Source organism: Oncorhynchus mykiss, chromosome 5 (assembly GCF_013265735.2).
Source record: "Oncorhynchus mykiss isolate Arlee chromosome 5, USDA_OmykA_1.1, whole genome shotgun sequence".
NCBI classification, from domain to species: domain Eukaryota; kingdom Metazoa; phylum Chordata; class Actinopteri; order Salmoniformes; family Salmonidae; genus Oncorhynchus; species Oncorhynchus mykiss.
The window spans coordinates 85,371,163-85,432,110 of NC_048569.1; the positions used below are offsets into that span (position 1 = coordinate 85,371,163).

Sequence of the window (60,948 nt, forward strand, 5' to 3'; positions counted from 1 at the left end):
TCAGTCACAGCAATAATGGCGCAGGTCAGTCAGAGCAATAATGGCGCAGGTCAGTTAGAGTAATAATGGAGCAGGTCAGTCACAGCAATAATGGAGCAGGTCAGTTAGAGCAATAATGGCACAGGTCAGTCAGAGCAATAATGGAGCAGGTCAGTTAGAGCCATAATGGAGCAGGTCAGTTTGAGCAATAATGGAGCAGGTCAGTCACAGCAATAATGGCGCAGGTCAGTCAGAGCAATAATGGAGCAGGTCAGTTAGAGCAATAATGGAGCAGGTCAGTCACAGCAATAATGGCGCAGGTCAGTCAGAGCAATAATGGCGCAGGTCAGTCAGAGCAATAATGGAGCAGGTCAGTCAGAGCAATAATGGCGCAGGTCAGTCAGAGAAATAATGGCGCAGGTCAGTCAGAGAAATAATGGCGCAGGTCAGTCAGAGAAATAATGGCGCAGGTCAGTCAGAGAAATAATGGCGCAGGTCAGTCAGAGCAATAATGGCGCAGGTCAGTTTGAGACATAATGGAGCAGGTCAGTCAGAGCAATAATGGCGCAGGTCAGTCAGAGCAATAATGGAGCAGGTCAGTCAGAGCAATAATGGCGCAGGTCAGTCAGAGAAATAATGGCGCAGGTCAGTCAGAGAAATAATGGCGCAGGTCAGTCAGAGAAATAATGGCGCAGGTCAGTCAGAGCAATAATGGCGCAGGTCAGTTTGAGACATAATGGAGAAGTAGCAGAATGGTAAAATACATGCATAACATGACTTTTTGGATTGTTATCCATTCCATCACTGTCTGAGATAATTTTTTAGATAGTCTGATTATACACATCTTTATTCCTTCCAGGTGCTGATGCTTTTAGAAATGATGGGATCTATTCCAGATATTTTACCACTTCTAAAAATGGAAGATACAACTTGAAAGTGAAAGTGCAGAGAAAAAACAAAGGCAAAAATAATGGACAAGTTAGATTGAAGAGACACAGTGTTGCCCCATATGTACCTGGTTATGTCATCCAAGGTAAATCTCTCAGTCTGCTGTTGTTTATCGGTGACAAGTTGAATGTTTTCACATTTTGAGTCTGTTGCAACGTGATTTCTAATGTTTTCATATTTCAAGTCTGTGAGTGCCGACGTAACATGAATGCGTGTAACTTATTGCCTGATTCCCTCTCCTCCAGGGAAAGTAGTGATGAACCCCCCAAAGCCCCCAGTCAGTGAGGATGACCTGCAGGCTGATGTGGGCAGCTTCACCAGGACAGCCATAGGAGAGAGCTTCTCAGTCAGTCTCCCACCTCGTGTCCCCCCTCCAAATTTCCCCCCTAACAAAATCACAGACCTGAATGCAGAGATAGAGGAGGACAAAGTGATGCTCACATGGACTGCACCTGGGGAAGACATGGATCAAGGCACGGGTACAGTACCTAATCTTTTTAAGTCTATTTGCATAACGTCTAGGGCTGGGCAGGTTTAATCGAATATCCGGACGGACGTTAGTATTCGATTACTTGAGTGAGAGTTCTTTAAAATATATATATATATGTAAGCCTGTCTTAACAATGAAAAAGTTTGTCTAAATTAAATTTAATTATCCTTGTGACATTTTTACCTACAAGGATATACCATAACACATGCCGGGGATAAAGCTCTGGCCCCATAACGCCCACATCAGGACAAATTGGACACATTGCCCTAGGATTAGCTACTTCTGTACTCATTACTCATAGCACTTTGTCCTCCAACAGTCTTTACCATTCGGCCATCAGATTTGCCACCAATGCTCCTTATAGGACACATCACTACACTCTATACTCCTCTGTAAACTAGTCATCTCTTTATACCCATCGCAAGACCCACTGGTTGATGCTTATTTATTAAACCCTCTTATGCCTCACTCCCCCCTATCTGAGATATCTACTGCAGGCCTCATCCTCCACATACAACACCTGTTCTGCCAGTCATATTCTGTTAAAGGTCCCCAAAGCATACACATCCCTGTGTTGCTGGACTTTTCAGTTCACTGCAGCTAGCGACTGGAACGAGCTGCAACAAACACTCAAACTGGACAGTGTTATCTCAATCTCTTCATTCAAAGTCTCAATCATGGACGCTCTTACTGACAGTTATGGATGCTTTGTGTGATGTATTGTTGTCTCTGCCTTCTTGCCCTTTGCACTGTCGCCTGTGCTCAATAATGTTTGTACCATGTTTTGTGCTGCTACCATGTTGTGTTGCTGCCATGTTGTTGCTCTGTTGCTGCCTTGATATGTTGTTGTCTTAGGTCTCTCTTTATGTAGTGTTGTCTCTCTTGTCGTGATGTGTTTTTTGTCCTATATATATATCCATATATACAGTGGGGAGAACGAGTATTTGATATACTGCCAATTTTGCAGGTTTTCCTACTTACAAAGCATGTAGAGGTCTGTAATTTTTATCATAGGTACACTTCAACTGTGAGAGACGGATATATATATATATACAAGATATACAAGATATCTGCCATACAATACTACGACCAGACAGATTCTAAAAAGGACAAGGGCGATCTCTGCTGGGCAAACCAGTCTTCCATCTTCGACCCATTTATCGAAGCGCAGCTCAGTGTAAATATATATCTTGCAATTTCCTTTTCCGAATGGGCAGTTATTAGAATGCATAGGATTCTGTATTTACGTTAGCATAGCTTTTCAAGGTCCGATAGAGACCCAATCCCCTTTGTACCTCAGTATGCATATAATTGGTACCATTGGAAAGAAAACCCATTGAAGTTAGTAAAACAATTATAATAATGTAGGAGAATAATAAATATAATAAATATAACACAGAATAAATATAACACAATAGATACAGTAGGAGAAAATCCAAAGAAAAAAGCAACCTGAAATGTTTTTTTTTTGAGAGACCATGCTCTTATAATGGCAAGTATAGCAGCATACTGATTTCTAGCTCCCGGGTTGCAATTTCTATGGCTTCCACAGGGTGTCAGCAGTCTATGTTCAAGGTTTCAGACTTGTAACTTCCAAAATGAATAAGAAATATCAGTTTTACTACAGGGACACAGTCTTGGAAATTCTTGTTTGGGTGCGCCATGAAGGCAAGATGCACCTGCCAAAAATCAGTTTCCTATTGAACATACTTTTTTCCATAAGAAATATTATAGTTTGATTACATTTTAGGGTATCTGAGGAGTAAATAGAAACATATTTTGACTTGTTGAAACAAAGTTCAGAGGTAGATTTACTCAAAATCGATGGATTACTCAAATTGATGACGCCAACTAAACAGGCTTTTTGGGATATAAAGAAGGATTTTATCTAACAAAACAACACTACATGTTATAGCTGGGACCCTTTGGATGACAAATCAGAGGAAGAATTTCAAAAAGTAAGTGAATATTTAAATCGCTATTTGTGATTTTATGAAACCTATGCCGGTGGAAAAATATTTTGATGTGGGGCGCCATCCTCAAACAATCACATGGCATGCTTTTGCTGTAATAGCTACTGTAAATCGGTCAGTGTAGTTAGATTAACAAGAATTTAAGCTTTCAACCGATATAAGACACTTGTATGTACCTCAATGTTTAATATCCATAATATGTATGATTATTTATTTGAATTGCTCGCCCTCCAGTTTCACCGGAAGTTGTCCTGCTGCTACCACTCCAGTGTTGCTTTAGCAGTATGCTTAGGGTCATTGTCCTGCTGGAAGGTGAACCTCCGTCCCAGTCTCAAATCTCTGGAAGACTGAAACAGGTTTCCCTCAAGAATTTCCCTGTATTTAGCCCCATCCATCATTCCTTCAATTCTGACCAGTTTCCCAGTCAATGTCGATGAAAAACATCCCCACAGCATGGGATGGGGGTTCTTGGGGTGATGAGAGGTGTTGGGTTTGTGCCAGACATAGCATTTTCCTTGATGGCCATAATGCTTCATTTTAGTCTCATCTGACCAGAGTACCTTCTTCCATATGTTTGGTGTCTCCAAAATGCCTTTTGGTGTTTGCTTATTTTTTTCTTTAAGTAATGGCTTTTTTTCTGGCCACTCTTCCGTAAAGCCCAGCTCTGTGGAGTGTACGACCTAAAGTAATCCTATGGACAGATACTTCGATCTCAGGGTTATCTTTGGTCTCTTTGTTGCCTCTCTAATTAATGCCCTCCTTGCCTGGTCCGTTAGTTTTGGTGGGCGGCCCTCTCTTGGTAGGTTTGTTGTGGTGCCATAATCTTTCTATTTATAAATAATGGATTTAATATTTTTTATTACCCAACCCTGATCTGTATTTCTCCACAACTTTCTGCCTGACCTGTTTGGAGAGCTCCTTGGTCTTCATGGTGCTGCTTGTTTGGTGGTGCCCCTTGCTTAGTGTTGTTAAAGACTCTGGGGCCTTTCCGAACAGGTGTATATATACTGAGATCATGTGACAGATCATGTGACACTTAGATTGCACACATGTGGACTTTATTTGACTAATTATGTGACTACTGGAGGTAATTGTTGCACCAGATCTTATTTTGGGGCTTCATAGCAAAGGGGTTGAATACATATGCACGCACCACTTTTCCGTTTGAATTTGTTTTGAATTTCACTTCACCAATTTGGACTATTTTGTGTATGTCCAATACATGCAATCCAAATTTTAAAAATGACATGTTGTAACGCAACAGAATCGTAAAATCGCCAAGGGGGATGAATACTTTTGCAAGCCACAGTATAGTTTCCAGCTACAATAGTAATTTACAACATTAACAATGTCTACACTGTATTTCTGATCAATTTGATGTTATTTTAAATGGACACAAAAATGTGCTTTTCTTTCAAAAACAAGGATATTTCTATGCGACCCCAAACTTTTGAACGGTAGTGTATATTTTTTTGTGTACATGTATTTAATCCCTTATTTTTGGCACTGAACAGTCTCCATATATACTGTACTTCCATTCATTTTTTTTCAACTGATACCAGGGGACCTTTAGACGAGTCCCGTGAGGCCTGTGGGCATCCTAGAGCAAAACAACCAACATGTACGTGTTCATGAGAGTTTGTAGCCTTCAGTGTGTAGCCCAAACTGTTTGGACGCTACAGACAAAAGTTAGCTGTACCTACTTCAGACGTGTCACAAGACGCTTGTGGAGGTCATAGAGCAAAACAGAGATCTCCATCGTGTTTGTGAGAGTAGGCCAAACCGTTCGGACACTACCGGCAATTTTGTGAGAAGACCAATTTTCGGGATGTCTCATGGCCTGACAAACATAGCTCTAACTCTACCACCTTTTACCGCAGATGCAGAAGTACGACATCGACACAGTGGTGGATTGAGACACGTCTAATGCAAAAAATATATATCTAGCTTAAACGGACATATTTTTATGGGGATGTTTTTATTATGCTAATTAGATTGCAGCGGGGGCGCCGACATCTAATATTTGGGGTTAATAGTTTTTCTGAACCATAAATAACTGGTTAGCTTGACTCATATCCTTGAGAATGTGTGCCAAATTTCATCACTCTAAGTCAAACAGATCAATAAATATAAATATGTGCCTATTGTTGTGACACCGTGTGTTCGATCTGAATGGGCTTGCTTTATGTTAAGGCTTGACAGTGTTTGGAACATGTGACAATATGAATAACCATGTCTGATTTATATGCATTCATGTGCTAAGTCACACCCACCTGAATATTTATTGGTCACTAGTGGCCATGGTGTTTGAGAAAATAGTCTGGAAAACATAGCGTTTAGAGACCTTGTTCCATAGATGCTATTTATTTCATCCAGATCAGAAAAGTGGTTCTGGAGATCTGTTATGTTTTTCAAAAATTAAAAATGGCTGAAAATCCATCATGGCGGACCTTATGGGGTATATTTGCTCTTATTTATGACTCCAGATCACACGGGATAAGAGGTGTGACCTTTACATTTCTGCATTTGAAATCAATTGTTATAGCGCCACCATATGGCGAATATGCATGGCATTGCATGACAGGGTGTGGCCCTTTACCATCATGCAATGTTGCAACCTTCTAAGCCTTATCTTCTCACGAGATTTAGCATTTTAATTTGGCATTACAGGAAAGGCAGCCCTGATATCGGTATGCTATTTTCCATACTTTAAATAGTAATTCCAGGCGCTCACCTTACAGAGTTTCCACAATACCTGACACAGATCAATGCAAAACACTTTTTGTAACATAATCAGTTCCTTCATGGCAAAAAATCTGACTTCTCTTTCACTGTTGATGTTAGCCAAACTACCTCAAAAAAGCTGCTGCTAACTTTTACTATGTGCATTTGCGCCATTCTGATTGGTCAATAGTGAATAGGATTTTTTTATAAAAACATTTATTTATGTTTTTAAATTTCAACTGTTCGGATTTCTGAAAAAATGTCATGATATTAGTCAAATCATTTCAAATGTCTATCCGTACTAATTATCATCATCATGAACATACTGATCCTGAAATCATTATTTACCATAACACTTTCTAGATGAGATCAGACATTTGCATTGAATAACCATGTGTGAATCTCATGAATATGTGTTATAACCTACATTTTCCCTTTCCACTTTGTCCTGCTTCATTTCTTTCAGCTGATTCCTATGAGATCAGAGTCATGGACTTGGAAGCCCTGAGAGGAAATTTCAGTGGAGCACATCTAATGAACACCTCCGACATCCGACCACTAGAGGCAGGCTCTACAGAGGAATACTCCTTCCTTTCCAGTTACATCATCAATGCTGAACCCGAGACGGTCATGTTCTTTGCTGTACGTTCTTGTGACAAGGATTCTCTGATGTCTGACATGTCTAATGTTGCTAAAGCCACAAAAATTTGACCATTTGTTCCAACTACAACTACGCCTACGATATCACAATATCCAAGTCCAAACCTAAAGCGGTCCTCTGGATCAAATGTAGTAGCAGTGGTTCTATCAGTCTTTGGTACTGCTGCAGTCATTATTGCTGTGCTAGTTGTAAGCAGGATGTGACTCAACAGACCCGGGAACACTCCCAACTACACAGAGACACAGGTCTCTACAAGCTTTCTGTAACAATTAACAGCACGAATACATCCATGGGCTTATCAACACTAAAGATAATTGTATAATTAATCTAACATTCCTTTCTGAAAAACAATGGCAACGCGAGCTATTCTCTCTCTGAATTTGAAAGCTATTACCCTTTCCAAAGGCAAGACAGAATTGTATTTACTGAGAAGACAGAGCAAAATGTGCCATCCATCATGGTAATCGCCCCAGTCATTTACTGGCTAACAAACTACGCAGTAATGACCAATTAGTTGATATAGCAACTTCTGAATCTGAAACAGCGGAATTACTATCAGAACCCAAATGAATCAAAGATTCTCCTTCTTCTCCTTCTACTCCCCCTGAGGTCTATTTTAAATATTGGAATCAATTAGGTTCACTTTTGCTCGAAATAACTAACATTTGGGAAGGTGAATGAAGCACAAATGTCGGCTTATAATTGTAAAGTAAGGATACCACTCAGTGTCCTGACTCTCGCCCCCATCTTTGATAAACATAGATATTTAATTGTTTTCCAAAATGTTGTCATCCCGTCTCGAGACTTTCTTTCCCAAATTGGTTTGTTAAAGCGGGTTTGTTAAAAAACGTTAATCCACGGACAATCGCCAGCGCCTGTTACATGTCAACAATGCTTCAAAAGAAACAACAGCTCCTTGGGCTGTTTTATCTCTTGATGCAGAAAAAGCTTTGATAGACTTGACTGTTAATGCCTCTGGTCGATCTTGGAACATATGGGAATTGGCTCTAATTTCATTAACATGATTAGAATACTATATGCCAATCTCTCAGCCATAGTTATAACAGGTAATATCTGCTCTGCTCTGTTCAAAATCACTTGAAGCAGCAGACAATGCTGTCTGAGTTCTTTATGGAACCCCTGGCCCAGGAAAATCATCAATCGAAGGAAATAACACGAACTTCTCTAAAAGCTACTGATCACTTAATCTCATTATACACGGATGACATTTTACTATACTGCTGTGGAAACAATTAAGAGACCATGGCAAAATTATCAGTTTCTCTGGTTTTACTATTTATAGGTTAGTGTTTGGGTAAAATTAACATTTTCGTTTTTATTCTATAAACTACTGACAACGTTTCTCCCAAATTCCAAATAAAAATATTGTCATTTAGAGCATTTATTTAAAGAAAAGAGGAAGATGGATGGTCACAAGCCATCAAACAAAGCAGAGCTGCTAGAATTTCTGCGCCAGGAGTGGAATAAAGTCACCCAACATCAATGTGAAAGGCTGGTGGAGAGAATGCCAAGGCACATGAAAGCTGTGATTAAAATCAGGGTTATTCCACCAAATATTGACTTCTGAACTCTTTAAAACATTAGTATTGTGTTGTTAAAAAATGAACCTTAACTTATTTTCTTTGCATTATTCCAGGTCTGACAACATTGCCCCTTTTTTGTTTTTTGACCAGTTGTCATTTTCTGCAAAAAAATGCTCGAAATGACAATATTTTTATTTGGAATTTGGGAGAAACGTTGTCAGTAGTTTATAGAATGAAACAAAATGTTTGTTTTACCCAAACACATACCTACCTATAAGTAGTAAAACCAGAGAAGCTGATCATTTTGCCATGGTCTCATAATCTTAACCAGAGCTGTATATAGATTAACATTGTATCGCAATCATTCCTAAATGCATTGAAGAATATAGAATAATTTAACTTCATCCCAAATTATTAAATGTATCTAACCAAATCATCCCTACTGCCTCTCAAGACCCCGACGGAGAACTCAGTCTTTAGTTATTGAATCCCAATCATTGCCCATTTTAAATATGTGAGTAGATATATTTCCTCCTAAGATAAAACCATTGCAAGAAGCTTTAACGGAACGCTCAAATCAATTAAAATCCAGCCTCAGTAGATGGACTAACATCCCAGTTGCTTTAACTGGCAGAATATCTATTGTCAAAATGAATATATTGCCAAGCGTGAATTTCTGTAGTTCAATTCTTCCCGTCTCTCCATTCTGGCTATTGGGATACAATTCATAGTGCTGTTTCAAAATGCAAATGGAAAAGCAAGTGATCCTGGATTTTGTTTGAATTACGAAGAGGGAGTCTTTCCTACGTCTTGTACTACTTTCCAACTTTCCCGGGCACGAGCATTTCGCCCCATCCTAAATTGGTGTAACTGGGAATCAAAATGTCATGCCTATAATACAATATTTCACAATAATGCCTTGCGATCTGGAACAGAATATAGAAAAATATGACCTTGGCATCCCGTAATCTGAACCATCAATTTATACATGTAAAGGTTGTTCAAAGACTGCATTAAACATCGAGGAAACGTTTCACGATGAAATTGGTCCCAACTGTTCACTGTGTTCCCTACAAGCAACAGTGACAAGCAACCATAGTTGCTGGGAGGCTGTATGGGCAGTGGCTTGTTTGATGGGAAGTAGCATACTTATTTGTGTTTATTTTCCTTTACATACTAAATGTCATAATGATCAATACTTTGTATTTATGTGCCTTTATTTTTGAGTGTCAGGCTACAGGTAAAGACGATATGAACTGAACCGCCCCACTCTACTTCTCTCTTTTCATTATAGTCATAATGTTTGTAACTTGTTGTCATCATATTCATGCCATTTTTTTAAATGTTATATTCTTTCAGGACAAACACATTAACATCTTGCATGCTTTGATTTTTTTAGATGTACTTGCTTAGTTAAACCACAGGATGGCAGTCAAGTACCAGCATTAGCTTTTCTTCACTGTCTTTTGTCTGTCTGGTCTGGTGCTTTACTATTGGGATCATGTCATGATGTGGGCATATTTAAAACTTTTACGAATGAAACTGGCTACTCTTCTACCATTATATTGTTTTACTGTGATTGAAAGGGGTCTGTTCAAGGTCTTAATAAAAGGCCTATTTTACACTCACACATTCATTCGTTTAAATTCATGTATTCTACTCTCATGACTTCACATTTAACACTCATTCCACATAATTTTGTGATAAGTCGAATTGATAAATAAAAATCGTATAATTTGATAAAGGAAGTGACTTTGTAATCTTTTGTTGTCTTGACCAGTTGATGTCAGGATTTCATTCCCAGAATTTCAAACAGAAGCCATCAAAAGTATGTGTATGTACATGATACAATTCATGATTTTAACACCAACTAATCTAGCATCATCCAACACAATGCAAAGATTCTCCTTTCTGTGGTCTTTGACTTAAGGTGATTTTCCTATAAGACCAGGGTTTACTGAGACTGTTCTATTCCTTTGCCTTGTGAATCATCTCAGGTATTTCCCTCAAACATGTCTTTGAAACTAATGACGTCATCTAGCGTTTAGGAGCGTCAGTAACCTACATAAAACCATTAGTTACAATAAAGACATTCCTAGGGACAAGCATGGATACCAACGCAGAAAAAACACCCAATAAAGCAATCATCAAATTGGAGGTTACAGAGAAACCCCCCAATTATCATCACTTGTTGTTATACTCAGTCTGGAAAACATAGTCACACTTTCCATGATCACTCATTAGAGTTGAAAAGATGGTTCCTCTTGAAAGAGTGGTACACCAATACAATAGAAGTACTGGATGAACCCCTGCATCATGTAGAGGGACACTGGGTTATTACTGGCCCAATTTTCAATCTCACCACAGACATGTCTTCAATATCATAAATCCAAGGTAAAACATGTTGTGCCAAAGTCAGGAAGCCTTACGTCAGAAATTTGGTAAACAAATACTAAAAGTTGGTTCATCATGACAAAAAATTAAGTATCAGTGTCACATGCTGACCTTAGTTCTTTTGTTATGTCTTTGTTTCAGCATGGTCAGGGCGTGAGTTGGGTGGATTGTCTAAGTTCGTCTTTCTATGTTGTGTTTTGTGTTTGGCCTGGTATGGTTCTCAATCAGAGGCAGGTGTCATTAGTTGTCTCCGATTGAGAATCATATTTAGGTAGCCTTTTCCCACCTGTGTTTTGTGGGTGATTGTTTTCTGTTTTGTGAGTATTCCTTACAGAACTGTTTCATTTTCGTTCTCGCTCTTATTTTATTTTTGTCATTCCAGTGTTCAGTTTATATTGCTCATTAAAATGAACACTTACCACGCTGCACCTTGGTCCTCTTCTCCTTCACCAGACGAAGACCGTTACAGAATCACCCACCACCAAAGGACCAAGCAGCGTGGTATCGGGCAGCAGTAGACATCTCGGGACTCATGGACATGAAAGGAGATTCTGGACGGAGAAGGACCCTGGGCACAGGCTCGGGAATATCGCCGCCCCATGGCAGAGCTGGAGGCAGCGAAAGCTGAGCGCCGGCGGTATGAGGAGGCAGCACGGCAGCGCGGCTGGGACGAGAGGCAGCCCCAAAAAATTATTGGGGGGACGCATACGGGGATTGTGGCGAAGTCAGGTAGGAGACCTGCGCCAACTCCCAGTGCTTACCGTGGAGAGAGGTGGACCGGGCAGACACCGTGTTATGCCGTGAGGCGCACGGTGTACCCGGTGTGCAGGCATAGCCCGGTGCGTTACATAGCAGCGCCTCGTATCGGCCGGGCTAGAGTGGGCATCGAGCCAGGTGCCATGAAGCCGGCTCAGCGCATCTGGTCTCCAGTGCGTCTCCTTGGGCCGGGGTACATGGCACCAGCCCTACGCACGGTGTCCCCGGTTCGCCAGCACAGCCCAGTGCGGTCTGTTCCACCTCGCCGCACTGGCCTGGCGACGGGGAGTATCCAGCCAGGTAGGGTTGTGCAGGCTCGGTGCTCGAGACCTCCAGTGCGCATCCACAGTCCAGTCTTTTCGGTACCTCCTCCACGCACCAGGCCTCGGTGGCAATCCCACGCACCAGGCTGTCTCTCCGTCTCCTTCCTCCAGGTGCTCCCTCCTGTCCAGCGCTGCCGGAGTCTCCCTCCTGTCCAGCGCTGCCGGAGTCTCCCTCCTGTCCAGCACTGCCGGAGTCTCACTCCTGTCCAGCGCTGCCGGAGTCTCACTCCTGTCCAGCGCTGCTGGAGTCTCCCGTCTGTCCTGAGCTGCCAGAGTCTCCCGTCTGTCCTGACGCCACCACAGACACCCACCCAGACCCTCCCCTATAGGTTCAGGTTTTGCGGCCAGAGTCCGTTCTGACTTTATCTTTTGTTATGTCTTTGTTTTAGTATGGTTGGTCCTCTTCTCCTTCACCAGACCTAAACTGTTACAATCAGTAACAAACCACCATAGAAAGATTAAATGAAACGTGATTCTTGATTATACTAATTGAATTCAACCCCAAGGCAATTTGTATTTCTGTCCTGCTACTACAGTATACAGAATGTAAAATATTTTGTTTATTTTATGTAGTTTACAAAAGTTGAATCAGGAAGGCTCGTCTGAATGCTCATTTAACTTAATCCAGGAAGCATAACATAATTCACTCTGTTTCCTATTCCAGGGGCATTGTGGGAATGAATACACACGTATCATCATCACCATAACCTTTTGTTTCTCCTCTTTCCTATTAGCCAGTTGTGGAATGGTATTCACCTATTTTACCTTATAAGCACGGTGCAATAATGCACATACCTCAAGCTTGCCGTTTAACCTATGGGCTCACTCTAACAATTATCACCTTCCTCATGCTCAACCAATGGACTTACATCTTGTGATGTACAATATTTATATGTCAACTCACCCTTTTTCTCTCACTTGCTACTTTTCACATCATCTGGCCCCCGAGGATATTCCCTCGGAGACAAGGTCATTCCCCAAACTATTTAATAAAATGTCCTATTGCAATCCGTCTTTGTTGTTCATTCAGTTAAGTCTGTACTCAATTTAACTCTTTTTGAGGTAGTGTTAAGTGGTCTCTGTGAATTCTGCTTAGCTAGAATATCAGAGAGTGACTTCTCCACAATAACCCCCCTGTCCCCGTGCTTCCCCTCTGCTGTCTCCCACCATCTTCACCCCAGACTCCCCCCAGCCCCTGTCCAGACCACTTTGTGACGTATTACAGAGGGAGAGTCAATATGCAGAGTGATTCATGGGAAACTCAGCCTAAGCTTTGGCAAGGAGCAAAGAGACAGGATCTCCATCTTGGTGAATTGTTTCCCTCTCTCTACATGTCTGTCACTCAACTAAGTCTTTTTCTCTGTCTCCCTCTTCCTCCTTGTCTATATTTGTACCTCTCTTTAGCCATGTTGGCGTCATCCTCCACTCTGCAGTTGGCCATCCCTGTTTCACCACCACAGCAGTGCTGATCCATGTCCTTCTAAGGCAGGCAAGAGAGGCCAAACACGGAGTGCCGAAAGAGTGTTCATATTAACAACTCAATCATATTAACATTAAACAACACTATAATAAAATTGGTCTACACGGACAAGTTCTGGCCTGGTTTAGATCTTATCTGTCGGAAAGATATCAGTTTGTCTCTGTGAATGGTTTGTCCTCTGACAAATCAACTGTAAATTTCGGTGTTCCTCAAGGTTCCGTTTTAGGACCACTATTGTTTTCACTATATATTTTACCTCTTGGGGATGTTATTCGAAAACATAATGTTAACTTTCACTGCTATGCGGATGACACACAGCTGTACATCTCAATTAAACATGGTGAAGCCCCAAAATTGCCCTTGCTAGAAGAATGTGTTTCAGACATAAGGAAGTGGATGGCTGCAAACGTTCTACTTTTAAACTCGGACAAAACAGAGATGCTTGTTCTAGGTCCCAAGAAACAAAGAGATCTTCTGTTGAATCTGACAATTAATCTTAATGGTTGTACAGTCGTCTCAAATAAAACTGTGAAGGACCTCGGCGTTACTCTGGACCCTGATCTCTCTTTTGAAGAACATATCAAGACCATTTCAAGGACAGCTTTTTTCCATCTACGTAACATTGCAAAAATCAGAAACTTTCTGTCCAAAAATGATGCAGAAAAATTAATCCATGCTTTTGTCACTTCTAGGTTAGACTACTGCAATGCTCTACTTTCCGGCTACCCGGATAAAGCACTAAATAAACTTCAGTTAGTGCTAAATACGGCTGCTAGAATCCTGACTAGAACCAAAACATTTGATCATATTACTCCAGTGCTAGCCTCTCTACACTGGCTTCCTGTCAAAGCAAGGGCTGATTTCAAGGTTTTACTGCTAACCTACAAAGCATTACATGGGCTTGCTCCTACCTATCTCTCTGATTTGGTCCTGCCGTACATACCTACACGTACGCTACGGTCACAAGACGCAGGCCTCCTAATTGTCCCTAGAATTTTTAAGCAAACAACTGGAGGCAGGGCTTTCTCCGATAGAGCTCCATTTTTATGGAACGGTCTGCCTACCCATGTCAGAGACGCAAACTCGGTCTCAACCTTTAAGTCTCTACTGAAGACTCATCTCTTCAGTGGGTCATATGATTGAGTGTAGTCTGGCCCAGGAGTGGGAGGGTGAACGGAAAGGCTCTGGAGCAACGAACCGCCCTTGCTGTCTTTGCCTGGCCGGTTCCCCTCTTTCCACTGGGATTCTCTGCCTCTAACCCTATTACAGGGGCTGAGTCACTGGCTTTACTGGGGCTCTCTCATGCCGTCCCTGGAGGGGGTGCGTCACCTGAGTGGGTTGAGTCACTGATGTGGTCATCCTGTCTGGGTTGGCGCCCCCCCCTTGGGTTGTGCCGTGGCGGAGGTCTTTGTGGGCTATACTCAGCCTTGTCTCAGGATGGTAAGTTGGTGGTTGAAGATATCCCTCTAGTGGTGTGGGGGCTGTGCTTTGGCAAAGTGGGTGGGGTTATATCCTTCCTGTTTGGCCCTGTCCGGGGGTGTCCTCGGAGTGGGCCACAGTGTCTCCTGACCCCTCCTGTCTCAGCCTCCAGTATTTATGCTGCAGTAGTTTATGTGTCGGGGGGCTAGGGTCAGTTTGTTATATCTGGAGTACTTCTCCTGTCCTATTTGGTGTCCTGTGTGAATCTAAGTGTGCGTTCTCTAATTCTCTCCTTCTCTCTTTCTCTCTCTCGGAGGACCTGAGCCCTAGGACCATGCCCCAGGACTACCTGACATGATGACTCCTTGCTGTCCCCAGTCCACCTGGCTGTGCTGCTGCTCCAGTTTCAACTGACCTGAGCCCTAGGACTATGCCCCAGGAATACCTGACATGATGACTCCTTGCTGTCCCCAGTCCACCTGACTGTGCTGCTGCTCCAGTTTCAACTATTCTGCCTTATTATTATTCGACCATGCTGGTCATTTATGAACATTTGAACATCTTGACCATGTTTTGTTATAATCTCCACCCGGCACAGCCAGAAGAGGACTGGCCACCCCACATAGCCTGGTTCCTCTCTAGGTTTCTTCCTAGGTTTTGGCCTTTCTAGGGAGTTTTTCCTAGCCACCGTGCTTCTACACCTGCATTGCTTGCTGTTTGGGGTTTTTGGCTGGGTTTCTGTACAGCACTTTGAGATATCAGCTGATGTACGAAGGGCTATATAAATAAATTTGATTTGATTTGAATAAGGTTGTGTTGGTATGATGGTAATTGTACATTGTCTATGGTGATTGACATCACTTATTTTCTGAATAAAACTGTGCCATGCTTTAAAAAGGCATTCTTCAAGATAATCTCTCCTGGACTTTTCATATGAGTGTATTTCTATGTTTCAAATGACTATCCCCTTAAGAGGCAGTATTACATTCATTTGCCACAGCTTGCCAAAGCAAATTAAATATTTTCCATTCTGACAATCATAGTCTATTATTATAGACTAGAACAAACTATCAAATTCAACAATAATGTTATTGCACACTGATACCAAATGCAGGCAAGCTTTAGTTAAACCATGGCTTTCAGTGCAAATGATTGTTTAAACAGAACCACGTTGTGTTTCTAAACACTAGCTGGTGATGAACATCAGCTCACCATTCAGCCTCATCCGTTCTGTCTCTGTTACTCGGTGGATGGCCTGGCCAGTACTATCAGAGGGAGCATTGAACACAGAGAAAGCTTGCAGTACCATCACGACTTGTATGGCCTGATTCAATGCATTGCTCCAGTTCTTTCAAATCTATAAGAGGACCTTTACATCAGAAAACCCTCAACGTTATAACCCTTCTATAATACCCCTATTATGGTGAACTAAACTTTACTGTGCATGTAGTGTGTTTGAATGCCCTGTCTGTACCTGACCCATTGTTATGAGCTGAGGTACAAGATTCTAACAAAAGGTAATGATATAACACAGGCATGCAGAAACATTCTGTTGCAAGAATGAGAGCCCCGCAGATACAGAGCTTTCATCTGTAATGAATTAGTAGCTATTGATGTCAATATTCAGATTGATCTTCCTAAATCTATAAAGCTATTTGGAGACTGTCATTCGTACCCCCAAAGGTACAGTATGCTGACAAATTCCACCTAATTAGACAGGATTATATTTGAGCCCAGACTTCAAATCTGCCTTTAAATACTTTCTTCTTTTTCATTCTTGATTCATCTGGAATGAGAAAAAAGGGGAATTTCTTTAGCCAATTACAAGTTTAAAAACCTTATCCTGACTTACCACTGGGGCCATTTAAAGTATTGAGGAGAGTGAACGAGGTATATAACAGGTTACAGCATCCCCCCGATTACCGCGTTACCCCCTCGTTCCATGTGTCTCTCCTCAGGCCGGTGGTGGCTGGCCCGCTCCAGGAAGCTGAGGTGAGGGAGGTTCCTACGCCCCCACTGGACAAATAGAGGGCCCCGGCATACTCTATTCGATTCAAGTCATCGGGGGAGGGGCCTTCAGTACCTCGTGGACAGGGAGGGGTACAGTCCAGAGGAGAGATGCTGGGTTCTGGAGGAGGAAGTGTTGGACCCTTCTATGCTGCTAGATTTCCACCGTCTCCGTCCGGATCGCCCTGCACCTCGTCCTCCGGGTCAGCCCCGAGGCCGGGGTCGGCGCACTGCTGGAGAAGTTTTGTATGCCGGTAGATATGTATATTAAACTGCTCCGGATATTTACCATGTTCTGCTCTCCTGCGTTTGACTTCCCTGCCACCAGTTACGCACCCCTTACAGCCACTCAATGTTAGTGATGGCTGTTTAACATTCTGATGGCCTTGAGATAGAAGCTGTTTTTCAGTCTCTCGGTCCCTGCTTTGATGCACCTGTACTGACCTCGCCTTCTGGATGATAGCGGGGTGAACAGGCAGTGGCTTGGGTGGTGGTGTCCTTGATGATCTTTATGGCCTTCCTGTGACATCGGGTGGTGTAGGTGTCCTGGAGGCCAGGTTTTTTGCCCCCGGTGATGCGTTGTGAAGACCTCACTACCCTCTGGAGAGCCTTGCGGTTGTGGGCGGAGCAGTTGCCGTACCAGGCGGTGATACATCCCGACAGGATGCTCTCGATTGTGCATCTGTAAACGTTTGTGAGTGTTTTTGGTGACAAACCAAATTTCTTCAGCCTCCTGAGGTCGAAGAGTTGCTGTTGTACCTTCTTCACCACACTGTCTGTGTGGGTGGACCATTTCAGTTTGTCTGTGATGTGTACGCCGAGGAACTTAAAACTTTCCACCTTCTCCAGTACTGTCCCGTCGATGTGGATAGGGGGATGCTCCCTCTGGTTTTTCCTGAAGTCCATGATCATCTCCTTTATTTTGTTGACGTTGAGTGTGAGGTTATTTTCCTGACACCACACTCCGAGGGCCTTCACCTCCTCCCTGTAGGCTGTCTCATTTGTTGTTGGTAATCAAGCCTACCACTGTAGTGTCGTCTGCAAACTTGATGATTGAGTTGGAGGCGTTCATGGCCCCGCAGTCATGAGTGAACAGGGAGTACATTAGAGGGCTGAGAACGCACCCTTGTGGGGCCCCAGTGTTGAGGATCAGTGGGGTGGAGATGTTGTTTCCTAACCTCACCACCTGAGGCGGCCCATCAGAAAGTGCACTACCCAGTTGCACAGGGCTAGGTCGAGACCCAGGGTCTTGAGCTTAATGATGAGTTTGGAGGGTACTATGGTGTTAAATGCAGAGCTGTAGTTGATGAACAGCATTCTCACATAGGTATTCCTCTTGTCCAGATGGGTTAGGGCAGTGTACCGTGTGATTGAGATTGCGTCGTCTGTGGACCTATTGGGGCGGTAAGCAAATTGGAGTGGGTCTAGGGTGTCAGGTAGGGTGGAGGTGATATGGTCCTTGACTAGTCTCTCAAAGCACTTCATGATGACGGAAGGGAGTGCTACAGGGCAATAGTCATTTAGAACACAAATGCATTCCCATTCCTCCATCCTCTTTACATACCCTGCTGCTACTCTGTTGATTAGTTTATTATCTACTGTATGTATAGTCACTTTCCCCTACATACATGTACGTACATATTACCTCAATTACCTCTGTCGGCACCGGATGTGTGTGTCATTGTTTGTTGATTTCACGATGAATTTACATTAGTTGACAACTCAACCAAATGTAAATCCAAACTAGATGTTGAACTGACGTCTGTGCCCAGTGGGTGGTCTCATGTTATGGGACAGGTAATCATTGATGTGAGAGAGGTCTGTAGGGATATTAAGGTATTCTGTGTGTACAGAGGCTGCTGGCATTACCCTGGCATTGAGAATCAGGAGAAAGACTTAGCCGCTTGACACTGTAAATCCTACATTGATCGCATGGCATTAATTCATGTACCTCCTGGCATCTAGTTGTTGGCTTTGTTTTCAGAACCTTACATTCGAGTCAAATGTCCGATCATGGCAAGTTCACACCACAAACATGTCCACAAAGGAAATTCTCTCTCTCTCTTTGTCTCTTTCTCTCTCTTCCCCCTCTCTCTCTCCTTCTTTCCCTCCCTCGGTCTGTGCCATGTACAGAGTGCTTCGGCTCCTCTCTCCTTTGAGTCTGTGTAAATGGGGTTAAAAACCTCTCCATTTGGGTTGCCAGGAGCTGATGTAAGGCTGTTGGCTGAATGTATTTAGATTCAGTGGGGAATGTAAAGCCTGTTGTAGTTCGTTTCCTTGTTTCTTGTCAATCATTGGCTCACAAGTGAAATTAGCATTATGACGATATCTTTAATTAAATCATTCAAAAACCTTTATTAATGCAATTGCAGACAGAAGTTGACAACAGGAACATAATAACGCATGTTTCTGAGAAAGTTCTGCAAAATAGAGAAGGTCTCAAGTTGTTTTTATTAAACCCTCAGTCCAGCCTTAGTGATGTCACTGCCTACGTCATTACCTTTTACTCATGAGACCAAAGTGTTATCTAAAAGCTTAGCAGTAAATGTCCAAGTTGATTTATAGTGGAATGTCTGACTTGTCGTATTTTCTACACTCCCCTGCAGAGTTCTGTCTCAGTCACACATTTCTTAGAGGGGACTCTTTATAAGAAGCAGAGAGAGAGAGAACAACTGTGGAACAATATTAAAAACCTCAATGTATATATATTGTTTATATGTAGTCTAGGACCCTATAAACGTAAGGAGGGAGTCTTATAACCCCTCCCCTTCTATTAATACAATCTAAGCATAATCAATTATTCTATTATTCTAATACATCAATCATTTGGTACTAATTAGTCTCACAGCTTCAATCATAATATTATCCTCGGAAATCAAATAGATTAGGCAAATCCCCTGAATCCATTTGATCCCAGGGATGGCCTGCAAAAGGGAAAAACATCTCCTGAGGTTCCTGGAATGCTGGCGGGGGAGGGGTGAGTCTGTCTATACTCCCATTTCCTCTTGACGCCTGGGAGAAACCACACGAGTTGAACAAACAATGGGATTAATAAAAACAAGAAATGCCCCAGTAACCCCGTCAGCACGATTTGTAAGAGCACAATCTCAACCCATAGTCAAACCCTTGCACGCTAGGCATAACACAGAATAAAATATGATTTATAAACAGACAGACAAAGAGCAGTAGACAGAGGTGGTTATCAGATCAGAGGAGCTGATGCCGTCTGTTCACTAAAAGCTCCTCTCAAAAGGATAAAACAATCTGGTGAACCTCAAGGGGTGTGTGTTTTGGTTTTGCCCTAGCACTACACAGCTGATTCAAATAATTAAAGCTTGATGAGTTAATTATTTGAACACCGGGCTAGAGAAAGGCTATTAAAGGTGGATGGTCAATTCCGTTTGGCGGAGAGTAATGAACCCTTAGACAGTTTCGTCCTCCTCTTGCCCACAGTATATAACCCTTGGGCACACCCTGGTTTCCACGCCAATTCAATGAAATTACGCTGAAGCAATGTGGAATAGATGAATTGACGTCTGTGCCCAGTGGGAAGCTATTCACAAATGTATCTAATTGTATGATTATAACTAGAGTAGAGCCAATGGCCCTGAAGGCTACGGAACAGAGCAGTTTCAGCAGTCTGAAAAGAGGATTGATAAATGGTTGTCATATAATGTGAAGTGCTAATAGGTTTGCTGGGAAGTAGCGAGGAGGGAGGACCGGGCTGGTTGGAGGGTATTGATTAGAACATGTACACCAGGCTCTCTGAAAGAGAACCCAATTGGAATAGTGGTTATAGAGAAACACAGCTAGGCCTATACAATAACAGTACATCAAGGATAACGGGCAGTTAGCACTAAACCCAATGCCACAATAAATGAAATAAGGACACATCAAGGTGGAACGATGGCTCCTTGTGGGTTACAAGAGAATAACACAATTGCTAATGAAGACATGCCAGGCAGGATCTCGAGCTTTCCTGAGTGCATTGTTTGCTTCCTTTGTAGAGAAATGTTTGAAATACGACCAAAGACAGCCCTTTAGGAAACAGGGAGGTGAAACCGCTGATACTTCTGGGTTTCATTTGCTTTCATGCAAAACATTCTGCGACTTTTATTTCAGCTAAAAGTTGTGTTAGAGATAAGACGTTAGTGTAACATTGAAAATATATTTCATTAATCACTTCCGTAAGCTTCACATTTGCATATAATTCTCAACATCAATGTCACGATCATCGTAAGGAGCGGAGCAAAATGCAGCGTGGTATGTGTTCATGATGATTTTTTTAATTAAAGAAAGCACTGAACACTGAATACAAACACAAACAAATAACGATCGTGAAGCTATAATGAGACCTGTGCTGACACAAGCAATCAACATAGACAATCACCCACAAACAAACAGTGAAACCCAGGCTACCTAAGTATGATTCTCAATCAGAGACAACTAATGACACCTGCCTCTGATTGAGAACCATACTAGGCCGAAACATAGAAATCCCCAAATCATAGAAAACAAACATAGACTGCCCACCCCAACTCACGCCCTGACCATACTAAATAACGACAAAACAAAGGAAATAAAGGTCAGAACGTGACAGTACACCCCCCCCCCCAAAGGTGCGGACTCCGGCTTCAAAACCTGAACCTATAGGGGAGGGTCTGGGTGGGCGTCTGTCCGCAGTGGCGGCTCTCCCGAATGGACGGGAGATTACGGCAGCGCCGGGGTGAAGGATGACTCCGGCAGCGGGCTCCGGCAGCGCCGGGGTGAAGGATGACTCCGGAAGCACCGGACAGGCGGGGGGCTCTGGCGCCTCTGGACTGAGGGGCTCTGGCGCCTCTGGACTGAGGGGCTCTGTAGGGATGAGACGGAGAGACAGCCTGGTGCAGGGGGCTGCCACCGGAGGGCTGGTGATTGGAGATGGTACTGGATAGACCGGACCGTGCAGGCGCACTGGAGCTCTTGAGCACTGAGCCTGCCCAACCTTACCTGGCTGAATGCTCCCGGTTGCCCTGCCAGTGCGGCGAGGTGGAATAGCCCGCACTGGGCTGTGCTGGTGAACCGGGGACACCATGCGTAAGGCTGGTGCTATGTACGCCGGCCCAAGGAGACGCACTGGAGACCAGATGCGTAGAGCCGGCTTCATGGCACCTGGCTCGATGCCCACTCTAGCCCGGCCGATGCGAGGAGCTGGTATGTACCGCACCGGGCTATGCACCCGCACTGGGGACACTGTGCACTCCACAGCGTAACAAGGTGCCTGCCCGGTCTCTCTCGCCCTCCTGTAAGCACAGGAAGTTGGTGCAGGTCTCCTACCTGGCTTCGCCACACTTCCTGTGTGCCCCCCCCAAGACATTTTTGGGGCTGACTCTCGGGCTTCCATCCACGCCGCCGTGCTGCCTCCTCATACCAGCGCCTCTCCGCCGTCGCTGCCTCCAGCTCTTCCTTGGGGCGTCGATATTCTCCTGGCTGTGCCCAGGGTCCTTTACCGTCCAACTCATCCTCCCATGTCCATTCCTCCTTGCTTTGCTCCTGCTGCCACTGCCTGACACCACACCGCTTGGTCCTGTTGTGGTGGGTGATTCTGTCACGATCGTCGAGCGGACCAAAATGCAGCGTGGTATATGTTCATGATGATTTTTTTATTAAAGAAAGCACTGAATACATACTACACAAAAACAATAAACAAATAATGACCGTGACGCTATAATGAGACCTGTGCTGACACAAGCAACTAACATAGACAATCACCCACAAACAAACAGTGCAACCCAGGCTACCTAAGTATGATTCTCAATCAGAGACAACTAATGACACCTGCCTCTGATTGAGAACCATACTACGCCGAAACATAGAAATCCCAAAATCATAGAAAAAACAAACATAGACTGCCCACCCCAACTCACGCCCTGACCATACTAAATAACGACAAACAAAGGAAATAAAGGTCAGAACGTGACAATCAATGCACATGTCAATCATTAGATGTACATCTCAATAATATACACACAAAATAAATAGCTTCCTCCTGTAAAACATTGCATCACAATTAAAAACCTGTACCACACAAAGCAAAATGTGTCAATTTGCAAGATCCAGTGCTTTTAGTCAGTCTCAATGACTTGACTCCCTCCCCGCATAGTAGATGTCAATTTTCAGTTTTGGATTAAATGCAAAACCCTATAATTTGATCACAGTGGCCTTATTTCACTTCCAATTCTCTGTGTTCAAGATATGAACACAACACATAGCGGACTGGCAACAAAAGCAAGAGAGAAAGAGAAAAGAAAAACCTGTTCTTAACAGAGGCTTTCTCTGAAAACCCTGTCATGTGCTTGGAAACCTATGTCAATGCTGAGGTTAATGCATTCTGGGAACAGAACAGCAGGAAGTATTGGAAGTGGAAGCCTCTTTCAACATCGTGCCTCGACACCGGGCGCTCTGTTCCAACTGAAAAATGCAATGCTGACCAATGCCCTAGAGCAGGATGCCTGCATGCAGAGATCTGTTGCTGTGTGAGACGCACATATTACAATATAAGTTTTGGCATGAACAGATATACCTACCTTCAGCGACTGAAATCCAAATACAATTACTGCACACATTATGTTAATTGCTTAAAAGCTTTAACTAAACATTTAATAGTCCTATTTTCAGGGTCAAATTCAGGTGCAATAATTTGACTAATTATTGCTGGAAATAAACGCTATAAAAACAAGGTTTAGTAGATCCTGGGGGATTATAGTAGGGTATTGAAATATAACACATAGGCCTACATGTTATTTGTTAAATTCTGAAGACATATTTAGTGTAGTCATAGTACAACATCAAAACAGGATTCAGTGGAACAGAAGAAATGTGCAGGACAATAAAACAGTGTAATTAGCTAATACTGACAAAATATTACCAATACAAGCCAGCACACACAGCAAGCTACCAAAAATAATTTGTTAAACAACCATTATTTCACTGTACTGCAGTTTTACTGCATTTTGACGGCAGTGTCATTTTGTAAGAGTATCTTGCACTCTTAGAACAAAAGGTGCTATCTGGAACCTATTGGGGTCCATGTAGTACCCTTTCCCCATAAGGTTCTACATGGAACCCAAAATAGTTCTACCTGGAACCAAAAAGGGTTCTCCTTTGGGGACAGCTGAAGAACCCTTTTGAAACCTTATGTTCTAAGAATGTGTATTTATGTGCAGTTCAGCTGACATGCTGGTAGCCTAAAACAAATGTTATGGAAGTGAATGTGCACTTTTCAGTTGGGTAGACTGCAACTAGGGAAAACACTGCCATAACCTGCAGTAAAGCAAAAGCATTTATATCTTCAGAGATTCTCTAAATTAGGGGCCATCTCTGAAGCTATAGGACTGCAGATTGTCACAAATGTTTGCTTTTAATGACCTAGCAAATTCGATGACTTGGAGGTGAAATACAGTCTATCACATTCCTTTTTTCTTATTTTTTGAATCTGTATTTCATCACCTAACTAATTAAAACCTCAAATGGACCTGCTCCTGCAAAAGTTATTCGGGCTGGATAAGCTGAAGTGGACTGGCCCATGTACCATTAGCCGGAGCTCATAGTAACATGATTCAGCCGGACTCGGGAAGAGCTCGACCCTCATGAAGTGTCCATATTAGCAAAAAATAGAATGTCATCATGATTCGCAGCCGTTTTTACCAAAATAGCCTGGAATCACTAGTATTTACTTCTAAACAAGACACATTTTAGGGGGGATTCTAAGAAAGCTACAATGTTGTTTGGTTTATTGCTTTAATAGTCACTGAGATTGTATTTGTTATCAATGCAAAATAGGCTACTTTGATGCATAACCTATACAGATGAGATCAAGGAACCAACCAATTTCAAAATGCCTGAAGGTACCACGTTCATCTGTACAACAATAGTACACAAGTATAAACACCATGGGACCACGCAGACGTCATACCGCTCAGGAAGGAGAGGCGTTCTGACTCCTAGAGATGAACGTACTTTGGTGCAAAACGTGCAAATCAATCCCAGAACAACAGCAAAGGACCTTGTGAAGATGCTAGAGGAAACAGGTACAAAAGTATCTATATCCACAGTAAAACGAGTCCTATATCGACATAACCTGAAAAGCCGCTCAGCAAGGAAGAAGTCACTGCTCCAAAACTGCCATAGAAAAGGCAGACTACGGTTTGCAACTGCACATGGGGACAAAGATCGTACTTTTTGGAGAAATGTCCTCTGGTCTGATGAAACAAAAATAGAACTGTTTGGCCATAAAGAGCATTGTTATGTTTGGAGGAAAAAGGGGGAGGCTTGCAAGCAAAAGAACACCATCCCAACCGTGAAGCCCGGGGGTGGCAGCATCATGTTGTGGGGGTGCTTTGCTGCAGGAGGGGCTGGTGCACTTCACATAAGAGATGGCATCATGAGGAAGGAAATGTATGTGGATATATTGAAGCAACATCTCAAGACATCAGTCAGGAAGTTAAAGCTTGGTCGCAAATGGGTCTTCCAAATGGACAGTAACCCCAGGCATACTTCCAAAGTTGTAGCAAAATGGCTTAAGTACAACAATGTCAAGGTATTGGAGTGGTCATCACAAAGCCCTGACCTCAATCCCATAGAAAATGTGTGGGCAGAACTGAAAAAGCACGTACGAGCAAGAAGGCCTACAAACCTGACTCAGTTATACCAGCTCTGTCAGGAGGGATTGGCCAAAATTCACCCAACTTATTGTGGGAAACTTGTTGAAGGCTACCCAATATGTTTGAGCCAAGTTAAACAATTTAAAGGCAATGCTACCAAATACTAATTGAGTGTATGTAAACATCTGACACACTGGGAATGTTATGAAATAAACAAAAGCTGAAATAAATCCTTCTATCTACTATTATTCTGACATTTCACATTCTTAAAATAAAGTGGTGATCCTAACTGACCTAAGACAGGGACATTTTACTAGGATTAAATGTCAGGAATTGTGAAAAAAAATGAGTTTAAATGTAGTTGGCTAAAGTATATGTAAACTTCTGACTTCAACTGTATATAGATGAGATCAAGGAACCAAGCGATTTGCTGGTAAAATACACCTTCTTTGACCCTTCCAAGTTCCGCCCTTTTGTGTCTCAGTAGGGTCAAATCCTTTCACTTATGAACGCTTCCCGGTTATATCAGCAGATCTATCACCATGGCTTCTGAAGCAGTGGCTGTGTTGCTGCTGGTCTTCTTGTCAGGATCTACCTTTGGGATAAAGCTGGAAGGAAATGGATACACAGACGTTCTGATTGCTATTAACCCAGTGGTACCTGAGAACCCACTGCTCATCGAGAGAATCAAGGTAAAGATTTTAACCCAACAGTTAGAGACAATTTGCTTCCATGTTACTTATTTTAGGTATACATATACAGCAGGGATCCCCAACTGGTGGTTTTATTTGGCCTCACAAAGTTTTCTGATCAAAAAATACAATCAAGTAATTATAAAATAAATAAATCATTGTTTCACATAAGAATGAGAAAAAAAATGAAAATGAAATCAGCTCCAAGTGATTTTAATTGAAGAAATCTGTTCCCAAGTATTCCCACACATAATAGAGAGAAACATGACTGTATACAAATGTCAGCAAGTTTTGAAATGATTATGTTTTAATCAAACATTATATCTGTTTAGGCTTCTTGCGGTCAATTTGCTGTCTACAATTGTTTTGTAATTATGTTGCGGCCCCCCCAATCATCCGCTCAAGAAACAATTGTCCCACGGCTGAATCTAGTTGATGATTCCTGGTATACAGCATTCACCTTTTACTCGCAAGTGCTTCAGTATGTTTGGATAAGTGATTTGGCTATAGATAAACCAAGAAGAAACACATTTGTTGTCAAATATTGTTCAATATACGTATATCATTTGTCTTTCAGGAAATGATGAGCAATGCGTCATCCGTACTCTTTACAGCCACTGAAGACAAATTCTACTTTGAAGAGATAACAATACTAGTGCCACCAAACTGGTCTCAAGGAGGCTATGGAAGAACAAAGACTGAAACCTATGAAAAAGTATGAATGTTATTGTTATAACCAACTGCAACAGATGAAGCTTACTGGCAATATTATTCAGACAGCATAGCATTTAAATGCTAAAAGGCTTTGTTCTCTATTTTAGGCCAAAATAATCATTAATGAGGAAAATCGTGCATATGGAGATCAACCTTACACCCTGCAGTATGGTCAATGTGGATCTGAGAGCCGGTACATTCATTTGACCACTAAATTCATCTTAGATGATGAACTCATTAAACTGTATGGACCCAGAGGTAAGAGGTACCAGCGTAAACAGAAGTCTAAGTAATTTAAACACATAACAATTATGATTATTTAAAATCCTAAATAAAGAAATCAAGAATAAATAAACAATGCTGAGTTTACAGTAGGCTCACAAGCTTATGAAATTGTTAAGGAAATGAATGACCTGTCTCTTAGATAAAGTCCTTGTGCATGAATGGGCTCACCTGAGATGGGGAGTTTATGATGAATTTGATGACGGTCAGCCATTCTACAAGGGTGCACACAGTGATATTCAGGCAACTAGGTAACCTTGTCTCTTAAACTCTTTCCCACTGTCCAGTCCTACACAGTAACAGTATAAGTAATATCAGATCATGTACGACATTTGAAGAAACTGTACAGTTTTATTTTTACTTTTGTAAGAACCAGTTTCACATTCATTGTGCATTCTCAACATTCTCTTACTATTTTCTAATTTCACAGATGTTCCCTAGAGCTTGATGGTAAAATTGTCAACAGAATTAACCACACAAATTGCACACACATTGACCCGAACAACAAGATATATACACAAGACTGTGTGTTCTTAGCAGACAGCGAACAATGGGAGAATACTGCATCTTTAATGTCCTATCCAAGTTTACATAAGGTAAGTTATGATTGTAAAGACAGTCTTAGAAAAAAAGGTGATATCTAAGAACCTAAAAGGATTCTTCGACTGTCCTACATGGAACCCTATTGGGTTCCGTCTAGAACCCTTCCCCAGAGGATTCTACATGGAACCCAAAATAGTTATACCTGGAACCAAAAAGGGTTCTCCTTTTGGAACCCTTTTTCTAAGAGTGTATGCTGTCTTTCTCAAATGCATCATTCTCAGTTTTGACAAACTTTGTTTATGTGCACACTCAAGGTTACAAGATTCTGCTCCAATAAAACACACAACAGTGAGGCCCCTAATGCGCAGAACAGGATGTGTGACAACAGAGATGTTATGGACGTTATTTTCACAAGCTCAGTGGATGCCAAAGCCAATGTCCAGCCTCTGAAAGGACCACATCCAGTACCTAGGTTCACTGTGATGCAGAGGGGACAGAGAGTTGTCTGTCTGGTCCTTGATGTTTCAGGAAGCATGCGTGTAAGTTACTGCTATATCAGTATAATTGTCTAGGGTAGCACAACTTAAAGCATTTATAATGGATTAGTAAATTGTTAATTCATCATTTATGAATCATTACTCAGTTCTTAAGGTATTTAATATAGGTCCTTATAAACCATTTACTAATCGTTAAGTTAGTCTTTTTACGTGGCCTCATCTAAAATGTGGGCTATTTATACTTTATAAATATTTTAAACGATTTGAGTGACCAGCGTAATTTATTACAAAAAAATGGACATGTCATTGGTAGACATTTGTAGGGTTCACCTAGGGGTCATGATAATGGCTGTACCAAAATGTTTGATGAATTAGAATAATTGATTATGCTTATGTTTTATTAATAGAAGGGGAGGGGTTATATGACCCCTCCCTCCTTACATTTAAAGGGTTCTAGACTACAGATTAACAATATATATATATTCATTACATAGTTTTAGAATTGTTCCCCAGTTGTTTGCTCTTTCTCTCTCTCTCTCTTATAAAGAAGACCCCTCTTAGAAATGTGTGACAAACAGAACTCTGCAGGGGAGTGTGGGAGATACAGTGCCTTGCGAAAGTATTCGGCCCCCTTGAACTTTGCGACCTTTTGCCACATTTCAGGCTTCAAACATAAAGATATAAAACTGTATTTTTTTGTGAAGAATCAACAACAAGTGGGACACAATCATGAAGTTGGAACAACATTTATTGGATATTTCAAACTTTTTTAACAAATCAAAAACTGAAAAATTGGGCGTGCAAAATTATTCAGCCCCCTTAAGTTAATACTTTGTAGCGCCACCTTTTGCTGCGATTACAGCTGTAAGTCGCTTGGGGTATGTCTCTATCAGTTTTGCACATCGAGAGACTGAAATGTTTTCCCATTCCTCCTTGCAAAACAGCTCGAGCTCAGTGAGGTTGGAAGGAGAGCATTTGTGAACAGCAGTTTTCAGTTCTTTCCACAGATTCTCGATTGGATTCAGGTCTGGACTTTGACTTGGCCATTCTAACACCTGGATATGTTTATTTTTGAACCATTCCCTTGTAGATTTTGCTTTATGTTTTGGATCATTGTCTTGTTGGAAGACAAATCTCCATCCCAGTCTCAGGTCTTTTGCAGACTCCATCAGGTTTTCTTCCAGAATGGTCCTGTATTTGGCTCCATCCATCTTCCCATCAATTTTAACCATCTTCCCTGTCCCTGCTGAAGAAAAGCAGGCCCAAACCATGATGCTGCCACCACCATGTTTGACAGTGGGGATGGTGTGTTCAGCTGTGTTGCTTTTACGCCAAACATAACGTTTTGCATTGTTGCCAAAAAGTTCAATTTTGCTTTCATCTGACCAGAGTACCTGCTTCCACATGTTTGGTGTGTCTCCCAGGTGGCTTGTGGCAAACTTTAAATGACACTTTTTATGGATATCTTTAAGAAATGGCTTTCTTCTTGCCACTCTTCCATAAAGGCCAGATTTGTGCAATATACGACTGATTGTTGTCCTATGGACAGAGTCTCCCACCTCAGCTGTAGATCTCTGCAGGTCATCCAGAGTGATCATGGGCCTCTTGGCTGCATCTCTGATCAGTCTTCTCCTTGTATGAGCTGAAAGTTTAGAGGGACGGCCAGGTCTTGGTAGATTTGCAGTGGTCTGATACTCCTTCCATTTCAATATTATCGCTTGCACAGTGCTCCTTGGGATGTTTAAAGCTTGGGAAATCTTTTTGTATCCAAATCCGGCTTTAAACTTCTTCACAACAGTATCTCGGACCTGCCTGGTGTGTTCCTTGTTCTTCATGATGCTCTCTGCGCTTTTAACGGACCTCTGAGACTATCACAGTGCAGGTGCATTTATACGGAGACTTGATTACACACAGGTGGATTGTATTTATCATCATTAGTCATTTAGGTCAACATTGGATCATTCAGAGATCCTCACTGAACTTCTGGAGAGAGTTTGCTGCACTGAAAGTAAAGGGGCTGAATAATTTTGCACGCCCAATTTTTCAGTTTTTGATTTGTTAAAAAAGTTTGAAATATCCAATAAATGTCGTTCCACTTCATAATTGTGTCCCACTTGTTGTTGATTCTTCACAAAAAAAATACAGTTTTATATCTTTATGTTTGAAGCCTGAAATGTGGCAAAAGGTCGCAAAGTTCAAGGGGGCCGAATACTTTCGCAAGGCACTGTAAGAGAGTAGTCAGACATTCCACAAGAAATCAACTTTGAGAAGTGGACATTTATTACCTAGCTTTTAGATAACACTGAAACTCTATGTTTCTATAGCTATGGATGGCCTTGGTCTCCGGAGTAGAAGGTAATGACTTAGTCAGTGACATCACTATGGCTGGACTTTGGTTAAATAAAACAACTTGAGACCATTTGTTTGATGCAGAACTTACTCGGAAATATGTGTGCTATGATGATGAATAATATATGTAATTATCCATTATAAATTATTATTTATTATGTGGAGTTATTATAAATTGTTACCGTGTCTAGTTTTCATTTCAATATTACAAATATTCTTTCTAGTAGTTACTGTTATTACGGGTATGTACCCAGCCCTTCAGCATATGTCATTGTTATCAATACATTAAATTTTGTCTAACATCAGACTGTTCTAATGTTTACTTTTATAGGGCTCAAGAATATTGCAACAGCAACAAGCAGCATCTCTGTTCCTGACAACTATAGTAGAAGATCATTCATATGTTGGGATTGTAACATTCACAAAAGATGCCAAAACTTTGAAACCTTTAACTGTAATCCATGGTGAAGAATCAAGAACGCAACTTGTGAGATATTTACCAAGTGAAGCTAATGGAGGCACTGACATTTGTAAAGGACTTAAAAAAGGTTTTGAGGTAAATATACTACCACATATTTTTTAAATCACCATGCAGTCTTTGTAATTGTATTTTTAAATCATCACTGTATTTTAATTTAATGAAAATAACTCCAAAAGACATCTGTAATTATTTACTTTTCTTTGGCCTCTGATCAAGTGAGTGTTAGAAAACAAATGTGAACATATTTACATACACAGCACTGATTGGCTGATAGGGTGGTCCAGACCCCACCTTACCCAGTTGAACATTCATTGATCTATTGTAGTCAGATTACATTGTGACGTCCTGAAGTGGGGCAAAAGTTACATCTCGCTTTAACTGGCTGAAATTTCAGCAAAAAAAATTCAAACAGCATTTACAACAAAAAGGGCATTATTATAAGTTTATTTCGACCTCATAGTTTGGAAATAACATTAAAAAAATACAGGAAATCACCTTTTTAACTGCACTGCCCCTTGAAGATGTAATGCAAGTGTAGCCTACATGGGTCAGGTTGTTATGTTTGTTTACATATTTTTATGTTTTCCCAAAAAAATCTATGTTGATTTTCAGGAGTTACGCAAAGACAATGGCAATACAATGGGAGATGAAATCATCCTTTTAACTGATGGGGAATCAGAATTAAATTGTGCGTCGGAGGTTAAAGAAAGTGGTGCCATTGTAAATACAATTGCTCTTGGACCAAGTGCAAACAAAGAGTTGAAAATGTTGTCAGAAATATCAGGTAAGGTTTAATCAAAGGACCATCATATTAAGAATATTTAACTCGCGGACGTTACATTGTCTTAGCTTTTAAAGGGACGACCCACTCAAAAACGATATTTGGGATTTTTCATTAGTCCACTGTTAATACTGTACAGTACCAAAATATTTTGCATGTCAGCGGTCAAGTTTTCAAGATATTGGACTTTCAAGAAGCAAAGTGTCACAGGCAACATCATCACGATGAAGCAAAAAGCATATTTTGGGACTGTATCAGCAGTAAATTTCCCCTTTAAGGCAGATGAGACAGTCACCATTTTCTTGCATACTCTTTTTAAGTCTGTCAATTATCTTCATTCTGCTTGTTCTTATTTATGTTTCAGGTGGGAAATATTTCTATGCATCTGAAAATCTGGATCAAACTGAACTTGTGAACGTCTTTGCTTCACTTACCACAACCAATGGCGATTTGACACATCAGACAATCTTGGTGAGATAGAAGTCATTATAAATGCTTATGAATGCTTTATAAATGCTTGTATTTGTTACAAATTCTAAACAATTGTAATGCTTATAAAAACATATAGATTATAAATGCTTACAAATAATTAAAAACGTTATTATTAGCTTATAGATTTGAAGTAATACCAAACATTCTAACAAATGTTTTTTTAATGAGATGTTTTTATTTTCCCTCTGTACCTTTTCCTTAACAGCTTGATAGTTCTGGAATGAAAGGAAAAGGAATTCTCAACGGGACTGTGTCTGTTGATCACACAATCGGGAATAAAACCACCTTTTTGGTGCTCCATGAAAGTCAGTCCCCGGAGGATATTGAAATAAAAAGCCCATCTGGACAAATCTACGATTTTATTGATTTTCAACATTCTTCTATTTCCAAAATGCACTCCTTAGTTATTCAAGGAACAGCTGAGGTATTGTTTTCCATGTCCTGTTGGTGAATATGTAAAGTGTTTTTGTTACTTTAATTGTATCATACTATCAATAATGATAAAGCGCCATATGCAGAGCCTTGTAAAAATTTGAGTGTTGTTTTAAACCTATGCATTACTCTTGTGAATGTGATTAAGAACTAATGAACTACTCAACCCTTTCTGACTCATTTGAACAATTTCCTTATTGTTTATTTCTAGACTGGAGAGTGGACATATACCATAAAAAATACACTGTCAGATCAGTATATAACAATAACAATAACAAGTTGTGCTGTCAGTGACGCCATACCTCCAGTCACGGTCAAGGCTCACATGAGCCAACAGTCCATTGATGGCAGCAAACCCATGTTGGTGTATGCAGAGGTCAACCAGAAAGGTGTTCCAGTGATTCTGGCAGATGTGATGGCCACACTGAAGTCTGATTCTGGGGACCAATATCAGCTACAACTGCTGGATAATGGAGCAGGTCAGTTAGAGTAATAATGGAGCAGGTCAGGTAGATCCATGATGGAGCAGGTCAGCTAGAGCCATAATGGAGCAGGTCAGGTAGATCCATGATGGAGCAGGTCAGCTAGAGACATAATGGAGCAGGTCAGCTAGAGTAATAATGGAGCAGGTCAGTTAGAGCCATGATGGAGCAGGTAAGCTAGCGCCATAATGGCGCAGGTCAGTTAGAGTAATAATGGAGCAGGTCAGTTAGAGCCATGATGGAGCAGGTCAGCTAGAGCCATAATGGCGCAGGACAGCTAGAGTAATAATGGAGCAGGTCAGTTAGAGCAACAATGGAGCAGGTCAGTTAGAGCAATAATGGAGCAGGTCAGTTAGAGCAATAATGGAGCAGGTCAGTTAGAGCAATAATGGAGCAGGTCAGTTCGAGCAATAATGGAGCAGGTCAGCTAGAACAATAATGGAGCAGGTCAGTTAGAGCAATAATGCCGCAGGTCAGTCACAGCAATAATGGCGCAGGTCAGTCAGAGAAATAATGGCGCAGGTCAGTCAGAGAAATAATGGCGCAGGTCAGTCAGAGCAATAATGGCGCAGGTCAGTCAGAGCAATAATGGCTCAGGTCAGTCAGAGCAATAATGGCGCAGGTCAGTCAGAGCAATAATGGCGCAGGTCAGTCAGAGCAATAATGGCGCAGGTCAGTCAGAGCAATAATGGCGCAGGTCAGTTCGAGCAATAATGGATTAGGTCAGTTAGAGCAATAATGGCGCAGGTCAGTCACAGCAATAATGGCGCAGGTCAGTCAGAGCAATAATGGCGCAGGTCAGTCAGAGAAATAATGGCGCAAGTCAGTCAGAGCAATAATGGCGCAGGTCAGTCAGAGCAATAATGGCGCAGGTCAGTCAGAGCAATAATGGCGCAGGTCAGTCAGAGCAATAATGGCGCAGGTCAGCTAGAGACATAATGGAGCAGGTCAGCTAGAGTAATAATGGAGCAGGTCAGTTAGAGCCATGATGGAGCAGGTAAGCTAGCGCCATAATGGCGCAGGTCAGTTAGAGTAATAATGGAGCAGGTCAGTTAGAGCCATGATGGAGCAGGTCAGCTAGAGCCATAATGGCGCAGGACAGCTAGAGTAATAATGGAGCAGGTCAGTTAGAGCAACAATGGAGCAGGTCAGTTAGAGCAATAATGGAGCAGGTCAGTTAGAGCAATAATGGAGCAGGTCAGTTAGAGCAATAATGGAGCAGGTCAGTTCGAGCAATAATGGAGCAGGTCAGCTAGAACAATAATGGAGCAGGTCAGTTAGAGCAATAATGCCGCAGGTCAGTCACAGCAATAATGGCGCAGGTCAGTCAGAGAAATAATGGCGCAGGTCAGTCAGAGAAATAATGGCGCAGGTCAGTCAGAGCAATAATGGCGCAGGTCAGTCAGAGCAATAATGGCTCAGGTCAGTCAGAGCAATAATGGCGCAGGTCAGTCAGAGCAATAATGGCGCAGGTCAGTCAGAGCAATAATGGCGCAGGTCAGTCAGAGCAATAATGGCGCAGGTCAGTTCGAGCAATAATGGATTAGGTCAGTTAGAGCAATAATGGCGCAGGTCAGTCACAGCAATAATGGCGCAGGTCAGTCAGAGCAATAATGGCGCAGGTCAGTCAGAGAAATAATGGCGCAAGTCAGTCAGAGCAATAATGGCGCAGGTCAGTCAGAGCAATAATGGCGCAGGTCAGTCAGAGCAATAATGGCGCAGGTCAGTCAGAGCAATAATGGCGCAGGTCAGTTTGAGACATAATGGAGCAGGTAAGTTAGAGACATAATGGAGAAGTAGCAGAATGGTAAAATACATGCATAACATGACTTTTTGGATTGTTATCCATTCCATCACTGTCTGAGATAATTTTTTAGATAGTCTGATTATACACATCTTTATTCTTTCCAGGTGCTGATGCTTTTAGAAATGATGGGATCTATTCCAGATATTTTACCACTTCTAAAAATGGAAGATACAACTTGAAAGTGAAAGTGCAGAGAAAAAACAAAAGCAAAAATAATGGACAAGTTAGATTGAAGAGACACAGTGTTGCCCCATATGTACCTGGTTATGTCATCAAAGGTAAATCTCTCAGTCTGCTGTTGTTTATCGGTGACAAGTTGAATGTTTTCACATTTTGAGTCTGTTGCAACGTGATTTCTAATGTTTTCATATTTCAAGTCTGTGAGTGCCAATGTAACATGAATGCGTGTAACTTATTGCCCCATTCCATCTCCTCCAGGGAAAGTAGTGATGAACCCCCCAAAGCCCCCAGTCAGTGAGGATGACCTGCAGGCTGATGTGGGCAGCTTCACCAGGACAGCCATAGGAGAGAGCTTCTCAGTCAGTCTCCCACCTGGTGTCCCCCCTCCAAATTTCCCCCCTAACAAAATCACAGACCTGAATGCAGAGATAGAGGAGGACAAAGTGATGCTCACATGGACTGCACCTGGGGAAGACATGGATCAAGGCACGGGTACAGTACCTAATCTTTTTAAGTCTATTTGCATAACGTCTAGGGCTGGGCAGGTTTAATCGAATATCCGGACGGACGTTAGTATTCGATTACTTGAGTGAGAGTTCTTTAAAATATATATATATATGTAAGCCTGTCTTAACAATGAAAAAGTTTGTCTAAATTAAATTTAATTATCCTTGTGACATTTTTACCTACAAGGATATACCATAACACATGCCGGGGATAAAGCTCTGGCCCCATAACGCCCACATCAAGACAAATTGGACACATTGCCCTAGGATTAGCTACTTCTGTACTCATTACTCATAGCACTTTGTCCTCCAACAGTCTTTACCATTCGGCCATCAGATTTGCCACCAATGCTCCTTATAGGACACATCACTACACTCTATACTCCTCTGTAAACTAGTCATCTCTTTATACCCATCGCAAGACCCACTGGTTGATGCTTATTTATTAAACCCTCTTATGCCTCACTCCCCCCTATCTGAGATATCTACCGCAGCCCTCATCCTCCACATACAACACCCGTTCTGCCAGTCATATTCTGTTAAAGGTCCCCAAAGCATACACATCCCTGTGTTGCTGGACTTTTCAGTTCACTGCAGCTAGCGACTGGAACGAGCTGCAACAAACACTCAAACTGGACAGTGTTATCTCAATCTCTTCATTCAAAGTCTCAATCATGGACGCTCTTACTGACAGTTATGGATGCTTTGTGTGATGTATTGTTGTCTCTGCCTTCTTGCCCTTTGCACTGTCGCCTGTGCTCAATAATGTTTGTACCAGATCTTATTTAGGGGCTTCATAGCAAAGGGGTTGAATACATATGCACGCACCACTTTTCCGTTTGAATTTGTTTTGAATTTCACTTCACCAATTTGGACTATTTTGTGTATGTCCAATACATGCAATCCAAATTTTAAAAATGACATGTTGTAACGCAACAGAATCGTAAAATCGCCAAGGGGGATGAATACTTTTGCAAGCCACAGTATAGTTTCCAGCTACAATAGTAATTTACAACATTAACAATGTCTACACTGTATTTCTGATCAATTTGATGTTATTTTAAATGGACACAAAAATGTGCTTTTCTTTCAAAAACAAGGATATTTCTATGCGACCCCAAACTTTTGAACGGTAGTGTATATTTTTTTGTGTACATGTATTTAATCCCTTATTTTTGGCACTGAACAGTCTCCATATATACTGTACTTCCATTCATTTTTTTTCAACTGATACCAGGGGACCTTTAGACGAGTCCCGTGAGGCCTGTGGGCATCCTAGAGCAAAACAACCAACATGTACGTGTTCATGAGAGTTTGTAGCCTTCAGTGTGTAGCCCAAACTGTTTGGACGCTACAGACAAAAGTTAGCTGTACCTACTTCAGACGTGTCACAAGACGCTTGTGGAGGTCATAGAGCAAAACAGAGATCTCCATCGTGTTTGTGAGAGTAGGCCAAACCGTTCGGACACTACCGGCAATTTTGTGAGAAGACCAATTTTCGGGATGTCTCATGTCCTGACAAACATAGCTCTAACTCTACCACCTTTTACCGCAGATGCAGAAGTACGACATCGACACAGTGGTGGATTGAGACACGTCTAATGCAAAAAATATATATCTAGCTTAAACGGACATATTTTTATGGGGATGTTTTTATTATGCTAATTAGATTGCAGCGGGGGCGCCGACATCTAATATTTGGGGTTAATAGTTTTTCTGAACCATAAATAACTGGTTAGCTTGACTCATATCCTTGAGAATGTGTGCCAAATTTCATCACTCTAGTCAAACAGATAAAGAAATATAAATATGTGCCTGTTGTTGTGACACCATGTGTTCGATCTGAATGGGCTTGCTTTATGTTAAGGCTTGACAGTGTTTGGAACATGTGACAATATGAATAACCATGTCTGATTTATATGCATTCATGTGCTAAGTCACACCCACCTGAATATTTATTGGTCACTAGTGGCCATGTTGTTTGAGAAAATAGTCTGGAAAACATAGGGTTGAGAGACCTTGTTCCATAGATGCTATTTATTTCATCCAGATCAGATCACAAAATTCGAAATGACGGAAAATCCATTATGGTGGACCTTATGGGGTACATTTGTTCCGGGTAATGAACAGGACCTATGTACTGAATTTTATGACTCCAGCTCACACGGGGTGAGGGGTGTGACCTTCACATTTCTGCATTTGAAATCAATTGTTATAGCGCCACCATATGGCGAATATGCATGGAATTGCATGACAGGGTGTGGCCCTTTACCATCATGCAATGTTGCAACCTTCTAAGCCTTATCTTCTCACGAGATTTAGCATTTTAATTTAGCATTACGGAAGGCAGCCCTGATATCGGTATGCTATTTTTCATACTTTAAATAGTAATTGCAGGCGCTCACCTTACAGAGTTTCCACAATACCTGACACAGATCAATGCAAAACACTTTTTGTAACATAATCAGTTCCTTCATGGCAAAAAATCTGACTTCTCTTTCACTGTTGATGTTAGCCAAACTACCCCAGAAAAGCATGTCTGCTGCTAACTTTTACTATGTGCATTTGTGCCATTCTGATTGGTCGAGAGTGAATAGGATTTTTTTATAAAAACATTTATTTATGTTTTTAAATTTCAACTGTTCGGATTTCTGAAAAAATTTCATGATATTAGTCAAATCATTTCAAATGTCTATCCGTACTAATTATCATCATCATGAACATACTGATCCTGAAATCATTATTTACCATAACACTTTCTAGATGAGATCAGACATTTGCATTGAATAACCATGTGTGAATCTCATGAATATGTGTTATAACCTACATTTTCCCTTTCCACTTTGTCCTGCTTCATTTCTTTCAGCTGATTCCTATGAGATCAGAGTCAGCATGGACTTGGAAGCCCTGAGAGGAAGCTTCAGTGGAGCACATCTAATGAACACCTCCGACATCCGACCACTAGAGGCAGGCTCTACAGAGGAATACTCCTTCCTTTCCAGTTACATCATCAATGCTGAACCAGAGACGGTCATGTTCTTTGCTGTACGTTCTTGTGACAAGGATTCTCTGATGTCTGACATGTCTAATGTTGCTAAAGCCACAAAAATTGTACCATTTGTTCCAACTACAACTACGCCTACGATATCACAATATCCAAGTCCAAACCTAAAGCGGTCCTCTGGATCAAATGTAGTAGCAGTGGTTGTATCAGTCATTGGTACTGCTGCAGTCATTATTGCTGTGCTAGTTGTAACCAGGATGCGACTCAACAGACCCGGGAACACTCCCAACTTCACAGAGACACAGGTCTCTACAAGCTTTCTGTAACAATTAACAGCACGAATACATCCATGGGCTTATCAACACTAAAGATAATTGTATAATTAATCTAACATTCCTTTCTAAAAAAAACAATGACAACGCGAGCTATTCTGTCTCTGAATTTGAAAGCTATTACCCTTTCCAAAGGCAAGACAGAATTGTATTTACTGAGAAGACAGAGCAAAATGTGCCATCCATCAGGTAATCGCCCCAGTCATTTACTGGCTAACAAACTACGCAGTAATGACCAATTAGTTGATATAGCAACTTCTGAATCTGAAACAGAGGAATTACTATCAGAACCCAAATGAATCAAAGATTCTCCTTCTTCTCCTTCTACTCCCCCTGAGGTCTATTTCAAATATTGAAATCAATTAGGTTCACTTTTGCTCTAAATAACTAACATTTGGGAAAGGTGAATGAAGCACAAATGTCGGCTTATAATTGTAAAGTAAGGATACCACTCAGTGTCCTGACTCTCGCCCCCATCTTTGATAAACATAGATATTTAACTGTTTTCCAAAATGTTGTCATCCCGTCTCGAGACTTTCTTTCCCAAATTGGTTTGTTAAAGCGGGTTTGTTAAAAAACGTTAATCCACGGACAATCGCCAGCGCCTGTTACATGTCAACAATGCTTCAAAAGAAACAACAGCTCCTTGGGCTGTTTTATCTCTTGATGCAGAAAAAGCTTTGATAGACTTGACTGTTAATGCCTCTGGTTGATCTTGGAACATATGGGAATTGGCTCTAATTTCATTAACATGATTAGAATACTATATGCCAATCTCTCAGCCATAGTTATAACAGGTAATATCTGCTCTGCTCTGTTCAAAATCACTTGAAGCAGCAGACAATGCTGTCTGAGTTCTTTATGGAACCCCTGGCCCAGGAAAATCATCAATCGAAGGAAATAACACGAACTTCTCTAAAAGCTACTGATCACTTAATCTCATTATACACGGATGACATTTTACTATACTGCTGTGGAAACAATTAAGAGACCATGGCAAAATGATCCGTTTCTCTGGTTTTACTATTTATAGTGTTTGGGCAAAATTAACATTTTCGTTTTTATTCTATAAACTACTGACAACGTTTCTCCCAAATTCCAAATAAAAATATTGTCATTTAGAGCATTTATTTAAAGAAAGGAGGAAGATGGATGGTCACAAGCCATCAAACAAAGCAGAGCTGCTTGAATTTCTGCGCCAGGAGTGGAATAAAGTCACCCAACATCAATGTGAAAGACTGGTGGAGAGCATGCCAAGGCATATGAAAGCTGTGATTAAAATCAGGGTTATTCCACCAAATATTGATTTCTGAACTCTTTAAAACATTAGTATTGTGTTGTTAAAAAATGAACCTTAACTTATTTTCTTTGCATTATTCCAGGTCTGACAACATTGCCCCTTTTTTGTTTTTTGACCAGTTGTCATTTTCTGCAAATAAATGCTCGAAATGACAATATTTTTATTTGGAATTTGGGAGAAACGTTGTCAGTAGTTTATAGAATGAAACAAAATGTTTGTTTTACCCAAACACATACCTACCTATAAGTAGTAAAACCAGAGAAGCTGATAATTTTGCCATGGTCTCTTAATCTTAACCAGAGCTGTATATAGATTAACATTGTACCGCAATCATTCCTAAATGCATTGAAGAATTTAGAATAATTTAGCTTCATCCCAAATTATTAAATGTATCTAACCAAATCATCCCTACTGCCTCTCAAGACCCCGACGGAGAACTCAGTCTTTAGTTATTGAATCCCAATCATTGCCCATTTTAAATATGTGAGTAGATATATTTCCTCCTAAGATAAAACCATTGCAAGAAGCTTTAACGGAACGCTCAAATCAATTAAAATCCAGCCTCAGTAGATGGACTAACATCCCAGTTGCTTTATCTGGCAGAATATCTATTGTCTAAATGAATATATTGCCAAGCGTGAATTTCTGTAGTTCAATTCTTCCCGTCTCTCCCTTCTGGCTATTGGGATACAATTCATAGTGCTGTTTCAAAATGCAAATGGCAAAGCAAGTGATCCTGGATTTTGTTTGAATTACGAAGAGCGAGTCTTTCCTACGTCTTGTAGGAGGATTATCCATACCAAACTTCCGGGCACGAGCATTTCGCCCCATCCTAAATTGGTGTAACTGAGAATCAAAATGTCATGCCTATAATACAATATTTCACAATAATGCCTTGCGATCTGGAACAGAATATAGAAAAATATGACCTTGGCATCCCGTAATCTGAACCATCAATTTATACATGTAAAGGTTGTTCAAAGACTGCATTAAACATCGAGGAAACGTTTCACGATGAAATTGGTCCCAACTGTTCACTGTGTTCCCTACAAGCAACAGTGACAAGCAACCATAGTTGCTGGGAGGCTGTATGGGCAGTGGCTTGTTTGATGGGAAGTAGCATACTTATTTGTGTTTATTTTCCTTTACATACTAAATGTCATAATGATCAATACTTTGTATTTATGTGCCTTTATTTTTGAGTGTCAGGCTACAGGTAAAGACGATATGAACTGAACCGCCCCACTCTGCTTCTCTCTTTTCATTATAGTCATAATATTTGTAACTTGTTGTCATCATATTCATGCCATTTTTTTAAATGTTATATTCTTTCAGGACAAACACATTAACATCTTGCATGCTTTGATTTTAGATTTTTTTAGATGTACTTGCTTAGTTAAACCACAGGATGGCAGTCAAGTACCAGCATTAGCTTTTCTTCACTGTCTTTTGTCTGTCTGGTCTGGTGCTTTAGTATTGGGATCATGTCATGATGTGGGCATATTTAAAACTTTTACGAATGAAACTGGCTACTCTTCTACCATTATATTGTTTTACTGTGATTGAAAGGGGTCGGTTCAAGGTCTTAATAAAAGGCCTATTTTACACTCACACATTCATTCGTTTATAATCATATATTCTACTCTCATGACTTCACATTTAACACTCAGTCCACATAATTTTGTGATAAGTCGAATTGATAAATAAAAATCGTATAATTTGATAAAGGAAGTGACTTTGTAATCTTTTGTTGTCTTGAACAGTTGATGTCAGGATTTCATTCCTAGAATTTCAAACAAAAGCCATCAAAAGTATGTGTATGTACATGATACAATTCATGATTTTAACACCAACTAATCTAGCATCATCCAACACAATGCAAAGAATCTCCTTTCTGTGGTCTTTGACTTAAGGTGATTTTCCTATAAGACCAGGGTTTACTGAGACTGTTCTATTCCTTTGCCTTGTGAATCATCTCAGGTATTTCCCTCAAACATGTCTTTGAAACTAATGATGTCATCTAGCGTTTAGGAGCGTCAGTAACCTACATAAAACCATTAGTTACAATAAAGACATTCCTAGGGACAAGCATGGATACCAACGCAGAAAAAACACCCAATAAAGCAATCATCAAATTGGAGGTTACAGAGAAACCCCCCAATTATCATCACTTGTTGTTATACTCAGTCTGGAAAACATAGTCACACTTTCCATGATCACTCATTAGAGTTGAAAAGATGGTGGCTCTTGAAAGAGTGGTACACCAATACAATAGAAGTACTGGATAAACCCCTGCATCATGTAGAGGGACACTGGGTTATTACTGGCCCAATTTTCAATCTCACCACAGACATGTCTTCAATATCATAAATCCAAGGTAAAACATGTTGTGCCAAAGTCAGGAAGCCTTACGTCAGAAATTTGGTAAACAAATACTAAAAGTTGGTTCATCATGACAAAAAAATAAGTATCAGTGTCATATTCTGACCTTAGTTCTTTTGTTATGTATGGTCAGGATGTGAGTTGGGTGGGTTGTCTATGTTCGTCTTTCTATGTTGTGTTTTGTGTTTGGCCTGGTATGGTTCTCAATCAGAGGCAGGTGTCATTAGTTGTCTCCGATTGAGAATCATATTTAGGTAGCCTTTTCCCACCTGTGTTTCGTGGGTGATTGTTTTTTGTTTTGTGAGTATTCCTTACAGAACTGTTTCATTTTCGTTCTCGCTCTTATTTTATTTTTGTCATTCCAGTGTTCAGTTTATTTTGCTCATTAAAATGAACACTTACCACGCTGCACCTTGTGGTCCTCTTCTCCTTCACCAGACGAAGACCGTTACAGAATCACCCACCACCAAAGGACCAAGCAGCGTGGTATCGGGCAGCAGTAGACATCTCGGGACTCATGGACATGAAAGGAGATTCTGGACGGAGAAGGACCCTGGGCACAGGCTCGGGAATATCGCCGCCCCATGGCAGAGCTGGAGGCAGCGAAAGCTGAGCGCCGGCGGTATGAGGAGGCAGCACGGCAGCGCGGCTGGGACGAGAGGCAGCCCCAAAAAATTATTGGGGGGACGCATACGGGGAGTGTGGCGAAGTCAGGTAGGAGACCTGCGCCAACTCCCAGTGCTTACCGTGGAGAGAGGTGGACCGGGCAGACACCTTGTTATGCCGTGAGGCGCACGGTGTACCCGGTGTGCAGGCATAGCCCGGTGCGTTACATAGCAGCGCCTCGTATCGGCCGGGCGAGAGTGGGCATCGAGCCAGGTGCCATGAAGCCGGCTCAGCGCATCTGGTCTCCAGTGCGTCTCCTTGGGCTGGGGTACATGCCCTACGCACGGTGTCCCCGGTTCGCCAGCACAGCCCAGTGCGTTCTGTTCCACCTCGCCGCACTGGCCTGGCGACGGGGAGTATCCAGCCAGGTAGGGTTGTGCAGGCTCGGTGCTCGAGACCTCCAGTGCGCATCCACAGTCCGGTTTTTCCGGTGCCTCCTCCATGCACCAGGCCTCCGGTGGCAGCCCCACGCACCAGGCTGTCTCTCCGTCTCCTTCCTCCAAGTGCTCCCGCCTGTTCAGCGCTGCAAGAGTCTCCCGTATGTCCTGAGCTGCCAGAGTCTCCCGTCTGTCCTGAGCTGCCAGAGTCTCCCGTCTGTCCTGAGCTGCCGGAGTCTCCCGTCTGTCCTGAGCTGCCGGAGTCTCCCGTCTGTCCTAAACTGCCGGAGTCTCCCGTCTGTTCTGAGCTGCCGGAGTCTCCCATCTGTCCTGAGCTGCCGGAGTCTCCAGTCTGTCCTGAGCTGCCGGAGTCTCCCATCTGTCCTGTGCTGCCGGAGTCTCCCGTCTGTCCTGAGCTGCCGGAGTCTCCCGTCTGTCCTGAGCAGCCGGAGTCTCCCGTCTGTCCTGAGCTGCCGGAGTCTCCCGTCTGTCCTGAGCTGCCGGAGTCTCCCGTCTGTCCTGAGCTGCCGGAGTCTCCTGTCTTTCCTGAGCTGCCGGAGTCTCCCGTCTGTCCTGAGCTGCCGGAGCCGCCCGTCTGTCCTGAGCTGCCGGAGCCGCCCGTTGGTCCGGCGCTGTCGGAGTCGCCCTTCACTCCGGCGCTGCCAGAGTCTCCCGCCTGTCTGGTGCTGCCAGAATCTCCCATCCATTCGGGACCCGTTGCTAGGGTCCCCAGTCCGAGGTCGGCGGCGAGGGTCGCCGCTCGAAAGGCGCCACGGAGGCGGGTTAAGAAGCGGGTAAAGACTATGATGGAGTGGGGTCCACGTGCCAGAGCCGCCACCGCGGACAGACACCCACCTTGACCCTCCCCTATAGGTTCAGGTTTTGTGGCCGGAGTCCGCACCTTCGGGGGGGGGGAGAGGGTACTGTCACGTTCTGACCTTATCTTTTGTTATGTCTTTGTTTTCGTATGGTTGGTCCTCTTCTCCTTCACCAGACGAAAACTGTTACAATCAGTAACAAACCACCATAGAAAGACTAAATGAAACGTGATTCTTGATAATACTCATTTAATTAAACCCCAAGACAATTTGTATTTCTGTCCTGCTACTACAGTATACAGAATGTAAAATATTTTGTTTATTTTATGTAGTTTACAAAAGTTGAATCAGGAAGGCTCGTCTGAATGCTCATTTAACTTAATCCAGGAAGCATAACATAATTCACTCTGTTTCCTATTCCAGGAGCATTGTGGGAATGAATACACACGTATCATCATCACCATAACCTTTTGTTTCTCCTCTTTCCTATTAGCCAGTTGTGGAATGGTATTCACCTATTTTACCTTATAAGCACGGTGCAATAATGCACATACCTCAAGCTTGCCGTTTAACCTATGGGCTCACTCTTAAAATTATCACCTTCCTCTTGCTCAACCATCTTGTGATGTACAATATTTATATGTCAACTCACCCTTGTTCTCTCAATTGCTACTTTTCACATCATCTGGCCCCCGAGGATATTCCCTCGGAGACAAGGTCATTCCCCAAACTATTTAATAAAATGTCCTATTGCAATCCGTCTTTGTTGTTCATTCAGTTAAGTCTGTACTCAATTTAACTCTTTTTGAGGTAGTGTTAAGTGGTCTCTGTGAATTCTGCTTAGCTAGAATATCAGAGAGTGACTTCTCCACAATAACCCCCCTGTCCCCGTGCTTCCCCTCTGCTGTCTCCCACCATCTTCACCCCAGACTCCCCCCAGCCCCTGTCCAGACCACTTTCTGACGTATTACAGAGGGAGAGTCAATATGCAGAGTGATTCATGGGAAACTCAGCCTAAGCTTTGGCAAGGAGCAAAGAGAGAGGATCTCCATCTTGGTGAATTGTTTCCCTCTCTCTACATGTCTGTCACTCAACTAAGTCTTTCTCTCTGTCTCCCTCTTCCTCTGTGTCTATATTTGTACCTCTTTTTAGTCATGTTGGCGTCATCCTCCACTCTGCAGTTGGCCATCCCTGTTTCACCAGTGCTGATCCATGTCCTTCTAAGGCAGGCAAGAGAGGCCAAACATGGAGGGCCGAAAGAGTGTTCATATTAACATTAAACAACACGGCCTCCGGGGTGGCGCAGTGGTTAAGGACGCTGTACTGCAGTCCCTGGGTTCGCGCCCAGGCTCTGTCGTAACCGGCCGCGACCGGGAGGTCCGTGGGGCGACGCACAATTGGCCTAGCGTCGTCCGGCACAATTGGCCTAGCGTCGTCCGGGTTAGGGAGGGCTTGGTCGGTAGGGATGTCCTTGTCTCATCGCGCACCAGCGACTCCTGTGGTGGGCCGGGCGCAGTGCGCGCTAACCAAGGTTGCCAGGTGCACGGTGTAGCCTCCGACACATTGGTGCACATCAGCTGCACATTGGTGCAGCTGACTTCCGGGTTGGATGTGCGCTTGTTTGGGTTGTGTATCGGAGGACTTTCAACCTTCGTCTCTCCCGAGCCCGTACGGGAGTTGTAGCGATGAGACAAGATAGTAGCTACTACAACAATTGGATACCACGAAAAAGGGGTAAAAAAAAACACACAAAAAAAACCCATTAAACAACACTATATAATAAGGTTGTGTTGGTATGATGGTAATTGTACATTGTCTATGGTGATTGACATCACTTACTTTCTGAATAGGCATTCTTCAAGATAATCTCTCCTGGACTTACTATGTTTCAAATGACTATCCCCTTAAGAGGCAGTATTACATTCATTTGCCACAGCTTGCAAATTAAATATTTTCCATTCTATTATTATTCCATCATTCATCTTAAGGGCTCAAAAGCACTGACTAGAACAAACTATCAAATTCAACAATAATGTTATTGCACACTGATACCAAATGCAGGCAAGCTTTAGTTAAACCATGGCTTTCAGTGCAAATGATTGTTTAAACAGAACCACGTTGTGTTTCTAAACACTAGCTGGTGATGAACATCAGCTCACCATTCAGCCTCATCCGTTCTGTCTCTGTTACTCGGTGGATGGCCTGGCCAGCACTCTCAGAGGGAGCATTGAACACAGAGAAAGCTTGCAGTACCATCACGACTTGTATGGCCTGATTCAATACATTGCTCCAGTTCTTTCAAATCTATAAGAGGACCTTTACATCAGAAAACCCTCAACGTTATAACCCTTCTATAATACCCCTATTATGGTGAACTGAACATTACTGTGCATGTAGTGTGTTTGAATGCCCTGTCTGTACCTGACCCATTGTTATGAGCTGAGGTACAAGATTCTAACAAAAGGTAATGATATAACACAGGCATGCAGAAACTTTCTGCTGCATGAATGAGAGCCCCGCAGATACAGAGCTTTCATCTGTAATGAATTAGTAGCTATTGATGTCAATATTCAGATTGATCTTCCTAAATCTATAAAGCTATTTGGAGACTGTCATTCGTACCCCCAAAGGTACAGTATGCTGACAAATTCCACCTAATTAGACAGGATTATATTTGAGCCCAGACTTCAAATCTGCCTTTAAATACTTTCTTCTTTTTCATTCTTGATTCATCTGGAACGAGAAAAGAGGGGAATTTCTTTAGCCAATTACAAGTTTAAAAACCTTATCCTGACTTACCACTGGGCACAGACGTCAATTCAACATGTGTTCCATTTCATAAATTTAATTGAAATGATGTGGAAACAATGTTCATTTAAATCAGTGTGTGCCCGGTGGTTTATTTGTCTACTCGAAAATGTAAACAAATTAAGTCATCTTAGTGAAGTTTGATTATCCTGACCTCGGGACCAGGAAATACAAGCTCAAGGATCATGTTTACAAACTGGAGATCCATTCAAACAAATCACTAGTAGGGACTTTTTTGTTGCTGTAGTTTTTTGGGGGCCCATCCACAACCCCTCTTCGGACAACAAAAATAAAATTTGCTTTCACAGTTTTTTCTTTAGTCGTACATTCTACACACATTTTACATACATGCCATTTTTTTTACAGTAGTTACATAGCAAGAATAAAGTAATTTAATATTTTAATATACATTATATCTAGATAGATAGTACTTGAACATTATAAATCGCGATTTCAGTCATAATTAACATAGAACATGAGATTCTAAACATACCCCTCAGCTACTACCACCCCCCATATCTGGAAAATGGCCCTCATGTATTCTCACTGCAGCCTGTAGAAACATAAGGCCTCTGTCACCAAGGACCTCCCAGGAAATAGCTCTTAGGTATCGTAATAATCATAAAAATAAATGTTCAGGGTATTCAATGTGATTTATCTATGAGGCGAATGCCTTCCGCAGTCATCTGGAAGTGCAGGGGAGCCACTTCTTAAATCTACTGATAACAGATCAAACATTAAACTTCTACTTGTTCAGTTCTGTTGAGTCAGAGCGCACCAGAAGTTCAGCCACAGAAAATTTGCCAGCTGTTAATAGTTTGAGCATCCACATCTGCTCAATATTTGACCTCACTGTGCCACCTGTCAGTCTAGTGTTTTTTTATAATTTTTATAAAAGTCCCCTTTAGATGCCTACCCACTGGGCAAAAACTGGTTTAATCCACCTTGTTTCCATGTCATTTCAACAACCAAAAATGTGTGTGATGAGTCAACGTGGAGAACTGATTGGATTTGCAAAAAGTAATCAACATAAAGGTATTTTGACTATTAACCTAAAGCTAATCAAATCAAATGTTATTGGTCACATACACATGGTTAGCAGATGTTAATGCGAGTATAGCGAAATGCTTGTGCTTCTAGTTCCGACCATGCGGTAATATCTAAAAAGTAATCTAACGATTTCACAACAACTACCTTATACACACAAGTGTAAAGGAATGAATAAGAATATGTACATATAAATATATGGATGAGCGATGGCCGAACGGCATAGGCAAGATGCAGTAGATGGTATAGAGTACAGTATATACATATAAGATGAGTAATGTAGGGTATGCAAACATTATATCGGTGCCGGGTTGGACCCTCTGGGAGTCGAAGCAGAAGCACTCTGGCATCACTCCAGGTGAGTCTGCACCATTCTCATCCAGAGTCCTCTGTTGTCCAACTGTTTGTACCTGTTTGTTTTCCTGATTTTTCCCCGCATTCCCAGCATAAGGTGCTAGTAAATTCAGGCGCAGCTGGGAATTTTATTGACAGAGAGCTCGCTCTTGGTCTAGCGATCCCCATTATCCCTGTGGCTAGACCTTTCCCAGTTCGCGCTCTGGATAGTCGACCATTGAGGTCCGTGCTAATCAGGGAAGCCACTATCTCCCTGGCCATGGTGACACAGGGGAGTCACGAGGACAGAATCAGTCTCTTTCTCATTGACTCCTGCGTTTCCCGTGGTACTGGGCCTTCCCTGGTTAGCTCATCATAACCTCACTATTTCATGGCAACAGAGAGCTCTCACAGGGTGGTCGCGAGAGTGCTAGGGGAGGTGTGTAGGGGTTTCTGTTGGTGCTACTACGGTGCAAAGTCCAGACCAGGTCTCCCCTGTGCGCATCCCCACGAATATGCGGATTTGGCGGATTTGGCTCTCGCCTTCTGTAAAAAGAAGGCGACTCAATTACCACCCCATCGACAGGGGGATTGTGCGATAAATCTCCTGGTAGACGCTGCATTTCCCAGGAGTCACGTGTATCCCCTGTCGCAAGCGGAGACGGTGGTTAAAAAGACATATGTCTCCAAATCCCTGTGTCAGGGGTACATTCGGTCATCCACTTCACCCAACTCCTCGAATTTCCTTTTTGTGAAGAAGAAGGATGGAGGTCTACGCCCGTGAGGTACAGTTACCTGCCCGTGAGGTACAGTTACCCCGCTACCTCTTATCGCCACGGCGATTGAGTCAATTCACAAAACTGGATCTCAGGAGCGCACACCACCTGGTACGTATCCGGGAGGGAGACGAGTGTAAAATGGCGTTTAGTACCACCTCAGAGCATTAAGAGTACCTCGTCATGCCGTACGGGTTGATGAATGCTCCACCAGTCTTCCAATCCTTTGTAGACAAGATTTTCAGAGGCCTGCACGGGCAGGGTGTAGTGGTGTATATCGATGACATTCTGGTATACTCCGCTACACGCGCCAGCATGTGTCTTAGGTGCGCATGGTACTTGGACGAATGTTGGAGCATGACCTGTACGTCAAGGCTGAGAAATTCCTGTTCTTTCAGCAGGCCGTCTCCTTCCAGGGTATCGCATTTCCACATCAGCGGTGGAGATGGAGAGTGAACGCATTTCAGCCGTGCGTAATTGGCCGACTCCCATCACGGTAAAGGAGGTGCAGCGATTTTTAGGATTTGCCCATTACTACAGGAGATTTATCCGGGATTTTGGTCAGGTGGCTGCTCCCATTACCTCACTGCTGAAGGGGGGTCCTGTACGTCTGCAGTGGTCAGTTGAGGCGGACAGGGCTTTTGGGCAACTAAGGGCTCTGTTTACCTCGGCGCCCATGCTGGCCCATCCGGATACCTCTTTGGCTTTCATAGTGGAGGTGGATAGGAGCGGTGCTCTCTCAGCACTCGGGTACGCCACCAAAGCTCCGCCCCTGTGCCGCCTTCTCGACGAAGCTCAGGCCAGCGGAGCAAAACTATGATGTGGGGGACCGGGAGCTGTTGGCTGTAGTCAAGGTCTTGAAGGCGTGGAGACAGTGGCTTGAGGGGGCTAAACACCCTTTTCTCATCTGGACTGACCACCGCAATCTGGAGTACATCCAGGCAGCGAGGAGACTGAACCCTCGCCAGTCAAGGTGGGCCATGTTTTTCACCCGTTTTGTTTTCAACCTTTTTTACAGACCAGTTTCCGAGAACTTTAAGGCAGACGCACTGTCCCGGCAGTATGACACAGAGGAGCGGTCCAGGGATCCCACTCCCATACTCTTGCTTGGTGGCGCCGGTATGTGGGAGCTGGACGCGGACATTGAGCTGGCGTTACGTGCAGAGCCCGCTCCCCCTGAGTGTCCAGCTGGGCATCTGCACGTTCCGTCTGCTGTCCGCGACTGGCTGATCTATTGGGCCCAAAAGTCACCACCCTCTGGTCATCCTGGGATCTGTCAGACGGTGGGCTTGGTGGGAAGTACTGGTGGCCAACTTTGGCTAAGGACGTGAGGGTTTATGTTTCCTCCTGCTTGGTGTGCGCCCTGTGTAAGGCTCCTAGGCACCTGCCCAGAGGTAAGTTACAACCCTTACCCGTTCCACAACGGCCGTGGTCGCACCTGTCGGTGGATTTCATAACCAATCTTCCACCTTCACAGGGAAACACCACGATCCTGGTCGTTGTGGATCGTTTTTCTAAGTCCTGTCGTCTCCTCCCATTGCCTGGTCTCCCTAGCCGCCCTACAGACTGCGGAGGCCCTGTTTACTCACGTCTTCCGGCACTATGGAGTGCCTGAGGATATAGTGTCTGATCGGGGTCCCCAGTTCACGTCGAGGGTCTGGAGAGCGTTCATGGAACGTCTGGGGATTTCGGTGGGCCTTACCTCAGGTTTTCACCCCGAGAGTAATGGGCAGGTGGAGAGAGTTAACCAGGATGTAGGTAGGTTTCTGAGGTCTTATTGCCAGGACCGGCCGGGGGAGAGGGCAGCATTCGTGCCCTGGGCAGAGATGGCCCTGAAGTCGCTCTGCCACTCCTCCACTAACCTCTCTCCCTTCCAGTGTGTGTTGGGTTATCAGGCTCCTTGGAATCAGTCAGACCAAAGCACCTGCGGTGGATGACTCGTTCCGGCACACGGAAGAGACATGGGACGCCGCCCATGTCCATCTTCAGCGCGCCGTGCTGCGCCAGAAAATTGGTGCAGACCGTCACAGCAGTGAGGCCTCGTTGTTAGCACCGGGGGACCGGGTCTGGCTCTCGACCCGGAACCTGCCCCTCCACCTGCCCTGTCGGAAGCTGGGTCCACGTTTTGTGGGGCCATTTAAAGTGCTGAGGAGAGTGAACGAGGTATGTTATTGTTACAGCTTCCACTCGATTACCGCATTAACTCCTCGTTCCATGTGTTTCTCCTCAGGCCGGTGGGGGCTGGCCCGCTCCAGGAAGCTGAGGTGCGGGAGGTTCCTCCGCCCCATCTGGACATCGAGGGGGCCCCGGCGTACTCCGTTCCATCCATCCTGGATTCGAGACATCGGGCGAGGGGCCTTCAGTACCTCGTGGACTGGGAGGGATACGTTCCGGAGGAGAGATACTGGATTCTGGAGGAGGATGTGTTGGACCCTTCTATGCTGCGGCATTTCCACTGTCTCCTGGGGTCATCCCCGAGGCCGGTGTCGGCGCACTGCTGGAGCTGTGCGTAAGGGGGGGTACTGTCACGACTTCCGCCAAATTCGGTTCCTCTCCTTGTTCGGGCGGTGTTCGGTGTTTGACGTCACTGGTCTTCTAGCCATCGCCGATCCATTTTTCATGTTCCATTTGTTTTGTCTTGTTTTCAGACTCACCTGGTTTCAATTCCCTAATTACATGTTGTATATGTTTCCTCTGTTTTCCCCGTGGCCTGTCGGGAATTGTTTATTGTAAGTACGTGTGCTATGTGTGACTGGTGCGCTACGGGTTTTGTGCCCATGTGTTGGTTGTTTTTTGTATGCCGGTAGTTATGTATATTAAACGGCTCCGGCTATTTACCATGTTCTGCTGTCCTGCGTTTGACTTCCCTGCCACCAGTTACGCACCCCTTACAGCCACTCAATGTTAGTGATGGCTGTTTAACAGTCTGATGGCCTTGAGATAGACACTGTTTTTCAGTCTCTCGGTCCCAGCTTTGATGCACCTGTACTGACCTCGCCTTTTGGATGATAGCGGGGTGAACGGGCAGTGGCTTGGGTGGTGGTGTCCTTGATGATATTTTTGGCCTTCCTGTGACATCGGGGGGTGTAGATGTCCTGGAGGGCAGGTAGTTTGCCCCCGGTGATGCGTTGTGCAGACCTCACTACCCTCTGGAGAGCCTTGCGGTTGTGGGCGGAGCAGTTGTTGTAACAGGCGGTAATACAGCCCAACAGGATGCTCTCGATTGTGCATCTGTAGTTTGTGAGTGCTTTGAGGGTACTATGGTGTTAAATGCAGAGCTGTAGTAGATAAACAGCATTTTTACATAGGTATTCCTCTTGTTCAGGTGAGTTAGGGCAGTGTACAGTGTGATTGCAATTGCGTCGTCTGTGGACCTATTGGGACGGTAAGCAAATTGGAGTGGGTCTAGGGTGTCAGGTGGGGTGGAGGTGATGTGATCCTTGACTAGTCTCTCAAAGCACTTCATGATGACGGAAGTGAGTGCTACGGGGCGATAGTCATTTAGCTCAGTTACCTTAGCTTTCTTGGGAACAGGAACGATGGTGGCCCTCTTGAAGCATGTGGGAACAGCAGACTGGGATAGGGATTGATTGAATATATCCGTACGCGGCTAGGGATGCCTTCTGGCCCGGCAGCCTTGCGAGGGTTAACACGTTTAAATGTTTTACTCATGTTGGCTGCGGTGAAGGAGAGTCCGCAGGTTTTGGTAGCGGGCCGTGTCAGTAGCACTGTATTGTCCTCAAGCGAGCAAAGAAGTTGTTTAGTTTGTCTGGGAGCAAGACATCGGGTCCGCGACGGGGCTGGTTTTCTTTTTGTAGTCCGTGATTGACTGTAGACCCTGTCACATACCTCTCGTGTCTGAGCCGTTGAATTGCGACTCTACTTTGTCTCTATACTGACGCTTAGCTTGTTTGATTGCCTTGCTACACTGTTTGTATTCGGTCATGTTTCCGGTTGCCTTGCCCTGATTAAAAGCAGTGGTTCGCGCTTTCAGTTTTGCATGAATGCTGCCATCAATCCACGGCTTCTGGTTGGTGAAGGTTTTAATATTCACAGTGGGTACAACATCACCGATGCACTTGCTAATAAACTCGCTCACCGAAACAGCATATACTTCAATGTTGTTGGTCGCCGCTATCCAGAGCATATCTCAGTCCACATGATCAAAGCAATCTTATAGCATGGAGTCAGATTGGTCGGACCAGCGTTGAACAGACCTGAGCACGGGCGTTTCCTGTTTTAGTTTTTCTCTTTCGGCTGGGAGCAACAAAATGGAGTTGTGGTCAGATTTGCTGAAAGGAGGGCGGGGGAGGGCTTCGTATGCGTCGAGGAAGTTAGAGTAACGGGTCGTGCATTTGATATGCTGATAAAATTTAGGGAGCCTTGTTTTCAGATCAGCCTTGTTAAAATCACCAGCTACAATAAATGCAGGATATGTGGTGTCCAGTTTATATAGAGTCGAATGAAGTTCTTTCAGGGCCGTTGAAGTGTCTTCTTCAAATTCTCTTGGTAGATAATGCAGTCGGCATTTGATTGTAAGGAATTCTAGGTCAGGTGAACAAAAGGACATGAGTTCCTGTATGTGTGTGGCATTGTTTGTTGATTTCACGATGAATTTACATTAGTTGACAACTCAACCAAATGTAAATCCAAACTAGATGTTGAACTGACGTCTGTGCCCAGTGGTTGGTCTCGTGTTATGGGACAGGTCATCATTGATATGAGAGAGGATGGAAATGATATTAAAAGGTCTTCTGTGTGTACAGATGCTGCTGGCATTACCCTGGTATTGAAAATCAGGGGTAAGACTTAGCCGCTTGACATTGACTTCGTCGTCACCAAGATGGCATAGCAGTCAGACGTCCTTTGTCCTCGTCTTGTCGTGTCCCGTATATATATATATATATTTACAACTTTCTTCGCATAGCTTTTTATATATATTTTTTATTTTCCATAAACTCAACTTCAAAACACTCTCCTGAAACCCGCCTCACCAATTTATATATTTTTTAAAGAAAGTATTATTTACCTCAAATCTGTAATCCTCCGTAGAAGCTAGCCAGGAGCTAGCCTGAAGCTAACCAGAAGCTAATCAGAATCTAGCCAGAAGCTAGTTAGCTTCTTTACTGGCTAATCGTTAGTATTCAGCTAACCACGGTTTGTGGTCATCAGCTATCCTTTAGCTCGAAAATCTATCGCCAGTTTTGTACGGCGCGGCTCGGACCGGAACATACCGGACCTATTTTTCTCTCCATGTCCCTGGATTTCAACCGCAAGCTCTGGACATTTATACCTGGATCTCGCAGCTAGCAAGCTGCTATCTGTGTGACTATCGGCTTATGTCGATCCCGGAGCAAACATCAATTATTCTGGAGCTAGCCAGCTGAAGAGTTCCATCAGTCACTCCTGGGCTACAATCACCTATCCTGACCCGTTTTACTGCCAACGCGGAGCCCCACCGGGCCTTCACAACTGGACTACCGACGTTATCTGCCCGAGGGAGTTATCCAGCTGGCCCCTCTGTCGCGACGTTACCTGAACGCCAATCTGCGGCCCGCTAATCGTTAGCTGTCTTATCGGCTGCTATCTGAATAGATCTATCGGACAATTTTTTTCTTCTTTTTTTCTCTTTTTCTTGGGCCTCTATAACTATAACTATATATTTTTTTTTTGCAAATTGGATTGATCCCCTCTACCACATGGTACCCCACTAATCCTACCGACGGAAACGCACAAGGTGGCTAAAAACAGACCTCCATCCTATGCTAGCTTGCTACCGATGGCCCGGCTTGCTGTCTGAATCGCCGTGACCCCAACCAACCTCACTACTCACTGGACCCTTTTGATCACTCGACTAAGCATGCCTCTCCTTAATGTCAATATGCCTTGTCCATTGCTGTTCTGGTTAGTGTCTATTGGCTTATTTCACTGTAGAGCCTCTAGTCCTGCTCACTATACTTTATCCAACCTATTAGTTCCACCACCCACACATGTGATGACATCTCCTGGTTTCAATGATGTTTCTAGAGACAATATCTCTCTCATCATCACTCAATACCTAGGTTTACCTCCACTGTATTCACATCCTACCATACCTTTGTCTGTACATTTTACCTTGAAGCTATTTCATCGGCCCCAGAAACCTCCTTTTAGTCTCTGTTCCAGACGTTATAGACGACAAATTCTCATTTCTTTTAGCCATACCCTTATTCTACTCCTCCTCTGTTCCTCTGGTGATGTAGAGGTGAATCCAGGCCTTGCAGTGCCTAGCTCCACTCCTATTCCCCAGGCGATCTCTTTTGATGACTTCTGTAACCGTAATGACCTTGGTTTCATGCATGTTAACATTAGAAGCCTCCTCCCTAAGTTTGTTTTATTCACTGCTTTAGCACACTCTGCCAACCCGGATGTTCTGGGTGTGTCTGAATCCTGGCTTAGGAAGACCACCAAAAATTCTGACATTTTCATCCCTAACTACAACATTTTCAGACAAGATAGAACTGCCAAAGGGGGCGGTGTTGCAATCTACTGCAAAGATAGCCTGCAGAGTTCTGTTCTACTATCCAGGTCTGTACCCAAACAATTTGAACTTCTACTTTTAAAAATCCACCTCTCTAAAAACAAGTCTCTCACCGTTTCCGCCTGCTATAGACCACCCTCTGCCCCCAGCTGTGCTCTGGACACCATATGTGAACTGATTGCCCCCCATCTATCTTCAGAGCTGGAGCTGCTAGGCGACCTAAACTGGAACATGCTTAACACCCCAGCCATCCTACAATCTAAGCTTGATGCCCTCAATCTCACACAAATTATCAATGGACCTACCAGGTACCTCCCCAAAGCCCTAAACACGGGCACCCTCATAGATATCATCCTAACCAACTTGCCCTCTAAATACACCTCTGCTATATTCAACCAAGATCTCAGCGATCACTGCCTCATTGCCTGCATCCGTAATGGGTCAGCGGTCAGCTGATGTAAGGCTGTTGGCTGAATGTATTTAGATTCAGTGGGGAATGTAAAGCCCTTCACTAAGCTGTACTCTTACTCTGCCTGACATCATGGAGCTGCAGAAAGATTGACAACAGCACTCAGATGTTTTCACAACCCAACCCAGCCGAAGCACTCCTGAAAGAGAGGAGCAGAGAGAGGGCAGGAGGAGAGAGAGAGAGAGAGAGAGAGAGAGAGAGAGAGAGAGAGAGAGTAAAGAAGATATCATTAAAATAGACTGAGGGAAAGAGAGACAGAGATAGTAAGAGGGAAAGAGGTCATCAAAAGGATGCAAGAGTTTGTCAGAGCCAGAGCCGCTGGGGCCTTGTTCCCTCTTCCCGTGGGTTTGGCATTTGAGTGTAGCATTGAGAGAACAGACATGCTGTCCTCTCACCTCCAGGCTTTCTGTTCAGATTCCTCACATCCTGACCTTATCACTGATCTCTTCCTCTCTTGTTCTCTGTCCCTGTCCAATCACATGTCTGAATACACACATACTATGACTTACACACACAGTTAACCCCCACCCCTCTTCTGTTCTGCTCCACTATCTCCACACCTGTTTTCAATTGCACTGTACGGCCAATCCTAACACACAGGACACGCACGTGCAAACACACACCATGCGTTCACATAAACACAGTAGCAGCAGCAGCGACACAGGTTACAGACGAAGAGAGAGAAAGAGGGGGCATCACTGAATCACTGAACTCCCATCCATCTCCATTGATGCTACAGCTTGGTCCTGGACAACTAGGTCACCAGGAAGTGTTGACGACCAATAGCGTCAATGCTGCCAATACACTGCTGTGCTGAGAGCTCAGCACCACATAAATACACTGAGAGCCCAACACCACATAAATACACTGAGAGCCCAACACCACATAAACACGCTGAGAGCCCAACATCACATAAACACGCTGAGAGCCCAACACCACATAAATACACTGAGAGCTCAACACCACATAAAAACACTGAGAGCTCAGTACCACATAAACACGCAGAGTGCTCAACACCACATAAATACACTGAGAGCCCAACACTACATAAATACACGGAGAGCCCAACACCACAGAAACACACTGAGAGCCCAACACCACATAAATACACTGAGAGCCCAACACCACATGAATACACTGAGAGCCCAACACCACATAAATACACTGAGAGCCCAACACCACAGAAACACACTGAGAGCCCAACACCACATAAATACACTGAGAGCCCAACACCACATGAATACACTGAGAGCCCAACACCACATAAATACACTGAGAGCCCAACACCACATATATACACAGAGCTCAACACTACATAAACATGCTGAGAGCTCAACACCACAGAAACACACTGAGAGCTCAACACCACATAAATACACTGAGCTCAACACTACATAAACATGCTGAGAGCTCAACACCACATAAATACACTGGGAGCCCAACACCACATAAATACACTGAGAGCCCAACACCACATAAATACACAGAGCTCAACACTACATAAACATGCTGAGAGCCCAACACCACATAAATACACTGAGAGCCCAACACCATATAAACACGCTGAGTGCCCAACACCAGATAAATACACTGAGAGCCCAAGACCACATAAATACACTGAGAGCCCAACACCACATAAATACACTGAGAGCCCAACACCATATAAACACGCTGAGTGCCCAACACCACATAAATACACTGAGAGCCCAACACCACATAAATACACTGAGAGCCCAACACCACATAAATACACTGAGAGCCCAACACCACATAAATACACAGAGCTCAACACTACATAAACATGCTGAGAGCCCAACACCATATAAACACGCTGAGTGCCCAACACCACATAAATACACTGAGAGCCCAACACCACATAACTACGCTGAGAGCCCAACACCACATAAAGACACTGAGAGCCCAACACCACATAAATACACAGAGCTCAACACTACATAAACATGTTGAGAGCTCAACACCACAGAAACACACTGAGAGCTCAACACCACATAAATACACTGAGAGCCCAACACCACATAAATACACTGAGAGCCCAACACCACATAAATACACTGAGCTCAACACTACATAAACATGCTGAGAGCTCAACACCACAGAAACACACTGAGAGCCCAACACCACATAAATACACTGAGAGCTCAACACCACATAAATACACAGAGAGCCCAACACCACATAAATATACTGAGAACCCAACACCACATAAATACACAGAGCTCAACACTACATAAACATGCTGAGAGCCCAACACTACATAAACACACTGAGAGCCCAACACCACATAAATACACTGAGAGCCCAATGCTCCCCCTCAAAAGAACAACATTAGTCCATTAGTCCATAGTCCCTGTTTGTAGGTCGCGAATGTGAGATGCACATGCTAAGAACAGAGATTCTTTAAAATGATCAGATGATAAAGATAGCATATTTGTGGGGGGGGCAGTGTCAGACTTGTTAGTGTGTGTCACAAAGCATGCTTGTCTGTGGCTAATTGAATGAAAGAGGTGCGGAAGAGGGTCCATTCAGTCCAGCCACTCAATTTGGCCATTAGGGGACTAGATCACAGATTCACTTTGACATGTTCTTACATTTCTCATTTACCAGCTTAAACACTCTACGAAAGCATTTCTCTGAATCCCAATGACTGTGTGTGTGTGTGTGTGTGTGTGTGTGTGTGTGTGTGTGTGTGTGTGTGTGTGTGTGTGTGTGTGTGTGTGTGTGTGTGTGTGTGTGTGTGTGTTTTGTTTGCGCGTGTGTGTGTCTCCTTTGTCAATGGCTCACAGGACTGTCTCTTTATGAGGTGTCTCACCTGTTTAATAAATTACTGGCAGGACTTAAAATTACTCAAGAGCACTGGAGGCCCACGAACACAGCAGAACAATCCTCACATGTATACTGTATGTATAATATAACCTACAGCCTTATTCTAAAACGGATTGTGTCGAGGCACAGATCTGGGGAAGGGTACCAAAACATTTCTTCCTCATTGAAGGTCCCCAAGAACACAATGGCCTCCCTCATTCTTAAATGGAAGAAGTTTGAAACGACTAAGACTCTTCCTAGGCCAAACTGAGCAAACTGAGGAGAAGGGCTTTGGTCACTGATGTGACCAAGAACCAGATGGTCACTCTGAGATCTAGAGCTCGTCTGTGGAGATGGGATTTCCTTCAAGAAGAACAACCATCTCTGCAGCACTCCACCAATCAGGCTTTTATGATAGAATGGCCAGACAGAAGCCACTCCTCAGTAAAAGGCACATGACAGCCCACTTGGAGTTTGCCAAAGGGCACCTAAAGACTCTCATACCATGAGAAACAATATTCTCTGGTCTGATGATACCAAGATTGAACTCTTTGACCTGAATGCCAAGCGTCACGTCTGGAGGAAACCTGGCACCATCCCTACGGTGAAGCATGGTGGTGGCAGCATCATGCTGTGGGGATGTTTTTCAGCGGCAGACTGGGAGACTAGTCAGGATCGAGGAAAAGATGAACAGAGCAATGTACAGAGAGATCCTTGATGAAAACCTGCTCAACAGGACAACGACCCTAAGCACACAGCTAAGACAATGCAAGAGTGGCGTCGGGCCAAGTCTCTGAATGTCCTTGAGTGGCCCAGCCAGAGCCCAGACTTGAACACAATTGAAACATCTCTGGAGAGACCTGAAAATAGCTGTGCAGCGGCACTCCCCATCTACCTGACAGAGCTTGAGAGGATCTGCAGAGAAGAATGGGAGAAACTCCCCAAATACAGGTGTACCAAGCTTGTGGTGTCATACTGAAGCGACTCCAGGTTGTAATTGCTGCCAAAGGTGCTTCAACAAGGTACTGAGTAAAGGGTCTGAATACTTATGTAAATGTGATGTTTATACATTTGCTAAAAATTCTAAAATCCTGTTTCTGGGTTGTCATTATGGGGTATTTTGTGTAGATTGATGAGGGGGGAAAACTATTTAATCAAATTTAAAATAAGGCTGTAACGTAACAAAATGTGGAAAAAGTCAAGGGGTCTGAATACTGTCCGAATGCACTTTTATCAATGTATTGTACCTGTATGACACTATAAAGTCAAGATGCTGAAGGTACATTTAAATATTCAATGTTAATGATCAATGATGAATGAAATCAAAACTGATTCAGACTATGAACCAAGAACTTCAATGCAACTGATATGAGACCTTTGAGCCAAATTGAACGCAGAATTGCAGGTGTTACCCTAGCTGAGAGAACTCCACTCCACGATATATACATCTCAATGGAGTTGAGTGTTGGTGGAGTGTACCTCCAACTACATCGAGTCACTATCAGTCTGTACATGAAAAATGTCCATTCTTTAATATGTACCGTGTACCTATATTTGTCCTGTGTAACTGCAAGCCTTTCTTTTGGAGCTGAAATCTGTAGTTTTTAATAAAAGTAGCATTTTACGCCACCTCTGCCAAGGGAGCCGTTGTTTGTTAACAGAGCAGCTTGTCATTGCACGGCAGTGTCACGCCCTGACCATAGAGATCCTTTGTT

The 60,948-nt window shown here is 43.2% G+C and overlaps 2 protein-coding genes across 2 annotated transcripts in view; both read left to right on the forward strand.

The window, feature by feature from the left end:
• Nucleotides 1-10,057, forward strand: part of LOC118964732 (calcium-activated chloride channel regulator 1-like) — a 16,645-nt gene extending 6,588 nt beyond the window's left edge. Inside the window, exons 12-14 of the mRNA XM_036979075.1 lie at nt 839-1,012; nt 1,173-1,406; nt 6,581-10,057. Coding sequence (XP_036834970.1) covers nt 839-1,012; nt 1,173-1,406; nt 6,581-6,825 — 653 coding nt within the window. The 3' untranslated portion in view covers nt 6,826-10,057. The remainder of the gene's footprint in view (nt 1-838; nt 1,013-1,172; nt 1,407-6,580) is intronic.
• Nucleotides 10,058-25,846: 15,789 nt separating this feature from the next.
• Nucleotides 25,847-39,367, forward strand: LOC118964677 (calcium-activated chloride channel regulator 1-like). Its single transcript, XM_036978602.1, has 14 exons — nt 25,847-26,032; nt 26,610-26,747; nt 26,854-27,004; nt 27,171-27,279; nt 27,459-27,624; nt 27,886-28,110; nt 30,749-30,973; nt 31,511-31,682; nt 32,044-32,150; nt 32,377-32,595; nt 32,815-33,082; nt 34,997-35,170; nt 35,331-35,564; nt 38,445-39,367. Exons 1-14 carry the CDS (start codon nt 25,883-25,885, stop codon nt 38,906-38,908), a joined length of 2,802 nt encoding a protein of 933 aa, XP_036834497.1. The 5' UTR covers nt 25,847-25,882; the 3' UTR covers nt 38,909-39,367.
• The last annotated feature ends 21,581 nt before the right edge of the window (nt 39,368-60,948 follow it).

Coding starts and splice junctions, on each gene's coding strand:
- LOC118964677 (XM_036978602.1), top strand. CDS start 25,883: ATGGCTTCTGAAGCAGTGGCTGTGTTGCTGCTGGTCTTCTTGTCAGGA. Junction 32,151..32,376: donor TGACACATCAGACAATCTTG/GTGAGATAGAAG, acceptor TTTCCTTAACAG/CTTGATAGTTCTGGAATGAA. Junction 32,596..32,814: donor TTATTCAAGGAACAGCTGAG/GTATTGTTTTCC, acceptor GTTTATTTCTAG/ACTGGAGAGTGGACATATAC.